Source organism: Phocoena phocoena, chromosome 3 (genome assembly GCF_963924675.1).
Source record: "Phocoena phocoena chromosome 3, mPhoPho1.1, whole genome shotgun sequence".
Classification (NCBI taxonomy): domain Eukaryota; kingdom Metazoa; phylum Chordata; class Mammalia; order Artiodactyla; family Phocoenidae; genus Phocoena; species Phocoena phocoena.
Genome location: NC_089221.1, coordinates 168,128,853 through 168,200,813, shown reverse-complemented (window position 1 = coordinate 168,200,813; position 71,961 = coordinate 168,128,853). Strand labels below are relative to the sequence as shown.

The 71,961-nt window shown below is 43.2% G+C and overlaps 2 protein-coding genes across 2 annotated transcripts; one reads left to right on the top strand and one right to left on the bottom strand.

Annotated features, from left to right (window-relative positions):
* The first annotated feature begins 30,030 nt into the window (after positions 1-30,030).
* On the top strand, positions 30,031-62,619 carry ADGRE1 (adhesion G protein-coupled receptor E1). Its single transcript, XM_065873746.1, has 17 exons — positions 30,031-30,182; positions 30,306-30,425; positions 32,072-32,218; positions 34,298-34,447; positions 36,417-36,505; positions 37,772-37,855; positions 40,708-40,885; positions 41,530-41,649; positions 43,624-43,823; positions 44,284-44,454; positions 47,528-47,722; positions 49,457-49,692; positions 53,038-53,104; positions 55,375-55,466; positions 59,009-59,177; positions 59,291-59,395; positions 62,188-62,619. The coding sequence occupies exons 3-17, from the start codon at positions 32,185-32,187 to the stop codon at positions 62,191-62,193; spliced, it is 1,896 nt and encodes a 631-aa protein (XP_065729818.1). The 5' UTR covers positions 30,031-30,182; positions 30,306-30,425; positions 32,072-32,184; the 3' UTR covers positions 62,194-62,619.
* A 5,158-nt stretch (positions 62,620-67,777) lies between these two features.
* Positions 67,778-71,518, bottom strand: LOC136120429 (methyl-CpG-binding domain protein 3-like 2B). Its single transcript, XM_065873838.1, has 2 exons — positions 71,474-71,518; positions 67,778-68,362 (listed from the first exon to the last, which is right to left on the bottom strand). The coding sequence occupies exons 1-2, from the start codon at positions 71,516-71,518 to the stop codon at positions 67,778-67,780; spliced, it is 630 nt and encodes a 209-aa protein (XP_065729910.1).
* Positions 71,519-71,961: the final 443 nt, after the last annotated feature.

Sequence of the window (71,961 nt, the reverse complement as noted above, 5' to 3'; positions counted from 1 at the left end):
GGTCTTTGGTTGGGTCTTTAAGCCCCAGCACAACACGACCTGTATCAGTCACCTTGAGCTGAGTATTGCTGCTGTAACAAATGGCTCCCCATCCCAACATCTCACAAACAGCTCCTTCACACATTGGCCTCAACTCTGCTGAAGAAGAAGTTTCTGGAAGGAGAAGGTGCTGCAGGAATCACACTGTTGGAGACCTCCAGCCTTGGGATGTGTCAGGATTGTGGCAGAAGGAAAAGAGAGATGGCAGGACCACTCAGTTGTTCCTAATGTTTCTTCTTGGGGATGACAAGAAGACATTTCATTGGCCAGAGCAAGTCGTATGGCCCAGAGTAGCGTCAGTAGGGCAGAAAGGTTTACTCCTCTTCCAGGGAGAGGCAGTGAATACTTGGAACAAAACCAGAACCTGCCAGGGAGCCCGTTCTATCATTCATTCATTCATTTACTCACTTCATTTATTTATTTGGCGGTGTTGGGTCTTAGTTGCAGCACACGGGATCTTTGTTGCGGAATGCAGGAGATTTTGTTGTGGCGCGTGAAGTTCTCTCTAGTTGTGGCGCGCGGCTTAGTTGCTCCATGGCATGTGGAATCTTAGTTCCCCAACTAAGGATCAAACTCACGTCCCCTGCATTGGAAGGGGGAATTCTTAACCACTGGACCACCAGGGAAGTCCCCTCACTCACTTTTGTGACACTGGCACTTATGGGTTGACTGTGTCCCCACAAATTTGTATGTTGAAGTCCTAACCTTCCCAGGACCTCAGAATGTGACTGTATCTGGAGATGGGTTCTTTTTTTTTTTTTGCGTTACGTGGGCCTCTCACTATCGCAGCCTCTCCCGTTGCGGAGCACAGGCTCCGGACGCGCAGGCTCAGCGGCCATGGCTCACGGGCCCAGCCGCTCCGCGGCATGTGGGATCTTCCCGGAACGGGGCACGAACCCGCGTCCCCTGCATCGGCGGGCGGACTCTCAACCACTGCGCCACCAGGGAAGTCCTGGAGATGGGTTCTTTAAAGAGGTAATTGAGTTAAAATGAGGTCAAGGTCTTTAGGATGGACCCTAATCAAATGTGACTGGTGTCCTAAGAATTGGGATGCACCATCAACAGATGAATGGATAAAGAAGATGTGTGTGTGTGTATATCACACACACACACACAATGGAATCCTACTCAGCCATAAAAAATAAAATAAAGCCATTTGTAGCAACATGAATGGACCTGGAGATTATCATACTAAGTGAAGTAAGTCAGAAAAAAGGCATATACTGTATGATATCACTTATATGTGGAATCTAAAAAATTATACAGATGAATTTATTCACAAAACAGAAACAGACTCACAGACATAGAAGACAAACTTATGGTTGCCAAACGGGAAAGCATGGGTGGCGGGGATGATTTGGGAGTATGGGATTAACAGATACAAACTACTTTATATAAAATAGATAATCAATGAAGTCCTACTGTAGAGCACAGGGAACTATATTCAATATCCTGTAATAAACCATAATGGAAAAGTATATATATATATGTATAACTGAATCACTTTGCTGTACACCTGAAACGAACAATATTGTAAATCAGTTATACTTCAATTTAAAAAGAAAGAAAAATGGGAGGAATCTCGGGGAATGTGGAAATGAGCATTAACTCTGCTTAGAGGGGGAGGGAGAGAGTGAGGGTCTGGAGAAGTGGTTGGACCTGCTTCCTTATGTGCCCCCAGGGGGACCAGGCAGACCTCTGCTGGAGGAGGCCACCTCTTGCTGGCTGGTGGAGGAGGGGCCTCAGGTGTGCCCTGGAGTGGCCTGCTGATGGTTGGAGACTTTGGATCCAGGGAAGAGCTGTCACCCGAATATACTGGCAGAGAAAGGAAAAGAACACAGGGCAATCCCGTGATGCCTTAACTCGGAAGTTCTCTAGTGCTGGCTGTCAGTTACATCCGGCTGTCACACACACACACACACACACACACACACACACTGTATTAGCTCGCTCAGTCTGCTGTAACAAAGTACCACAAACTGAGTGGCTTAATTAAACAATAGAAATGTATTGTCTCACAGTTCTGGAGACTGGAAGTCCAAGATCAATGTGTTTTCAGTGGGGCTGTGCTCCCTCTGAAGACGCCAGAAAGAAATCTATTTCAGGCGTCTCTGTCTCTCACCTCCTGGGAGTTTTCTTAGCCTGTGGTAGCAAAACTCCAGTGTTTACATGGTGTCCTCCCTGTATGCGTTTGTCTGTGCCCAAATTTCTCCCTCCTAGGGAATTCCCTGGCTGTCCATCGGTTAGGACTCCACGCTTTCAGGGCCGAGGGCTGCGAAGCCACAACAAAACAAAACAAATTTTTCCCTCCTATAAGGACACCAGTTATACCAGATGAAGGGTCCACCTTACTCCAGCATGGCCTCAAATTAACTCATCACATCTGCCAAGACCCTATTTCTAAAAAAGGTCACATTCTGAGGTTCTGGGGGTTAGGACTCCAACATGTGAATTTGGTTTTTTTCGGTGGGGGGGAGTGCGATTTAACCCATAACACACATGATGGATACAAAGCCCCTTGTGAAGATACACCCACATACCAGGCCAAGCATATGCACAGACTGTCATGAAGAAACACAGCCCCCCAAATACACACAGACGGACAAATACAGTAAATAGAAACTGGCAAGAAGACTCACAGGTGGTCATAGACAGACAGACAGACAGACAAAAAGGATCTACCCACATCCACAGCAGCAAGCAGACAGCTCCAGAGATGCACAGACACAGAAATACTCCCCCGCACTGCGACAGGCCGACAGACCCCAGACCCAAATACTCCCCTCCCCAAACACCAAAACAGACTGAAATATGAACAGAAACACATACACAGATGTAAAAATACTGACACCTCCTTTCAACCTGCAATTCACAGGTGCACGTATAAAGCTATAGATACGGAGACATATATCTATTCAGCCGGGAACGGAAACACACCCCAAACACATAACAGATGGTACCTGAAATAGGAAGACAGACTGACAGATTACACACCTCAAACATATTCACTCATACACCCTGCCCTGGGACTTTACTAACTCCAATGAAGGCATCCACAGGTGAAATCGGACAGATACCCATTGGATCAAACATTTATAAACATCACAAAGACACACACACACACACACACACACACACACACACACACACACACACACACACGAGGGCATTACAAAGGCAGATAGCAACAAAGTTAAGCCAAGCTTGCCCCCTGGTGGACACTAGCAGTAGTGCCCCAACCTCTTTGGCTGATACCTGGATCTCTGCTTAGGGCAGGGAGGAGAGACCAGAGAAAGGTAGGGGTGTGTGTGTGTGTGTGTGTGTGTGTGTGTGTGTGTGTGGTGTGTGTGCTTGTTCACAAACCTGTCTATATGGGCCTAGGTTTGGGCACCAGAAAGGGCCCCTGATGCTTTTGGCTTTGCAGCATCATCACACTGCCCAGGGGTACGCTCCCCCAACCCCCGATTCATTCACCCAAAAGCACAGGGAAGGGATCCATAGAGGTCTCATTTCAGAGTCTTGTTGGATACAAACACTCACAGCCTCATGTGGGTGGGGCAAGAGGGAGAAACACAGAGTCGGAGGAGCCTAGAGGGATGAATTTCTTGGGAGGAGAGGTTGGATCTGGGTCTTTGAAGGGTAAGCATGTGTTTATACTGTTGAGAAGGCACCTATTGTAGGTGGAGTGGGCTCTACCCAGAGCCTTTTACTGTGGTCCAAAGACTCTTCCTCTTTAATCCCTTCCAGGGCTCAGTTAGTACCCTGTATCTCCTGGAAGATAAAGTTAAGCCAAAGAAATGACTCTCTAATGGTAGAATGCCAATGAAATCAGGCACAGGGCAAATTTTCTTTCTTTCTTTAAAAACCCAGTTTACTGAGGTATGATTGACATGAAAAATTATACACGTTGAGTGTATACATCGCGATGAGTTTGGGGATACTTATCCACCTGCGAAACCGTCACCACCATCAAGGTCATCAACATATCCATCACCTCCCAAAGTTTACTCCTGCGGTGGATTTTCATGTTGGGACCCCATTACATTTCATGGGGACTGTTGACGAAATCCTCTCCTCGGGGACCCAGCACGCTGTTTGAGACGGGGCAGGAGGGGCTCAGGTCCCGTGAAATCTTTCCCCACTGTGTCCTCACTTCACCAGTTTGAAGCTGTGTGCTGCCCCCTTGTTGCCTTCTCCGACTTTAAGCTTTCTGCTTAGACTGTTCCCCAACCAGGCTGGAAGAGCAGGCTCCAGGCCAGGCTTACAAGTTTGAGATTTAAACTGCAGGAGGTAGGGAGCCATGGAGTAAGGGGATTTAATCAGTGGATGTTGGCATGGTATTTTACACCTGCTATGGCTGATTTAAAGTCATTTAAAGCATCATCACTTTCTTTGTCTCCAGTAATATCTCCCCAATTTCCAATCCATTCTGCAAAAGCACAACCAATATCATAGAGTCCAGGCACCAGGCTGAACCTTTAGGATGACCCACAGGGCCCTATATAATTTGCATCTCCCTTCTTTCCCCTGGACGCACTGACCTCTGGAAGCAGGAAGGGGCAGGAGAAAAAGCTGAGCAAAGATGCGGCCTCATCTTGAGTTTACTTAGAGATTAGCTTCATGGAGAAAAAGTATGTAGAGTAGCAGGGTAGAGAGTATCTTGACGGTGGTGGGTGGTTATTATTTTTATTTATTTATTTTTTTGCGGTACTTGGGCCTCTCACTGTTGTGGCCTCTCCTGTTGCGGAGCACAGGCTCCGGACACGCAGGCTCAGCGGCCATGGCTCACGGGCCCAGCCGCTCTGCGGCATGCGGGATCTTCCCAGACCGGGGCAAGAACCCGCGTCCCCTGCATCGGCAGGCAGACTCTCAACCACCGCGCCACCAGGGAAGCCCGGGTGGTTATTATTGATCAGGCAGTCACGGAAGCATCTCTGACATTTGAACTGAGACCCTGAGTGAATGGAGAGGCGGGAAGGAAAAACTTGTACCTCAAGCAGAGGAAATGGCACGTGAAAAGCCTCTGAGGAGGCTGTCGAGTCAGGACCCTGTATTTTCTGGAAGGGAAATGCTTTTAGCCAAAGGAATGACTCTCTAAGAGTGGAATTTCAGGCAATGAAGTCAGACATGGGACAAATTTCCTTCTTCTTTTTCTTCTCCTTTTTTTTTTAAACCTCTTTATGGAGGTATGAGGAATGAGCTTGGTGAAATCAAGAACTAGTAATAGGGTCAAAGTGGCCTGAAATAGAGAAAAGAGAGAAGTAAGAGGTTGACAGGGACAAACCGTGGTGAAAACTTGGGATTTTTTTCTAACCTTAATGGGAAGCCAGTGTTTCTGTATATACTTGCATCCGGTAGAAAAGTGCTTGGTTAGGGGAATAAGGGGATACTGAAACTCATCCTGAGTTAAGCTGCAGGTGTCAAAGGGGGGCATTTTTCTCTAATTCTCACAAAGACTTCTTGCAGAACTTCAGTGGTTACCACAGGAAGCTATTGAAGGTTTATAAAAATTTATATTTTTTTTATTGTGGTAAATATGCATAATATATTCACACCGTAGCTTGGACCCAAGTTTGGTTGGGTAACAGGTAGATATACCATATTTTGTATGTCCACTCATCTGTTGACAGACATTTGGGCTGTTTCCACCTTTTGGCTATTGGGAGTAGTGCTTCTACGAGTGGTTTTTACCACTCGTAAATGGTTGAAGAGGGAATTTCCTGGCGGTCCAGCGGTTAGGCTTTTACTGCAGGGGGCGCAGTTTCGATCCCTGGTAGGTGAAGTAAGATCCTGCAAGCCGCGTGGTACGGCCAAAAAGAAAAAAGAAAAATAAATGGTTGAAGAAAATCAAAAGAAAAACAATACTTCATGACAAGTGAAAAGTATACGGAATTTGAATTTCAGAATCCACAGGGAAAGTTTTATTGGCACACAGCCACACTCATTTACATGCCATCTACGGCTGCTTTCACAGTAAGATGACAAAGTGGCAACAGAGACCCAAAGGCTTCCAAAGTAGAAAATATTTGCTGCTTGGACCTTTACAGAAAAAGTTGCTGACCCTTGAGCTAAGGGATCACAAACCTGGCTTTTAGCCATCTATTTTGCCAGCTCTGCTTGGATGATATAATAAAACTCTTTTATTGCATTTTATTGTTATGTTCTCCCACGTTTGGGAACTGCAGCCTGACCGAGACGGAGCCCCACCATCATATCCTGTAATAATAATATACATGGATATGGATATGTATGTATGTAATGTGTTGTAATAGTGATGATATAGTTGATGTTTGTTGACTGTGTACTTGTTACTCTAAATGCTTTTGATGTGTTACTTCATTTAGTCCCGATGATAACTTTTGAAGTAGACATATATATTTTTTAAACTAATTAATTTTTAATTGAAGTATAGTTGATTTATAATGTTTCAGGTGTACAGCAAAGTGATTCAGTTATCTATCTCTACATCTGTATTCTTTTTCAGATTCTTTTCCATTATAGGTTATTACAAGATATTGAATATAGTTTCCTGAGCTCTACAGTAAGACCTTGTTGTTTATCTATTTTATGTATAGTAGTATGTATCTGTTAATCCCAAACTCCTAACTTATCTCTCCCTCCCCTTTCCTCTATGGTAACCATAAATTTGTTTTCTATGTCTGTGAGTCTATTTCTGTTTTGTAAATAAGTTCATTTGTATCAATTTTTTTAGAGTCTCCATATAAGTGATATCATATGGTATTTGTCTTTCTCTTTCTGACTTACTTCACTTAGTATAATCTCTAGGTCCATCCATGTTGCTGCAAATGGCATGATTTCATTCTTTTTTATGGCTGAGTAATATTCCATTGTATATATGTACCACATCTTCTTTATCCACTCCTCTGTCGATGGACATTTAGGTTGCTTCCGGGAGTAGACATATTTTTTTAGTAGATAAGAAAAGGGAGGGTCAAAGAGGCTATCACGTTTTAAGGTCACATGCTAAGTGGTTGGAGCTGGAATGTGAGTGTGATGGGTTGAACTGTGTCCCCCCACCAAAGTGTATATGTTGAAGTCCTCACGCCCAGGACCTCAGAATGTGACTGTACTTGGAGATGAGGGTCTTTACAGAGGTGATTACATTAAATGAATTCATGAGGATGGACCCTGATCCAATAGGACTGTGTCCTTAAGAGAAGAGGAGATTAGGATGCAGACACACACAGAGGGATGACCACATGAGGACACAGGGAGAAGACGGTCATCTACAAGCCAACGAGAGAGGCCTCAGAGGGAACCAGCCCTGCCAACACCTTGACTGTGGACTTCCAGCCTCTATACCATGAGAGAATATATATTTGTTGTGTAAGCCCACAACACCTAGACTGTGGTATTTTGTTAGGGTAGCCCCAGCAAACGAATACACTGAAACTAGTTCTATCTGCCAGCATATTCTAAGCTCATGGAACATGAGTTTAGAATATTTCTTGTTTGGGCTGTCTCCTGAAGTTCCTCTCCTTCCAGAATCTTCCTTCCTTTCAGAGGCTCAGACCTCGAGGGCCACTTTCTTCTTACATTGTTGGAGAGCTGCTTCCTCAAATACTGGCTCCTACTTGCTTGCACTTTGTGCTGGGGGGCCCCTAGGTTTAGGGAGCAAATATGATGATGTATTATTTTTCTCTCATAGCTCTGTCTATGCACATCTTCTTCTGGTTCTGTCCACACGAAGTCTAGTTACAGTTCCTCTAGCTGTGAGATGGAATGATAACTAGAAAACCATTCAGGGAACTGAGTTTCTGCAGATATTTTGCAGAGGGAGAGTAGGTGTACAGCAATGCTTGCAAACACCAGTGATGTACCCACGGGGAGATGGAAATGCAAATCATTACACATTCACTATGTAGGTTCAAGGGTGTACCCAGGCTCTAACTATTGATGTGGAAGGATTTCCAAGAAACATTTCTTACCTGTCAGGGTGCAGTTAGGAAACAGGAACTGTGCTAGTTTTTGTTGTTTCATTTTAGTTTTAAAGGAAGTATAGATTTAGATCGTTCCTAAACTTGCTAAGGTCATGTGTATTCATCATTGTGAAATAACATCGGCTTTCTAGTTAAACAAATGTTTAAATGAAAAAGAGACCACACTTCACCGGAGAAACTCTAAACCCATGTCTTCTGATCCCTTTACATAACATAAAATAATTTGGTCCCTTTATACACAGTATGTGAAATATAACAATTGGGTTCCTTCACGCGCCATGCACACCAAAATGATCTGGTGGAACGCTGGGTCTGGGTACTCTTTACTCTGGAGCCCATCTTACCAAATTTATTGAGGGGGTGATTTATGTACAACAAACTGCTTCCTTTCACAAGTGTAAAATTGGATGCATTTTGATAACTTCTGCCACAGTCAAGGTACAGAACGTTTCCATCATATCCCTAAGTTTTCTCGAGCCCTTTTGTAATCCTTCCCTCCCTCCACTCCTGGCCCTAGGCAACCCTGGAAGCTGGCACCTAATTTCCTCTGGACCTCAACTCTTTCCTCTTGTTGATTTTCTTTGTATCTCGCTGTGACGATGGCTATAGGCTGAGTTCTGTAAGTCATCCTAAGGAGTCATTGAACCGGGTGTGGTTCTCGGGGATTGTCAACAAACCACCCCTGCTTGGCAGGGGTCTGAGGAGCCCGCATAACTATGAACCCTTCTAAGGAAGCTGTGGCTCTGTCCTTCATCAACTGCATCCCTCCTAGGACTCCTGTTCCTTTTGTCCAGCTCCCACGCCCTCAAATCTCTGGTCATCTTTCTGGGACCAGGGGAGGGTCAGGAGATTCATCAGCTCCTCTTTCTTTCTTCCTTCTCATTTGTTTCTTAAATTTCTGGGATACAACAGCCAACGGAATTCCTTCCCTACCCCAGGGGATGCGCCCAGTCTTTGGAGAGAAACAGACATTCAAACAAGCATAGATCATACTGAGTGTTGGGATTCGGGGAGCACAGAGGAGGTCTGTGCTAATCCTGAAGTGGAGGGCAGGGAGGACTTTCTGGAGGAGGTGAAATTTACATGGGAAGGCTCCCTGGAGGAGGTGGTATTTATATTGGAAAGCTCCTTCCCCCACTCCCCACAGGAGGAGATGATATTTACATGGGAAAGATGCATAGGATATGGGGTGAGTACCCATGTCAGACCTGGGGTCAGGCGACAGCTTAATGTTTAATGGCTGGGAGGGATTCTTAGGCCCTCCTGGAAGCTGACTCTGCCATGAGGATTCTTGTTTCAGGGTTGATTGAGGGAGGGCATTTAGCAGAGGACAAGTGAGGGGAACAGGGTAGACTAGAAGAAAGAGTTGAGCACGGAGGTAGTCCTAGCTGGAGCCCAGCCTCTGCCTGACCCCACGGGCATCCCTGGAGCCTGAATAACACCACCCAGCTGACCTCACTTTGCTTTTTTTTGTTTTTTGCGGTACGCGGGCCTCTCACCGCTGTGGCCTCTCCCGTTGCGGAGCACAGGCTCCGGACGTGCAGGCTCAGCGGCCATGGCTCACGGGCCCAGCCGCTCCGCGGCATGTGGGATCTTCCCGGACCAGGGTACGAACCCGTGTCCCCTGCATCGGCAGGCGGACTCTCAACCACTGTGCCACCAGGGAAGCCCTTGACCTCACTTTGGAGTGAGGTTTTGACCTCCATGACCATCGGTTATTGGCCGTGGGCTGGTTCTGAGGGTTTGTGCAGGCATTGAACTGGAGAGCAGTTCTCTGGAGAACAGGAAGCTGTGAGCCGTTAGCAGGCGACACCCACAGCAGCTGGCGGATGGGTGTCCAGCTTCAAGGGTGGCTGGACATGCCATCGACAGTGTCCACTACAGGAGACTTTGGTTAGTTTAGGATGACGGGGGCTTTGGAGGGAGAAGGAAACAATGAAGTCAGAGGGGGACCGATATAAGACTAGGCAGAGTCTTTTTTTTTTTTGTATTTGCATTGTGGTTTTTATTTTTTAAAAATTTTTATTGGAGTATAGTGGATTTACAACGTGTGCTAGTTTCTGCTGTACAGCAAAGTGAATCAGCTATAAGTATACATATATCTGCTCTTTTAAAAATCCTTCTCCCATATGGGCCATTACAGAGTATTGAGTAGAGTTCCCTGTGCTATACAGTAAGTCCTTATTAGTTATCTATTTTATATATAGTGGTGTGTATATGTCAATCCCAATCTCCCAATTTATCCCTCCCTCACTTTACCCCCCCCCCCAGTAATGATAAGTTTGTTTTCCACATCTGTGTCTCCATTTCTGTTTTGTAAGTTCATTTGTACCGTTTTTTTTTAGATTCCACGTATAAGCAATATCATATGATATTTTTCTTTCTCTGTCTGACTTATTTCACTCAGGATGACAATCTGAGTGATAGGTCCATCCATGTTGCTGCAAATGGCATTATTTCATCCTTTTCTATGGCTGGGTAGTATTCCATTCCTCTGTCGATGGACATTTAAGCTGTTTCCATGTCCTGTCTATTGTAAATAGTGCTGCTATGAACATTGGGGTGCATATTTGTTTTTGAATTATGGTATATTAGGCAAGGTCTTGAGTGCTGTATTAATGAGCCTGCACTTCATCCTGAGGGTACTAGGGAGCCATGGGGGGTTTTAGAGTACAGGAGGAACACGTCAAGTTGGGTAGGGCTGCCCTGGAGCCACCCTCCCTCCGACACCCTCATTAAGAGTGAAGATGAGTATTGGATAAAGAAGATGTGGTACATATATATATAATGAAATACTACTCAGCCATAAAAAGGAACGAAATAGTGCTGCCATTTTCAGAGATGTGGATGGACCTAGAGACTGTCATACAGAGTGACGTAAGTCAGAAAGAGAAAAGCAAATATTGTATAAGATCGCTTATATATGGAATCTTGAAAAATGGTACAGATGAACTTCTTTGCAAAGCAGAAATAGAGTCACAGATGTAGAGAACAAACTTATGGTTACCAAGGGAGGAAGGGGGGTGGGATGAATTGGGAGATTGAGATTGACATATATACACTACTATGTATAACATAGATAACTAATGAGAACCTACTGTAGAGCACAGGGAATTCTACTCAATGCTCTGTGGTGACCTAAATGGGAAGGAAATCTGAAAAAGAGGGGCTATATGTATACGCATGATTGATTCACTTTGCTGTACGGCAGAAACTAACACAACATTGTAAAACAACTACACTCCAATAAAGAAAAAGGAAGTACAGATGAGTGACGTCTCTGGGGCTCCTCCAGACTGACTTCTGTAGTCTTGAGTGTCCCTCAATTTCCCCTTTGCTGGGAAAGTCACAATAGTTCATCTTCCACAAGCCACTTTACTAGAATTGTGCATTTCCTTCCCTTTCTTCACCCCCTACACCTGCCCTCATCCCTGGAGGATCTCTGCCGTCCAGATTTCATAGCCTCGGTCACTTCTTTAGCGTTTGAAGGGTGACTGGCAGCTTGCATCCCCAATCACTCACCAGGATCCCAGACCCCATCTGCGGTCGGTAGAATAATGAGACTCCCCCCAACCCCCACCAGGCTGGCCACATCCTAGTCCCTGGAGGCTGTGAATATATGACCTTCTACCACAAAAGGGACTTTGCGGGTGTGATGAAGTTAAGGGTCTTGAGACAGGAGAATATTCTGGGTGATCTGAGTAGGTCTAATGTAATCCCAAAATCCTTTTAAAGGGGGGTGGAAGGAGGGTCAGAGAGAGAAGGAGACGGAGAGAGAGAGGGAGAGAGACTGCAGACAGAGGGAATGAGACAAATCTATCATCTATCTATCTATCTATCGCCTATCTATCTATCATCTATCTATCTACCATCTATCTATCTATCTATCTATCTATCTATCCATCTATCCATCTGCCTATCTATCCATCCGCCTATCTATCCATCCATCCATGGAGTGAATGTGTGTGTGTGAGAGAGAGAGAGAGGGAGAGAGAAAGAGAGAGAGGGATTTTGGAGATACTGCATTGCTGGCTTTGAAGATGGAGGAAGGGGCTTTGAGCCCAGGGATGTCGGCTGTCTCCAGAAGCTGGAAAAGACAAGGAATAGAGTCTCCCTTAGAGCCTCCAGAAGGATCGCAACCCTGCTGACATCTTGATTTCAGCCCCGCTAAGACTCATTTGGGACGCTGACCTCCAGACCTGTAATGTAATAAATTTGTGTTGTTTCAAGCCACTATGTTTACGGCGATTTGTTTTGGGAGCATCAGGAAACTCATCCACAACCTCGTCTCGCCCCCAGGCCCCCTGAGGAATCTGGACTTGGTTGAAAAACCTTACCTCCAAAGGTCAATTCCTCCTTCGGTCCCAGACTCCCCACCTACATCCAGACATCCCCCCATTCTGCTGTTCCTGCCTCCTAAATTCCTCTTCGTCTCCACAGCCCTTGCCCTCCTCCAGGTCATCACACCTTTCTTCTCTCCATCTCCCCACCCGTGACCACATCCTGTCTGACACCCATACTACACAACACAAGTGTTGTAAAATACCAATGTGACCGTTATTTCCTCGCTAAAATCTCTTTTATTGCCCTGCGGAGACGGTCTAAACGCTTTCATGTTCAATGGAAGGTCCTGCCTGAAATGGACTTGCTGACTCTTCTAACTGAGTCACTGCCGGCACCATGCCTCCGATCAGTAGCTGTGACCACTTATTATTGACACAATGTCAATAATAACTGATAATATTGAGTATAATTTTTGCCAGGCTGGATTTTATGGCTTTATTACATTAAACCTCAAACCCTATGATGTTATGATGATTCTTTTTTTTTTTTTTTTTTTTTAACTGACAGGGACAATTGCTTCTAAGTGTATCAGTTATCTCCTGCTGCGTAACAAATCACTCTCCAAATGTAACAGCTTAAAACAACACATTTTTAATTTTCTTACAGTTTCTGAGGGTTGGGAATCTGGGGGTGGTTTAGCTGGGTGGAGCTCGATCAGGGTCTTCTCAGGAGGTCACAGTCAAGCTGTTGGCTGGAATCTGAGTTCCCCCTCATGTGGGCTTCTCCATGGCACTGCTTGAGTGTCCTCACAACATGGTAACTGATGTCCTTTCAGTGAATGATCCTGGAAAGAAAGAGGGAGGGGAAAACCACCATGATGCTTACAACCTCAGATGTCTCAGATCCCACACAAGGTCACATCTTCCTTTCTCTGTTCCTTAAAAACAAGCCACTAAGTCCAGCTCATACTCAAGGAGAGAAGAATTAGGTTTCCCCCTCTTGAAGGAAGGACTATCAAAGAATTTGAGTAATAGCCAAGCCTTGGAGATTTTCCTGTGTGTCAGGATCTGTCACATACAGCCATTCCTCTGATGCTCGCCTCAACCCCATGAAATATGTCCTGCTTATCAAGCCCATTTTACAGATGGCATGTTGAGGCATAGAGAAATTAATTGCTGAAGAAGGTGTGGAGAAAAGGGAACCCTCCTACACTGTTGGTGGGAATATAAATTGGTGCAGTCACTATGGAGAACTGTACAGAGGTTCCTTAAAAAACTAAAAGTAGACTTACCATATGATCTAGCAATCCTACTCCTGGGCGTATATCCAGAGAAAAACATACTTTGAAAAGATACATGCACCCACAATGTTCACAACAGCACTGTTTACAATAACCAAGACACGGAAGCAACCTAAATGTTCATCAACAGGTGAATGGCTAAAGAAGATGTGATATATTTATACAACGGAATATTACGCAGCCATAAAAAAGAAGGAAATAATGCCATTTGCAGCAACATGGATGGACTTAGAGATTATCATACTAAGTGAAGTAAGCCAGAGAAAGGCAAATATCATATGATATCACTGATATGTGGAATCTAAATAAGTGATACAAATGAACTTATTGACAAAACAGAAATTGACTCACAGACATAGAAAACAAACTTATAGTTACCAAAGGGGAAAGGGAGGGGAAGGATAAATTAGGAGTTTGGAGTTAACAGATACACATTACTCTATATAAACTAAATAAACAACAAGGACCTACTGTATAGTACAGGGAACTATACTCAATATCTTGCAATAACCTATAATGGAACAGAATGTAAAAAAATGAAAAAAAATATATATATGTATATATATATCTGAATCACTTTGCTGTACACCTGAAAATAGCACAACATTGTAAATCAACTATATTTCAATAAAAAATAAAAAAAGAGTAGGTCTGTGTCTTTATTCCCATCTTGCCCCTAGGTTCTTTATGACTTTTTTTTTCTTAGATTCCATATATATGTGTTAGCATACGGTATTTCTTTTTCTCTCTCTGACTTTCTTCACTCTGTATGACAGACTCTAGGTCCATCCACCTCACTACAAATAACTCAATTTCGTTTCTTTTTATGGCTGAGTAATATTCCATTGTATATATGTGCCACATCTTCTTTATCCTACTAGAGAATGGACTTGAGGATATGGGGAGGGGGAAGGGTAAGCTGTGACAATGTGGCATGGACGTATATACACTACCAAACGTAAAACAGATAGCTAGTGGGAAGCAGCTGCATAGCACAGGGAGATCAGCTCAGTGCTTTGTGACCACCTAGAGGGGTGGGATAGGGAGGCTGGGAGGGAGGGAGACGCGAGAGGGAAGAGATATGGGAACATATGTATATGTATAACTGATTCACTTTGTTATAAAGCAGAAACTAACACACGATTATAAAGCAATTATACTCCAATAAAGACGTTAAAAAAAATTTAAAAAAGAACTTGCCCAGGACCACACATAACTAGCAAGCAGTGGAGACAAGATTTGGACCCCTGGCGATCTGGTGCTAGAGTGTTTTTATCCTCCAGAGCTTCTCTTAACATTGCTCCATTTATCTCCCTTCTTGGTGAACTCTACTGTATTTCTGTGCTGGCTCGTAATTGCAGCCTCATTGGGTAGGGTCTCCTGATGAACAGATGGAACCACTGATGGATCTGTTTCAGCGATCATCACTCCAAGGTGTATATTTTGCCTTGCACAGAGCAAAAAAGGAGAATATAAAAGCAAGTGGGGCTCTTCTTCCCAAGAACGTGGGACTGGTCTTTGCACCTAAGTTTTGGCTTGGAGCAGGTGTTCTTGGTGCCCGTCCACACCTATGACCTTCAACCCTTAAGGCACACTAGACTGACATGTGCCAGCCACTGCATTTTGTTATCAACAGGGTTATGAACTGGAGCCCATTCTATCTGCTTGGAGGCCAGGTCTTGGGTTGACACAAGCCTCAATCAGTGACTGACAGTAGCTGGTGGATAAATACCCCAACTCCCTCCCCTGACAGCTGGGATAACTCTGAAGAGTGTGCTCTAGGTTACCTTCCAGAGGTCCCCAGCCACGTTAAGTTTCAGTTTCTTATTGGGTAACTTGCCTGATAAAATTCACTGCAGGCTCTTTCCTTCCCTCTCTTACTTCCCCCATCCCCAGGTGGAGTTTTTTGGGGTCACCTCCCTGATGAACTACCTTCACGAGAATCCTTGTCTGAGCATCTGCAACTGGGGGACCCTAACTAAGACATTCCTAGATCACCGTGTTTATGAGATGGCACGTGTGTGTGTGTGTGTTGGGTTGGTTTGGGGGCAGTGCTGGGAATGGGGTGTGTCACTGTCCAGTGATCAGATATTGCGGGGAGCTAAAGGCAAATGAAATGGTGAAAGCTCTAGACTTTGGAGCCAGAGGGTTCCGGATTCAAAGCTCGGGTCCGGGTAATCTTGGACAAGTCGCATCTCCTCTCTCAACCTTGGTTTCCGTTTTAATTGTACTTTTTTGGTGAAATAGGTGGGGGTAGGAATCCCTAGTATATGATGTTGACATGACTGTGAAACTAAATTTTATTGGAAACGTGTTTAGCACAGTGCCTGGTACCTGAGGGCTCTGATGATGGCTTGTATGGGGGCAGGCTGGGAGGAGACCTTTGAGTTTGGGGCTTGCTTCATTGGGTAGTGGAAGCTTATTTATTATTGCGTGCGATAAAATAAGGTGATGAGAGACAGGAGATAGATGTTGCTGGGGGAAGAAAAAAGTGAGTAGGAAGGAAGTAGAGAGAGAGAGAGGGAGATAGACCCACACAGGGACCCATCAGCCAGACAAACTTCTCTTCAATGTGGAGAAAGGAGAGGATTAGAGGTTTGTCAGACTCTCCTTTATGAGTGGAGGCAACTCAGCAAAAGGGGCCATGACGCCTCGGCTGCATTGAGCAATTCTGGCTCTGCCCTTCCCCTCTCCCCACACCCTCTGTTACTGAAAACCGTGGGAACAGCGAGAAAGTACTCTTCATTGAATGACAGAACCTGCACGATGTGGAGCTTCAGTTTTCTCCTCTTTTGGGGTGAGTATGAGCTTGAATAGGGGGTCTGGGGAGAGCCTGCACTGGAAATAGACGGTAAGGAAAAGGGAGGGCCTCAACTGTCCAGCCAAGAGATCATAATTCTAGGCTGGACACTGCAAACATCTTCGCTGGGGAGCCTTTGACCAAAATCAGTCGGTTCAGGGAATTGATCTGTCAAGGAAGAGTTTCGTTATAGTCATTCAGTTGACATGTATTTCCTGAGCACCCACGGTATGCTGGGTGCTGTTTTAGGCACTGAGAAGAGAGCGGTGAACAAACAGACAAGGTTTCTGCCCTTGTGAGGCTGACATACCGGTGGGAGGAGATAGGAAGAAAGAAAGCCACTAACGGTGATAGCAACCTCCCAAGTAGCACGGTTCTAAGTTCCTCAAATAGAGAATGCATTCAGTCTTCGCTAAATGCCTCTGATATTGGGTCATTAATAGTCCCATTTTCTCAGGCTAGTGGGATGGCTGGGTCCTATGGTAGTTCCATTTTTAGTTTTTTAAGGAACCTCCATACTGTTCTCCATAGTGGCAGTACCCACTTACATTCCCACCAACAGTGCAACAGTGCATTCCCACCTTTTTCTCCACACCCTCTCCAGTATTTATTGTTTGTAGCTTTTTTGATGATGGCCATTCTGACCGGTGTGAGGTGATACCTCATTGTACTTTTGATTTGCATTTCTCTAGTAATTAGCGATGTTGAGCATCTTTTCATGTGCTTCTTGGCCATCTGTATGTCTTCTTTGGAGAAATGTCTATTTAGGTCTTCCACCCATGTTTTGATTGGGTTGTTTGCTTTTTTGATATTGAGCTGTATGAGCTGTTTGTGTATTTTGGAGATTAATCCCTTGTCAGCTTCTTCATTTGCAAATATTTTCTCTGATTCTGAGGGTTGCCTTTTTGTCTTGTTTATGGTGTCCTTTGCTGTGCAAAAGCTTTTAAGTTTCATTAGGTCCCGTTTGTTTATTTTTGTTTTTATTTTCAAAATTGGGTCATTTGTAGAGACGTGGATGGACCTAGAGACTGTCATACAGAGTGAAGTAAGTCAGAAAGAGAAAAACAAATATCGTATATTTGCGCGTGTATGTGGAATCTAGAAAAGTGGTACAGATGAACCTATTTGCAAGCAGAAATAGAGACACAGATGTAGAGAACAAACATATGGACACCAAGGGGTGGAAAGGGCGGGGGTGGGATGAATACAGAGATTGGGATTGACAGATATACACTACTGTGTATAAAATAGATAACTAATGAGAACCTTCTGCATAGCACAGGGAACTCTACTCGATGCTCTGTGGCACCCTCAATGGGAAGGAAATCCAAAAGAGAGGGGATCTATGTATACACATAGCTGATTCACTTCGCTGTACGGCAGAAACTAACACAGCATTGTAAAGCAACTCTACCCCAATTCCAATAAAATAGTCCCATCTTACAGAGGAGAAAAATGAGGCAAAAGAGATTAAATAACTTGCCCAAGACCATTTAGCTAGTAAGGGGTAGAGCTAGGATTTAAAAACAGGCATCCCGGATCCAGAGTCTGTACATCTCTAAACTATGCCGCTCCAAATAGCAAATAAACAAAAGCATTTCAGGGAGTGGCCAGCGCTCTGAAGGAAATCGTCATAGTGTGTGACTGGGGCTTACGTAGAAGAGGGAAGTCAGGGGAAGGTATTTCTGCAGAAGTGATGTTTGTGCTAAGGCCTGAACCATGAGATGGAGCCATTTTCTTTTCTTCAGCTCTCAGTTTTTCTGGGTCTTGCTTATCTTTCATGCCATGGTTTCCTTCACGGGTCTCGTGAGTTTTGGTCTTTGGTTCAACTCTAAGAATGGGAGACCTTATCTAAGCAACAAGTGTGGGTTTTCTCTGTGTTGTACATTGGACCCGTTTGCCTTATTTCACTGAGGAGAAAATGTGGTCACGAAGAGATTAGGTAACTTTCCCAAGGCCACGTAGTCTGTAATTGGTGAAGCCAGAGTTTTAAGCGCAAGCATTTTGACCCTAGTGCTGGTATGCTTAAACACGATGTACTGTTGCCTTTAAAATAAGTAAAGAGCGAGAGAATTTCAGTTAGTGAAAAGAAGAAAGTTGGGAGTTTGGGTCCGTGGGACTTGTCGACTGGCGGGTTTCATTAGAAGGAGCAGGTAATTTGTGGACCTCAAATGCTAAGATGCAGACTTGTTTCTTTGGGGTGTCAGCACTGGTGCTGGCCATTAGTACTCTATTCTGCCCTTAATAAGCAAAGAGTGGTGATGTTGACATTGATGATGGTGGTGATGATGATATGATGTGATGATGGAGAGGAGCTGAATGTTGCGGGGGGCTGCACTGCCTTTTAGATGTTAAAAAAATTGTCTTACCCTCCCATTAAAATTTAATACTACAGATATACTATATACTTATTTATATATTATATGTATATCTGTATGTGTCTTATACATGAAGAGTAAGATTTTTTCGTCTCTCTCCAAGAACCAAGTTTTGCTCTTGGGGGCAGATATCATTTCTTTTGAGAATGCATGTTTCAATGTATGGGGATTTTTTTGTCCTTCTAATTTTTATTGGGGTATAACTGATTTATAATGTAGTGTTAATTTCAGGTGTACAGCAAAGTGAATCTGTTATACATATACATATATCCACTCTTTTGTAGATTCTTTTCCAATATAGGCCATTACAAAATATTGAGTAGAGTTCCCTGGGCTATACAGTAGGTTCTTTCTTTTTTTTTTTCTTTTTGGCCGTGCTGCATGGCTTGCGGGATCTTAGTTCCCCGATGAGGGATCGAACCCATGTTACCTGCAGTGGAAGTGCAGAGTCCTAACCACTGGACCTCCAGGGAATTTCCTCAATGTATGTTTTTGAAAATCATCTGGAACTCTTTGTAAATGAAAAAAAAAAATGAAGATAATACAAACAAAATGAAAAACGAAAATGAAGTGCAGAAAAGCAGGAATGGTGGCTGTGAATGTTATATAAAATAATGTATGCTTGTCATTCGCTTGGGGCTTTCATCTAAGCTCATGAAACCCACTTCTATGAGGCTACGTCAAGAGTAGTTTTTCAGGTTGAGTCCAAAGAGCTTCTTGATGGGTCATGGTGTTTTTCTTTTCTTTCTTCACAGGGTGTTGTGGTATATACACCTGGGGAATGTTCACATTACCCTCACTGGAATCAACGGCAAGACGTAAGTTGGGGAATCTATATGCCCAGTGTGGCGGGGAGGAGAATCTTCTGACCCAGTAGGCTGAGACACAGCTGGACACTTGCCACAGACTAGTCCGTGGCTGAGCAAGGGATAACATCCAGGTCTCCTGGTTCCCACCCAAGCTTTTTCTCTTGTGCCTTAAACTTGCTGTGTGACCTCAGGCAGGTCACACGACCTCTTTGATCTTCAGTTTCCTCAGCTGCGAGATACAGGTAACGAGGGTTCCTATGTCACAGGGATGTTGTGAAGCTTAAAACCAAAGAGGTAACGTTGTATACTACTTGGCATGTGTGAGAAGAGCTTCATGAATGATGGGGCAGTGGGGATGGGGATGGGATTTATTTAAACTACAACTCAACGCGGGAAAAAAAAGTGCATTTTTAGATGTTTTGTTCGGTATTCTGATCTTCCACACAAGCTCCTGCTGGATCCAGGAGGAGAAACATGGCCAGCTCTGTGTTCTCAGTGTCTCAGTTTCCTGGCCCAGCCTTATTTGGGAAACTCAGCCTTTATGGTACGAAGAGTTAATCTTTCAAACCTCCTCACCCTACCCTCGTTCCTCCTGAGATGGTGTGTGGGTGTTGGCGTAGGGATAGCTTATGGCATCTTGCAGCAGTGAAGTGTGGCCTCTGAATGGGGTGTTTTGTCAGCTGGGGAAAAAAAACATGGTAACAACTTGGAATAAACTAAACGTATGCTTACACCAGGGGACTGGCTGGATAAATTGTTGCATTTGTGAGACCAGCTCAAGCTACTGTAACAAATAAACCCCAAACTGTCAGTGGCTTAAGAAAAAGAAATTTCATTCTTGTTTGTTTAAGAGCCCAATGAGGATATTTCTGGCTGGTGGGTGGTTTTCCTACATGTAGTGATTCGGGGACCCAGATGCTTTCTGTTTCGTGGCTCAGCCATACTAGTATCTCAGAGACTCTGCAGACGGTGGCGAAGCCACATTATTAAAACTCAGGCTCTGCAGTGACACACGTCAACGGCCGTTCATGGTCATGTGACCATACCTGGATGCAAGGTGAGCTGGGAAATGTAGTCCATGGCAGGGTAGTTGCCTCCTACTGTCAATTCTACACCACGGAAAGGAGAGTGTGAAGTTTTTGTTTGATCTTGGGCTACCTAGCTATCTCTGGCACAGTTAGAGCCCATGGATATAATGGAATGCTATACGGCTGATAAAAAGCTTAAGTTTGGTCATGTGAACTGACTTGGAAAATTGCCCCAAACATTATTTTCTTAATTTTTTTAACTATAGAAGTATTTAAACATTCAAAGGTAGGAAAAATAGTATAACAAACTCCCACGTGCCCATTGCTCAACTTCAACCCTTGGCAAATTTTGCTGCTCTTGGTTACATGAAAAAGAAAGTAATAGTAGAATAGAGCTGTCCAAAAGAAATTTCTATGACAATGAATATGTTCTAGATCTACAGTAGTCACCAGTCAATGGAGCTACTGAGAACTTAAACAAGGCTAGTGCAACTGAAGAATCAATGCTTCATTTTATTTAATTTTAATAGATTTCAGTGTAAACAGCCATATATGATTAGTAGCTACTGTGTTGGACAGCACAGTGGACTGTATGTTAAGTGATACCATTTGTGTTCAGAAAATTGTGTGAACTTATAAATTCAATTATATTTGATGTTATATTTACATGACTGAGCTTGTGAATAGGACCTAACCTAGTGGTGACCCCTGAGTATAACGATGGGGCACAGGGAAATCTTCACTTCTAATTTTTTTTTTTTTTCTTTTTTTTTATTTTTTATTTTTTATTTTTTTGCGGCACACGGGCCTCTCACTGTTGTGGCCCCTCCCGTTGCGGAGCACAGGCTCCGGACGTGCAGGCTCAACGGCCATGGCTCACGGGCCCAGCCGCTCCGCGGCACGTGGGATCCTCCCGGACCGGGGCACGAACCCGTGTCCCCTGCATCGGCAGGCGGACTCCCAACCACTGCGCCACCAGGGAAGCCCCACTTCTAATTTTATATACTTCTGCATTGTTTGAATTTTTTTACTATAAGTAATTATTACCTTCTTAAAAAAAGGTAAAGACAAATGAAACAACAGATGCACAGCACTATATATAAAATAGATAAGCAACAAGGACCTACTGTATAGCACAGGGAACTATATTCAATATCTTGGAATAACCTATAATGGAAAAGAATCTGAAAAAGAATATGTATATGAACTGAATCACTTTGCTGTACACCCGAAACTAATACAACGTTGTAAATCAACTATACCTCAATAAAAAAATTTTTTTTAAAACCCAAAGAAACAAAAATAAGGATCACCACCTGCTTTTCTTTTCTTTCTTTTTTTTTTTTTTTGCTGTGTGGGGGCCTCTCACTGCTGTGGCCTCTCCCGTCGCGGAGCACAGGCTCCGGACGCCCAGGCCCAGGGGCCATGGCTCACGAGCCCAGCCGCTCCGCGTCACGTGGGATCCTCCCGGACCGGGGCACGAACCCGTGTCCCCTGCATCGGCAGGCGGACTCTCAACCATTGCGCCACCAGGGAAGCCCACCACCTGCTTTTGGTTAATTTCTATAGAAGCAGAGTCTGAGGTGAGGGTTCTTGTGTGAGTAATTTAGTAAGGAAGGACTCTCAGGAGACACTTGTAGGGGAGGGAGGGAAGCAGGATTGGACAGGGGAAGAACTAGCCACTCAGAAGGTGTTTCAGGAGAGTTTCAGCCACAGCCTGACCCCAGGAGGAGCTCTGGAGTGTGAATTACATCACAGAGGTTCACCTGCTCAGAGACCGTTACACTTCTGCACCTGTCAGGCCGTACTTCTAGGCCAGCGAGACAGTGGCGGGGATGCGATGCCAATCAGGTAACTTGGATGGGGGTAGGGCCGAGAGCCGCTGCTATCCCCCCACCCATATTTTTTTTTTTTTTTTTCTTTTGGCCTCACCGCGCAGCATGCGGAATCTGAATTCCCCCACCAGGGATTAAACCCATGCCCCCTGCAGTGGAAGCACAGAGTCCTAACCACTGGACTGCCAGAGAATTCCCCCCACCCCCTTTTTTTTTTAAACTGTTTTAAAAAATTGAAGTATAGTTAACATTCAATGTTGTGTTAGTTTCAGGTATCCAGCAAAGTGATTCTGTTTTACACACATACACACACACACACACACACACACGCACACGTGTATATGTATTCTTTTTCAGATTCTTTTCCATTATAGGTTATTACAAGAAATTGAATATAGTTCCCTTGTCACCTGATTAATGACAACCCCTCCCCCTTTCCACTCCCTCTCCCTCATCTTCTTCCTCCCCTCCCTCTTCCTTCCCCCCTTCCTCCTCTGTCTCCTCCTCTGAGCATCACAAATTACCTGGTTCTTACTTGGCTCGGCTACAGCTGCGCCAAAGCTGGTAGCCAGTGGTGGAGCACGGCCAGGATGATGCACAGGTCTCGCTCTTAACACCCGTCCACTCTGCTTGGCTCTCCTCTTGCATCCTGACTCGTGGTGTGACCTGGGAACGGTTTTACAAACTCTCTTGGGCCTCCCTTTCCACATCTGTAGAAAGGAGTCCTAACGTTTACCTTGAAGTAGGGTGACCCACTATCCTGGCTTGACCCAGACCGGAGGGAAGGGGTGTTTCCCAGGATGCTGGACTTTGAGTGCCAACACCAGGAAAGTCCTGGGAAAACCAGGATGGCTTGGTCATCTCTCCTCAAAGCATTATCGTGAGGACTGCACAACATCTAAGGAAGGGGCTGGGCAGGTGGAAGACACCTAGGAAATGGTAGTTCTAGTTATATTTTTAAAAGTCTCTTTGCCTCCTTGAGTCTCATTTTCTATGTTCGTCAATTAAGTGACCATCTATTAAGTTGTGCTCACGGTTGAGGAACATGTGCATGTCTCGGTTGGATTGTTGAAGTGGCTTCTTCCCCGGTCTCCTGTTTCCTTGCCCTTCTAAGAATGTCCAGAGGGTGCCTGTGAGCCCTTGAGTCAGGTCCTGCCCCACCTCTGCCCACAGCCCTCCAGGGCTCCCTCCTCCCTCAGGGCAAAAGTCTGAGTCCTCCCTGCTGCCCACAAAGTCCTGCACGACCTGCCCTGTCTCCTCCCTGCCCTCCCCTCCTCCCTCTCTCTCCCCCTCGCTCACTCTGCTCCAGCCACCTGGGTTTCTTTGCTGGTCCTGCAACACACCAGGCACTGTCCTGCCCCAGGGCCTTTGCATGTGCCGTTCCTTCTGCCTGGAATCTTTTGCTCCCTATATATACATGGCTCCCTCCCTCACCTTCTGTATGCTTCAGCTCATGAGTTACCTTCTCAGTGACTACCCTAGTTCTGACATTGTATGTCTCATCAGATTATCATCTCCGTGAAGGTGGGGAATTTTGTATGTCTTGTTCCTCTGCTGAATCCACAGGGCTTAGAATATTGCCTGGCATATAGTAGGTGTTTGTATTTGTCAGGGTTATCCAGCGAAACAGAATCAATAGAATGGATAGCTACATATAAGTATATGTAAATATTTATTGTAAGGAATTGGCTCACATGATTCTGGCACGTTTCAAGATCTGCAGGCCAGAAAGAATTTGGAGAACTGAGCAGAGGTGAGTGTGGGTGGTGTGACCAGGTAGAAGATGAGCCAGAGAAGCTAGCAGGTGGCCGGTCACACAGGACCGTGTTGCTATTCTGGTTTGGGGTGGATTTGAGTCCTGAGAGATTGAGCTAGAGGAAGAAAGAAAGTAATGGGAAACTCAGAGTTGAGAGATCACAAGTGGTAACACACAGTAAATCTGCAAAAAGAAATGTTGCCTTTGCAGATGAAAGAGGAAGCTGGAAATGAGAAGAGAGATACAACCTGAGGCATAGTGCAGGGAAGGGATAAATAAGGCAGTGTGCAGGTAGCAAAGACTCTGGCTCTCAAGACCTTAGTAATGAAAATCTGTCCCTTTTGTTTTTGCAGCACTTTATAAATCTGACTAATTGATGGGGGCACTTCTGTTGATTTCTCTCTTTCTATTACATCCCACATCCAATCCATCAGCAAATCCCATTAGCATGACCGTCTGAATAAATTCAGAATCTTAGGTGCGCCACTGTTCTCACCTGGGCTGTATCCACCATCATCGCTCACCTGGACAAGTGCAGTTGCCTCCTACCTGGTCATCCTACCTCTGCTCCGATACAGTTCATCCCCCAACCAGTGGCCAGAAGGATCATGTTAAAACCCAAGTGATGCTGTATTCCTCCTCTGCTCAAACTCTCCCATGGCTCCCATCTGTCTCTGATAAAAAGCTGAAACCTTACAATGGTCCAGCAGATCCTACGTGATTTTGTCATATCACCTCCTCCCATGCACCTATCATCCACTCTGCTCCAACCACACCCATCTTGTAATTCCATGACATCACTAGGCATGGTCCTGCCACAGGACCTTTGCACTTGCTGTTTCCTCTGCCTTAAATAGTTTCATAGCTCACTCACTCAGCTCCCTTAGGTCTTTGCTCAAATGTTACCTTCTCAGTGAGGTCTTCATTACCGAGCACCCACCGAATGAGACAGACACAAACCCCTGCCTTCTGGGAGCTTACAGTCCATCAAGACAAAAGACTTGAAACAACCAATTGAAAAAGTTTTTGCATAGAATTGTCTTAGAAATTGCCTGAAGATTTATTCCATTTCCAGCCAGACCCACCTCTTCTTGCCCGGCAGTAGTGAAAACCACGCACTTTGGATTTTGACAGATCTGCTGCCACCTCTCACCAGCTGTGTGTCCTTGGGCAAGTCACTGAACATATCTGACCCTCAGTTTTCCACAGCTGTATAATCGGAACTGGATTCGTTTTCTGTGGCTGCTGTAACAAATTCTCATAGACTTGGTGGATTAAAATAACAAAAACATTATCTTACGGCTCTGGAGGTCAGAAGTCCGAAATGGGTCCTACTGGGCTAAAATCAAGATGTCAGCAGGTGGGTTTCCCTGGTGGCGCAGGGATTGAGAGTCCGCCTGCTGATGCAGGGCACTCGGGTTCGCGCCCCGGTCCGGGAGGATCCCACATGCCGTGGAGCGGCTGGGCCCGTGAGCCGTGGCCGCTGAGCCTGCGCGTCCGGAGCCTGTGCTCCGCAACGGGAGAGGCCACAGCAGTGAGAGGCCAGCGTACCGCAAAAAAAAAAAAAAAAAAGGATGTCAGCAGGGGCTGCAATAAAATCAGTTGCAGGGCTGTAATGTTCGCTCATAACTCTTCTGTCTAGAGCACTGATGCTCATTCAGGGACTTGTTAACAATGCAGAATCTTAAGTCCATCCCGAGATCCGAATCAGCATCTGATTTCCCAAGATCTCTTGGGGATCCCAGATGAGGCAGATGTTACTGGTCTGTGGACCACACTTGGAGCAGCAAGGGTCTGGGGTCTATAAGGTCCTTCACTGAGCTCCCTTGGTGGCTGTATCAGTTTCCCAGGGCTGCTGAAATTACCATAAACCAGGTGGCTCAAAACAACAGAAATGTATCCTCTCACAGTTCTGGAGGCCAGAGGTCTGAAATCAAGGTGCTTTCTCTCAAGGCTGTAGGGGGGAATCTATTCCAAGCTCTCCTAGCTTCTGGCGTTGCTGGTCATGCTTGGCGGTCCTTGGCTTGTAGATGCACCCTTCTGATCTCTGCCTCCATCATCACGTGCTGTTCTCCCTGTCTCTGTGCCTCGCCTCTTGTTCTTAGAAGGACACCAATCCTATCAGGTTAAAGGACCACCCTGCTCCAGTATAATCTCATCGTAATTTAGGTCTTCATTACATTTACAAAGACTCTATTTCCAAATAGGGTCACATTCTCTGGGACCAGCGTTTAGGACTTCAATAACTTCAACATTTTGGGGAGGGGGGACCCAATTCAACCCATAACATTCACCTTCCTTCTCTTGCGCTGGCTTCCCTTGCAGCCCCACTCGGTGCTCTAACCCAAATCCTTTCTTCTCCATTGCCTAGATAGGAATGGGTGTGCTGACACCACCATGTGTCCGGCGTACGCAACCTGCACCAACACTTCAACAAGTTACTACTGTACTTGCAAAAAAGGCTTCCTGTCCAGCAATGGACAGACGAAGTTCAGGGACCCACAAGTGGAATGCAAAGGTGAGTTCATGCCCCCTCAAAATCCGCTAGCATTTAGTTGGAAAATCAGGTGGAAGCTGGTTGGGCAGCAGATGTAGGTACTTTTTCTTTTTTCCCAAGCGTTATTTCCTCCCTCCTTCCCTCCTTGTCTCTCCCTTCCTTCCTTCCTTCCTTTCTTTCTTTCTTTTTCTTTCTTTTTTTCTTAATCCCTTCCTTCCTTCCTTCCTTCCTCCCTCCCTCCCTCCCCCTCCCCCTCTCTTTCTTTCTTACTGTTCCTAGTCACAAAAACCTCCAATGACTAGAGACAAGTGTTAGCATAAAAAGAAACAAAATTATGCTGTTTGTCAATATCTGGAAATAACCACTGATTTCCTTCTGGTTGCCTCTCCATGCAAATCACAAGATTTTCTGCATGTATTGAGTGCCAGGCCCTGTGAGAGGGGCTTTATGTGCATTTTCACATTACGTCAAGTGTAGTCGTTGTGATGATCTCCACCGTACAGATGAGAAGACCGAGGCTTGGAGAACTGAAACGACTTCTTTAGGATCAGTCAAACTGGAATTCAAACCCAGGTCTTTTTGAGTGTAACAGCGATCTCTCAACCACTTACCTATTTGCCACAGTCCAGTTGTGAAGCGTTGGGAAATTGTCTTTAATCTCTCTAAGCCTCACTATTTCCATCTGTAAAATGGGAGTATAAGAGTACCTACATTAAAGGATATTTGTGATTATATGCAGTAGTGTATGCCGTGTGTTAGGCACATGTACTCCTTATATTTAGACCCAAACTCTCCTCTTGACTGTAAAGGTCCGACTATGTCTCTGACATCGTTTGCAGGGGTCTGCAAACTTTTTCTGTAAGGGGCCAGATAGTAAATATTTTGGAGGTTGCTGGCTGAATGCTCTCTCTTGACTCCAGGGGTAGTGCAAAGGCAGCCATAGATGATACATAAATAAGTGAGTGGGGCTGTGTTCTAATAAAACTTTATTTACACAAACAGGGAGCAGGCTGGATTTGACTTATGGGTTGTAAATCATTTGCTGAGCTCTGAACAAGATAACTGATTTGTATTATTATAGTTCCCAGGGAACCCCAAACACACTTTTTTTTTTAATTTAATTTAATTTTTTTTTAAACATCTTTATTGGGGTATAATTGCTTTACAATGGTGTGTTAGTTTCTGCTTTATAACAAAGTGAATCAGCTATACATATACATATGTTCCCAAACACACTTTTTTAAAAAATTATTTTTTATTGAAGTATAGTTGATTTACAATGTTGTGTTAGTTTCTGCTGTACAGCAAAATGATTCAGTTATATATATATATATATATGTATATGTGTGTCTGTGTGTGTGTGTGTGTGTGTGTATATTTTCAGATTCTTTTCCATTATGGTTTATTATAAGATACTGAATATAGTTCCCTGTGCTGTACGGTAGGACCTTGTTGTTTATCCATCCTATGTGCGATACTTCGCATCTACTAATCCCAAACTCACATTCCGTCCTCCCCTCCACTCGCTTGGCAATGACAAGTCTGTTCTCTATGTCTGGGAGTCTATTTCTGGCTTGCAAATAAATTCATTTGTGTCATATTTTAGATTCCACATACAGGTGGTATCATACGGTATTTGTCTTTCTCTGTCTGACTTCACATAGTATGATAATCTCTAGGTACATCCACATTGCTGCAAAGGGCATTATTTCATTCATTGTCATGGCTGAGTAATATTCCATTGTACATATGGACCACATCTTCTTTATCCATTCATCTGTTTATGGACATTTTGGTTGCTTCCATGTCTTGGCTATTGCGAATAGTGCTGCTACGAATATTGGGGTGCATGTATCTTTTCAAATTATGGTTTTGTCCAGATATATGCCCAGGAGTGGAATTGCTGGATCATATGGTAACTTTATTTTTAGTTTTTAAGAGGAACTGCCGTACTGCTCTCCATAGTGGCAGCCGCGATTTACATTCCCACCAACAATGTAGGAGAGTTCCCTTTTCTCCACACCCTCTCCAGCCTTTATTATTTGTAGACTTTTTAATGATGGCCATTCTGACTGGTGTGAGGTGATACCTCATTGTAGTTTTGGTTTGCATATCTCAAATAATTAGTGATGTTGAGCACCTTTTCATTGGTCATCTGTACAAACATACTTTTCAAAATCTTTAGGCTACAGTTCATGGGTTATTCAGTAAGCACAGTAGTCTTGTTGGTCCCTTGTTTTTAAATAAGGGGTGAGGGCAACATTCCCCATCTACATAATGGTGGATACTACAGCAAGGATCTTGTCCGCTCTATGTCTTTGACCTGTGTTATCTAACACATTGTGAATATTTGATAGATATTTATCAAATGAAGGACCATGCTACCTTATTCTTTATGTCAACTCCAGACCTAATCAGCCTGCAATTGATGGACACTAGGTCTTTCTAATGTTTCATGACTTAAAGCTGGAATGAACATTCCTGTGATCTTATCTTGATATATAGTGGCAGGTACAGATTTCTCTCTAGGAGAGGCACAGTTTGCTGGGAGGGAGCTATAGGGAACTTGCCTTTAAGTTCTGTTTGCACAACAAGTGCATCGTAAGTGTTTATTTAGGGTGACTTGACAGAGTAGGTCTGAAGGAGATTAGGGGAGGACCACCCCATGGTACCATGACTGCACAATTCTATGGGTGCTTCAATGAGTAAATTCCTAGAGGTGAGTGTGGAAACTGTTCTGGTTATCTATTGCTGGGGAGCAGCAAACTTTGTGTATTAAAACACCAGCAATCATTTATTTTGCTCATGAATGAATCTTCCATTTGGACTGAGTTTGCTGAGGATGACTTGACTTTGTTCTACACATTGTTAGTTGAGTCGGCTCAACTTGGGGCTGGAGGATCCAGTTTGCAGGGGGCTCACTCAGAAGGCTGGCAAGCTTGTGCTGGCTGTTGGCTGGCTGCTCTGCCAGGGCTGTGGGCTGGAGGTCTTAGTTCTTCTCCACGTGGGCTGCTTTCTCATGGCTGGTTGAGCTTCCTCACAGTGTGGCGGCTGAGTCGAGCACCAGCTTCTCAAGAGAGCAAGGTGGAAGTGTGTGACATTTTTATGACTTGCATGGTATATTTAGGACCTAGTGTCACCACCACCATAGTCACAAGCGTGGTCAGATTCAAGGGGAGGAAATATAGACCCCAGGGCTTGACGGAAGGAATACCAATGAAAGGGCTTTGAATTAAGGGCATATGGGATGGAAGACATTGTTTCAACCAACTTTGGAAAATACAAACTGTTTCACAAGATGAAGAAAATTTGTAACACTCTGACTCTTCTTCTCTCCAGATATAGATGAATGTTCTCAAAGCCAGCCACCATGTGGTCCTAACTCAGTCTGCAGAAACCTGCCAGGGAGGTATAAGTGCAATTGTTCGCGTGGTTTCTCTTCTCCCACTGGAAATAACTGGAACCCAGGAAAGTCAGGTCATTTCGCCTGTGCAGGTAATGCACTCAGGCTCTCAGGCACGGGTCTTTGGTGGACAGCTCCTACTGAGTTGGGTACCTGTGTTTCTAACCATAGACACCTAATCTTTTGTCTCCCCGATGTCCTCCACTGCTCCTCAGACATTAATGAATGCCTCAACAGTGGGGTCTGCCCAGAGCACTCTGAGTGTATCAACTCTTTGGGAAGCTACAGGTGCAGCTGCCAAGTTGGATACACCTCTAAAAACTCCATCTGTGAAGGTATAGAGAACCTGATCTTCTTTACCTACTCGATTAATTAAGAACTTCATATAGTGATCCTATGTGGTAGGGATTATGATCCTCATTTTAGAAATAATCCAGTCGAGGCTCAGAGAGGTAAAGTCATTTGTCTAAGAATACACAGCTATTAAGTAGAAGAACCTGAATTTGAACTCCCTTTGAGGGTCTACTGTGAGTTAAGCAGTGGGTCAGGCAGTACTTGAGAGTAACGGTGGGGGGGAGCTCGATCCTTAGAGTGATTCACTGACCACCCTGTGGGGGGGAGATATTGACAATGTCTGGAGACATTTTTGGTTGTCACAACTGGTGGTGGAGGCGGGTGGTTTGTGTTACTGTCAACTGGTGGGTAGAGACCAGAGACCCTGCTAACCATCCTCCAATGCACAGAACAGCCTCCCCACAGCCAAGAATGATCTGGTCTGAAGTGTCAGTAGCACTGAGATAAACTCTGTCCTGGGGAGAGCTCAGACCCAAACTTCAAAACTTTTCCCTGAAAGGTATTTGAATGAAGACCTGAGAGTTACTCTTGATCCTCCCTCCCCTTCCATATTAAATCAGTCATCATGTCATTGGGCAAAATGCCTGCGAAATATGTCTTGAATCTCTTCACTCTTTTCCATCCTTGGTTTAGGTTTCATCAATATTGCAACAGCCTCCTCACTAGTCTCTCCCTTTTTCTAGTGTTGATCCCTTGAATCTATCCTCTGCACTGCAGCCAGATTATTCTCTCCAAGAGACAAGGGCTCCATCTTCCTGAGTCTGCTGCAGCACTATTATTTATTTAAAGGGAGGGTGACTCTATCAAGCAAGGCATGGAGTGATCAAGCCCTCAACATACCCCCTTGACTTGGATTTAGAGATATTTGAAGTCATCTCTGACTTTTCTGATCTATTTGTAGCAGTTAGCTATTGCTGAGTAACAGATCACCCCAGAAGTTGGTGGTTAAAACAACCACCATTTGTTTAGTTCTGGATTCCACATGTTGGCAGTTTAGGTTGGGCTCTGCTGGTCAGTTCTTTGGGTCTCCACTGGGCTTGTTCATGTGTTTGTGGACAGCTGTGGGTCTCACATATCTGGGGCTCATCTGGGATGATCCAACTCTCTTGCACTTTGTATTTTTTTTAAAAATTAACCTGGGGTTTGTTCAGATGGAGGAAGGGGTCCAAAGTGTGAGCAGAAGCAAGTAAGTTTTTTGAGGTCTAAGTTTGGAACTGGCACCACGTAGCTTCTGCCATATTTATTGACCAATGCAAGTCATAGAGCCAGCTACAGTCAAGGGCTGGGGAAACAAACTCCACATCTTAAAGAGAGGAGTGGCAATGTCGCATGGTACAGCACAAACCTCATCCCAAGTTGTGGACACAGGGAGGAGTAAAGGATGACAGCCATTTCTGCAATCTATGATCATTGTGACTTGAAACTATTTGCCACCATTTTGCTTGCATACGGTTGGCCAGCATTATTCTCAAGACCATGCTTAGATGCAAGGATGTTAGAGAGAAGGGGAAAGTCTGGGCATTGGGGAGCATCAGGTGGAGAACAGGTGGAGTGAATCTCCTGATTGCAGTCTCCTGTCCTCACTGCTTCTTCTGCCTTGACTGGGGTTTCCATTTCCACTCACCAGATGTGGACGAATGTGCTGATCCCAGAACTTGCCCAGAGCATTCAACTTGCCACAATAGTCTTGGAAGCTACTCTTGTGCCTGCAACCCAGGATTTGAATCCAGCAGGGGAAAGATGAGTTTCCAGGACCTGGGAGAGATTTGTGAAGGTAGGTTCATGGGTCTCTTGGGGAATCAAGTCCAATCTGTTTGCAAAGACACCAGTGGTGGGGAAGGATTTGAGGTGGGTCTCAGCTGAATTCAAAGCCCTCATCTGCAAAGCTGAAGTCAATAATCATTCATGCATTCATTCAACAAACACTTCCTGAACACCTACTACATGCCAAGCACTATTCTAGGGATGGAGGATGCAGCAGTGTGTAATGCAGGCAAAAATACTTGTTGTCATGGAACTTATCATCCAGTGTGGGGAGAGATAGGGAACAAACAAAATACGTTCATGGACATATTGTGTGTCAGGGATAGTTAGAGATGAAGACAAAGAAGGCAGGAGAGGTGGGTAGGGAATACTCGAGGGTGAAGTTGTAGTTTTAATAGCGTGGTAGGGAAAGGCCATGCTGAGAAGTTGATATTTGAGAAAAGACCTGAAGGGAGTGAGATACGGGTTTTCTGGGGAAGGGTGTTCCAGGAGGGGGAAACAGCAGGTACACAGTCCTAAAGGCAGGATCCCAGCCAAGGCACTAAACTCTTCTATATATGTGTTCATTCAGTCGTCCCAACAACCTGATGCTATCAGTGGCATTTTATACCCATATTATAGATGAGGAAACTGAGGCTCCCTTGTGGTGGAATCACCTCTCCCAAGGTCAAATAGAAAGGAAATAAGAGAGTCATGGTAGAACTATGCCTAGCATGACTTCATACCTCAGCTACCATGATCTGCTGCCTCTGAATGAGGCTACACCTGCTGGTAACTCAGGGTGGGCTTGTGCAGGACACATATCAATTTAATCACCAAATTTCCAGTCTCTGAGACTCAAGACAGCCTGGAAAGCTGTCATGTAAAAATTCCAGAGCCAGACAGAACCTGAATTTAAATCCCGGTTGTGCCTTTCACAACCTATGTGACTTTGCACAATTCTGAAGCCTCAGTTTCCTCCTCTGAAAAATGGAAATATTAGTTTGCACCTCACAGGGCTGCTGGGAGCGTTGTTGAGTAGATGCATGTAAAGGATCTTCCTCATTGCCTGCCACAAAGAAAGCTCAACACGTTTGCCATTAACTTTTTATTTTAGTTAACAAATACTTAACCTAGTACTTGCTCTGTCCCAGGTTCTGTTCTGAGTGTTTAAAGATAATGTATCATCTTATGTAATCCTCTGAACAACACTATGGGGTGGGTTCTATGATTACTTTCATTTCACAGATGAGGAAAAGGAGACACGGAGATGAATTCTCTTGTCCAGTGTATTAGTCAGCTCAGGCTGCCATAACAAAGTACCAGAGACTGGGGGGCTTATTATCTCACAGTTTTGGAGGCTGGAAGTCCAGGATCAAGGTGTCAGCATGGTAGGGTTCTGGAAACAGCTCTCTTCCTGGCTTGTACACGACTGCCGTCTCGCTGTGTTCTCCCATGGCAGAGAGAGCGCTTGTGTTTCTTCTCCTTCTCCCTCATGAGGATCCCACCTTCATGACCTCATCTAAACCTAATTATTTTCCACATCCAAATGCCATCCCACTGGGGGGTAGGGCTTCAACATATGAATTTGGGGGGAGGTGACATAATTCACTCCATAGCACCCAGTAACACACAGATTATAAGGGGGCAGAGCCAGGCTTTGAACTCAAGATGTCCATGCTCTTTACCCCTCCACTCTGATATAGTGATTTCTTGGAGAGGAATTGAGATTCATCAACGGGTTTGAGGCTGAGGGAACACAGGTGAGAGAGAATGAGCCTTTGTGCACCTACAGGTAATCGATGAATCCAGGTCATGAATTATGAAGGGATTAGAAGGAAAGGATGAGCTCAGCTGGGAACAGACTCTTAGGGTCTTATATGTTCTAATGAGGAGTATGGATTCTATCCTGAGCTGTGGGGAGCCTCATCAGAAGATTTGCATGGGTCATACACACGCCTCTAAATGTTTCCTTTTCATAGTGATGCAAATGTGTTTAAGAAGGTGAGCCCGGAGGAGCTGGGGAAACCCATTGGCTTTAGGTCAGTGGTAGGGCTATGAACTGCTGCTGTAGCCTCAGCCTCCTTCATCCTTTTGATTTTCTGCTTAGATGTGGATGAATGTTCCAGGAACTCCACACTTTGTGGTCCCAGTTCCGTCTGCACCAACATCCTGGGAAAATACAGTTGCTCCTGCCTGCCAGGGTTCTTTTCACCTGATTTGTGGAGCCCTGACAAACCTGAGGCTTTCAAGTGTACAGGTAACTCTTCCAGCTATTTTGGGGACTTCTCAGCGGAGGTCAAACTACCCTGAAATGTAGTGGCTTATATCAACAATCAATTGTTCTTGCCCGTGATTCTGTGGGTTGACCGTATGGAGTTTCTGGGGCAGTAGGATGGTTAGCAGGTGCTAAACGACCTTGCTTACATGGCTGGTAGTTGGTACTGGTCTCTGGCTGGAAGCTCAGTTGGCCCTTCAGTTTTCCTTATGAACTTTTCCTCATGGCTGCTTGGGCTTGCTCAGAGCATGGCAGCTGGTTCAGAAACCCTCTGAGGGAGATTAGTTAGGTCAGGGTTCCTCAACTTTGGTACTATTGACTTTTGGGGCTGGATAGCTCTTTGTTCTGGGGGACTGTCCTGTGCATTATAGGATCTTTTGCCTCGATCCATTGGATCCCAGCGACCAACAAAAATGTCTCCAGACATTGCCCAAGGTCCCCAGAGGGGCAAATCTCCCTCAGTTGAGAACCACTAGTTCAACATAATAGAAATTTCTTACTCTCAAATGAATCCAATATGGATATACTTGGCCAAAGGGCAGCTTTCCTCCACAGGTGTCCAGTCTCCTTGTATCTCTTGGTTCTTCTATCCCTTAGGGCATTAGAATTCCTGGTTCCAGCCAGGGGTGGGGAAAGAGAGAAAAGGCACACCCACTTCTTAACCACCTTGGCCCAGAAGTGACATATGTCACGTTCCCATAAGTGAAAGCTAGTCACATGATCCCATCTAGATGCGGAGTGTTCTGGGAAATGTAGTTCCTGGTTGGGATGCCACGTTTTAGCGACCAGTCTCTGCTTTGGAAGGCGAAGCATGATTTTTGTTGGCTTGGTGGCCCACTCTGCTAATGCCCATTCTCTACTCCACAGATATTGATGAGTGCCTTGATAAGTGCCTTTTCAATGCGACATGCACCAACACCCCCGGGAGCTACTTCTGTACCTGCCACCTTGGTTTTGCACCAAGCAACGGACAGCTCAACTCCATAGACCCAAAAGTGGACTGCATAGGTGAGTGGAGGGTTTGCTGGACATCCCTGGAAAGAAGTATCTCCTTACTCCTCTGCGTTGTTTGATATTCTTGAGTTCTTCGCAGATATTGACGAATGCCTCCAGGATCCATCACCCTGTGGTCCAAATTCTGTCTGCACCAATACCCTGGGCTCCTACAGCTGTGGCTGCATGGTGGGCTTTCATCCCAATCCAGAAGTCTCCTGGAAATATGGCAACTTCAGTTGCAAAAGTAATAATCTCCTTGCATGTCTTGGCAGTGGAATCTGTGTCTTGCTTTGGTTGTAGAATCCTCACTTTTCCCAACCTCTGTACCCTCTTCTTTTTGTACCTCGTCCACATATTCTCTCTTTTTCTGTTCATTTACTCATTCATTAATCACTCATTTGATAAAGTATTTTTGAAGCATCGATCCATGGAGAAGTTTGAAAGGTTTACATTTTTTAAAAATTATGGATTATTTGATATATTAAAAGTATAGATAACTTATATGGAGGCAATGAAGTATAATAATAAAATGAGTATATCTGAGGCCCTTGGCAACATAAGAACTAGAACATCATCAATGCCATTGAGTTTCCTACATGTGTCTTCCCTACTCCGTACCCCTGACTCCTCCCCAGAGGGAACCACATGGAACTTTGTAATTCCCCTACTTAAAATATTCCCCCTCTAAACATTCCTTCCTTAGTTTGGTTTGCTTTGGAGCTTTATAACGATGGTATCGTATTATGTATAGTCTTTTCTGATTTGCTTTTTTCACCTACCGTCATGCTTCTCAGAGTTGCTGACGTAGCATGTAGCTGTAGTTTGTTCATTTCCACTGTTGTATAATATGACAATGGATGGATTTCAAGCAGGGGGTGAAGAAATCAGACTTGCCTTTTAATCATATCTTGCTGTGGTTACGTTTGATTTGGTTGTTTTTGTTTTTTCTTCTCAGGGGTTCCCTTCAAGTGTAAAGAAGATGTGATACCCAACAATGAGTGGGCCCAGCTATGCCAAGTGGGAGCAGCAGTGGAGCCTGAATATGTAAGTATTTTTGAAGGTTCCTAGTTCTTGAAGTTTTCCCAGAAGGCACTTAGGTAGAAGGTCGCCGTGCAGCTTTAACAAAGTCAAAAAATACGGTGGCCTAGACCAGGTATAAATTTATTCCTCTCTTTGTAACAGTCTGAGTATAAGCTGCTGAGAGCTGACATGATGGCTTCATAATACTCTACCATCAGCAACACAAGTCTCCCTCATTTTAGTCCAAAATAGCTGCTCCAGCTCCTGACATCACGTCTGCATTCCAGCTGGTGGGCAGAAGAGAAGGGGAAGTGAAAGGCACAGTCCTTCCCTTTAAGAGTATGACCCAGTATCACTTTTGCTTACACATAGCTTCAAGGACAGCTGGACGGGAAGGACATTTGTCTATCTAAAACTTGGGGATTCGTTTACTAAAAGAAGAAATGGTATTGGAGTCTCACTATTAGTGAAGGTGTATCTGTGTGATATGGGATGGGTGATAACGCAGCCTCCAGGCCAGGCAGAGGAATTTGGATGTCTTGGTTCTCTAATGAAGTCGTTCTAGTAAGTAAAGGCTCCAGAAGCATCTTCAGGTATTGATGTCACTGTATTAAATACGAGTTTGTAAATTAGCTTTGGAATTCCCATACACTTTGGTTCACTGTTGTTTTTTTTTAAATTGTGAAATGCACATAAAATCACCATTTTAAAGTGTACAATTCAGAGACATTTAGTACACTCACCATGGTGTGCAACCACCACCTCTATCTCCAAAACGTTTTCATCACCCCCAGAAGAAATCCTGTGTACCCATTGACAGTTACTCTGTATTCCCCCCTGGCGTCAGCCCCCGATACACAGTAATCTAATTTCTATCTCCATTGATTTACCTATTCCGGATATTTCCTATAAATGGAATCACACACTATGTAGCATTCTGTGTCTGGCTTCTCTCACTGAGCCTCGTGCTTTCAAGGTCCGTCAGTGTTGTAGCTGTGTCAGTGCTTCAGTCCTTTTCATGGCTGAATTATATTCCACTTGGACCACTGGTCTTTTCCACCCCACTCAATAGTTTTGCTGTTGGTTGATGTTTTCTCTTCTTATTTATGGAAGAGAAAGATGCTATGATTCCAATTCTGATCAAAAGGTGAGTTTTCATCTCCCTGAGAATTCTAGAGACTTGTGACACCTCAGGAATCCAGGACCATCCCACGTGGTGGGCTCAATGGCCCAGTCTGTACATTGCATACTTGATCGACGCTCACAAATGCTCTTCCCTCTGGGATGCAGGTTTCCTTTTGTGCACTGATGAAAGCCACCCTCGGCATCCTGGATGACGTCTGTAAAAACCAAACCACCGTCGTCTCTCTGAAGGTAACAGTGAAGTCTTCATAATCATGTTTCGAGTTTCGAACATATTGGGGGCACACTTCGGGTGCACAAAATCCTCTTTATCATGAATGGGTTGTGAGTTAACGTTTAATCTACTCCAGTTGTCAGGTCTGAAAAATTAACATGCAGGAATATTGCCCTTTTCTGTACAGTTTTGTGAGTTTTATTACCTGAGTAGGTTTGTGTAACTATCACCACAGTCGGACAACAGAACAGTTCCATCCCTCTCCCCTGACCCTCCTCTCCTCCCCCCACCCCCACCAATGCCACTGGGCTTCCTCTTTTTTTTTAACTTAATTTTTAAAAAACTTTTTGGCTCAAGATCTCTTCATTCCTCCATCCCCACCCCAGCTTTTTTTTTTTTTTTTTTTTTTTTGCGGTACGCGGGCCTCTCACTGTTGCGGCCTCTCCCGTTGCGGAGCACAGGCTCCGGACGCGCAGGCTCAGCGGCCATGGCTCACGGGCCCAGCCGCTCCGCGGCACGTGGGATCCCCCCGGACCGGGGCACGAACCCGTGTCCCCTGCATCGGCAGGCGGACTCTCAACCACTGCGCCACCAGGGAAGCCCCCCACCCCAGCTTTTGGCGATTATCAATAGACCTACTGTAAACATTTATCTGTGTGTGTGTGTGTGTGTGTGTGTACCTGAATTTTCATTTTTCTAGGGTAAATACCTAGGAGTGGGATGACTAGGTCATTACAATTGCAGATTTAAAAAAATAGTTTATCTTAAGACTTTAAGTTGCAACTTATGGATGTTGTTACGTCATTTATAAATCTGTATGAAAATAAGAAGAACACTTTCATTTGTATTCTGGTGAATTTTAAATTAATTTATTAGTATAACATATTTATTCATGAAGTGTACACTTATTCATAGGGTTTTCAGATGAAATTTGGATAAACAATGAACCCTTTCAACAAATTTATTTAAATTCCCTCAAACATTTTCTACCATGTTTACAAATATCCTCATTTCTCCCCAGATTTTAAGTACTTAATGAGGAAGATTTACAAACCTAAAAGGCAAGGTCACTATGCCCTTAAGGGATTCATAAATCCACTCAGTCACATGCGTAAATATAATAATTCAGAGTTTTAAAAAAATGTGTAATATGGTGTATCAACAGCCATGTTCTCTTAAATTGTTCATATTAGAACCACATCTAATTGCTTTTTGCCATGAAATCATGCGGTTAATTGGTCTCCTTTAAGGTGTCAAAGTTTTCCAGCCCTTTAAACAATAGATTTCCAAATTATGCCAAAGATTACAAAACCTTCTAAAATTAACACAAAAGTATTTTAGCTTGCTTGCTATTTTTTTTTCTTTCCTGAGGATATAAAATAAACTTCCTAGCTAAGAAGAAGAGATTTAATGTCAAAGGGGATTTTGATGAGATTTCAGCAGCCACAGAATTGAGAACCACAGTTTTTCAGGATGATTCTAGCTGAGATTTTTTGCTCTGTCGGTGGGGAGGGACCCCAAACTCATGCCTTTCATTTGGGATATGGTTACAAAACTCAGTGCATCCTGTTTTTCCCAGACAAACATCTCTCAAGTTTCACTCTGATCCAGTTTTTATTGAAATTCTTTTCATCTTCTTATCATCAAATTTGGATACATAGAAATTGGTTTCCCTGCTAAGATTTTAGTTAATTTCCTTCACCGTCGGATTGGATTCAACTAATTTCTTCCCTCCATTTATTAGGTTGTGAACTTGTGAATTCTCTTCATATTTTTTTGTTGGGATTACATTTTTATAGTCAGTTTATTAACAATAATCAATAATCAAGGGCACAGTATCAGCATTAATATTAATATTAGTATTGCTAGTCTTTCCTTAACTCTATTCCATAGGCATAACCAATGTTAACATTTAGATGCATAGTTTTCCATATCTTTTTTTACTTTGTGAATGATTGTATAACACACACACACACACACACACGCACACACACACATTGAAGCACACGTTGAGTACCTACTGTGAGTGGTTTAGAGCAGTGATTAAGGATTCCACCTCTGATACCAGACTGCCAAAGTTCAAATCTTGCTTCTGCCACCTACTAGATATGTATCTTTGTTTTCTCATCCAAAATGGAAATAATAATAGCTTCTATCACATAAGTATCTTCATAAAATTAAATCAATTAGTATACATAAGGCACTTAATACTTGGCTCATAATAAGTATTAATTATATTTATTTTAAAATCTCAATTAGTGCCAGAAACATAAATACCATAAATATAAAATTTTAAATTAAAGTACTTGTTCTTTTTAAACGAAAGGAGATAATATAACATGTGATTCTGTAATTTGCTTTACTTAATCGTAGCTCGTGGACCTTTCTGCTTGTTAATATACATAGATACAAGTCATTCTTTTGTTAACAGCTGTGTACTATCCCATGATTTGACTCTATCATCTTTTATTTAACCAATCAGTTGGACATTCAGGCTTTCCGAATTCTTGCTATCACAAACCACACTGAAATTCACGTGATTAGCCAAGATCCTTGCACAATTTTTAAGTATTTCTTGCAGGAGGGATTCCTGGAAGGGAAATTGCTGAGTCAAAAGTATATGTGCAACGTATGCCATGACAAGTGCTGACTTACTGCACACCATGAAGGCGATACAAATTTGCATTCCCAGTGGGGCTTCTTGAATCAGGAAAAGGAGGCTGAGTGAATGTCCTTTTACATTCTTCATTATCCTAGACTGTCAACCCGTTCTCTTGATGAGAGAGGGGACAGCTGCTGTTTCACTGATAAGAGAAAGAGAGAGAGAGAGCGCGCACGCGAGAGAGAGCAAACACACCTTTCCTTTCAGAGTACGGCTGAGAGCTTTGCCTCTGTGATTGAACAAACATCCATGTGGTCCAACTTCACCAAAGAGAAGACATCTACCCTGGCCACAGTCTTACTGGAGAGCGTGGAAAGCACCACTTTGGCAGCTCTTCTGAAACCCTCAGCGAATGTCAGTCAGACGATTCAGACGGACCACTTAGGTAGGACATAGCCTTCGTGTCAAGGTCACACCTGGGGGCTGATTTAGACGGGTGACTTTGGCCATGTGATTCTGCATGGCTTTCCCATTTACCATTTCCCCAGCTGTTTCAAACCTCTGAACGTACAGCAAAGCAAGTCCAATTATCGTAACAACATCTCCCATTTATCGAGTGCCTGGCATTGTGTTAAGTCACGGGTCAAGTTTACACAGCTGGTGAGCGGCGGAGCCAGGCCTCCTAGTTAGTGACTGTGGAACCTGAACCCTTCTTGTCCACTATGCTGGACATGCTCCAGACTCTTTCAATTTCCTTTGGCTTTGGAAAACCTGTCTAAATTTGGAGTAGTCAGAGGGCCATGACTCTGCTGCTTTCCATCATTGCTGACTTCAAGCCCATCTTTCCCTGACGCATCCCCTAAGGATGTGAGCGCTCACTCCTAGAGTTACAATTGGGTTTCTCATTTATTTGGTGCTACCATCCTCCTGTCATTCATCAAGGGCCTCAGGATCTTTCCCATGACCAATCGTTCTGTCTGTCCTTTCCTTCTCTTGCAACCAGGGATGCGTCCCTTTCTTGGCCGGAAACCAAATTCAAGACCCACTTTCTGGGTGACCTCCTGTAAATTCTCCCTTTCTCCCTTTTAGACATTGAGAGCAAAATTATCAACAAAGGATGCACTGAAGAGAATGAGGCCTTTAATTTGAAAGCGAAAGGGGATGAGATGAAGATTTGGTGCTCCACAGTCGAAGAATCTGAACCCACAGGTACAGACCCACTCCTGAGAATCAGAGAGGGTGGTTATTATGCATTCAAGCAGCAAATATTTATTTATTACCTTTTAAAACAAAAATTTTTTTTCTAGCAGTCCCTTGTTGGTTATCTATTCTAAATATAGCAGTGTGTTCATGTCAATCCCAAACTCCCAATCTATCCCTCTCCACCCTTCCCCCCACCCCGATAACCATAAATTCGTTCTCTAAGTCTGTGAGTCTGTTTCTGTTTTGTAAATAAGTGCATTTGTATCATTGTTTTTTAGATTCTGCCTATAAGGCATATCATATGATATTTGTCTTTCTCTTTCTGACTTACTTCACTTAGTATGATAATCTCCAGGTCCATCCATGTTGCTGCAAATGGCATTATTTCATTCTTTTTTATGGCTGAGTAATATTCCATTGTATATGTGCACCGCATCTTCTTTATCCATTCATCTGTCGTTGGACATTTAGGTTGCTTCCATGTCTTGGCTATTGTAGACAGTGCTGCAGTGAACATTGGGGTGCATGTATTTATTTTGTTTTTAATTTTAATTTCTTTAGCAAATATTTATTGATCACCTCCTAGGTGCCAAGACCTGTGCCAAGAAGTGAGGGAATTAATGACGGTAGAGGGGGACTTCCCTGACGGTCCAGTGGTTAAGACTCCACACTCCCAATGCAGGGGGCACAGGTTCAATCCCTGGTTGGGGAACTAAGATCCCACATGCCGCAAGCCATGTCCAAAAAAAAAAAAAAGAAATGATGGTAGAGGTAGAAATAGCCCATGCCCTCAGGGAGTTTTCCATCTGCTAGGGAAGTCAGACATTAAATAAATTATCTCTGGGAATGGAGTCTAAAAGAGAGTGGATATGTGTATATGTATGTTTGGTTCACTTTGCTGTACAGCAGAAACGAACACAATATTGTAAATCCACTATACTCCAATAAAATATTAATAAAAAAAATAATCTCACAGTACAGGAGTGTCAAGCCATTTCCTGTCCAATCCAGCAGCCATTGGTCATGTTTTATTATTGAGCACTTCGAGTGTGGTTAGGCTGTGAAGGTGACATACATACTGGATTTCAAAGTCTTGGTGCCAAAGATGAAGGATGTAAACTATCTTATTAATATTTTTTATATTGACTACATGTTGAAATGGTAATATTTGGTAGGTATTGAGTTAATATATAATTAAAATGACCTTTTTTTTTTTTTTTTTTACTGTTCTGAAATGTGGCTACTGGAAAATGTAAAATTGCATATGTGGTTTATATGATATTTCTGGCAGACAGTGCTAATCTGTATCAGGGATTGGCAAACCTTTCCCGTAGAGCATGGTTAGTAAATATTTTAGGCTTTGAGGACAATACAATCTGTCTCAATGATTCAGCTCTACCGTCATAGTGCAAAAGCATTCATAAGCAGTATGTAAATGAATGGGTGAGGCTGTGTTGCAATGAAACTTTTATTTACAAAAAACAGGCAATGGCCAGATTAGCTTGTAGGTCACTGTTCATCACTCCCTGATCTATATGCTCTCTGGAGGGCACAAGGAACAGGCTAGGACACATCCCTGGAGACCACCAACATTGAAAGCGGAAGCCCACCAAAGAGACTGAACAAGAATAACCATAAATGTGGGAGGGGAACTTATTTCCCACTGCTGAGTTGAATTGTCCCTTAAAAACACAAATTCAAATTTACTTTTAAATGTAGCCAAGATTTTTTCCAGGTGATAGCACCTCCAGATTTTTTTTTTTTTAAAGGTTATGGTACCTTTGGTACCAGAGCCTCTGGTAGGTGAGGCTCACCTACCTGGAAGTCCACTGGTGTTTCAATTCTCAGAGCAAGCCAGTGGTGCAGAGATGCATGGGATATGAAAGTGTGTATGTGTGTGGATGGGTTGGGTCATCTATAATAACTACTGAGCAAATGATTCCCCCCCCCTTTTTTTTTTGCTTTTGGGGGAAACTGCAGGGATCAACGGGGTGGCTTTTGTCTCCTTTGCGGGTATGGAGTCCGTTTTGGATGAGCGCTTCTTCCAAGACCCTCAGATCCCCTTGGCCAACTCCAAGAGGAAGTTGAAGTTGAATTCTCGCATTGTTGGGGGCATCATAACAGGAGAGAAGAAAGATGGGTTCTCTAAACCAGTCATCTACACCCTGGAGAACATTGAGGTTTGTGAAGAGGTTTCCATTGGACCCCCATCTGCATTCTGAGAATTCCCCATCCTCAAGTGAGCTTAACTCTCATTTTTGATGGGGACCCATTAAAGCAGCAAGTGTCCACAATTTCTGATAACTCAAGCCACTTCCCAAAATCCACCACTAGAAAAATGAGCTCTCCTATTTCTATGTGGCATTTCCCCATTCATCAATGGGCAAGGTTTAGGTTATATTAAGTCATGTTGATGCAGGAACATTTACACGGGCATTTACATTAGCTATGACCAAGTTAGTGGTAGAGACAGGTCTGGCACCCAAGACATTTCTTTTCATTACTGCACATTGAAATATCAGCATTTTTCTCCCTTCCCTACAGAACATACCCACACCTTCTTGAGGTTGATCAAGTTGAATCCTCAATGGATTCCTGAATAGAGGGATTCTCAGGTAACCAAAGCCTTTGAATTTTCAGCCAAAGCGGAATTTTGAGAGTCCCATCTGCGTTTCCTGGAGCACAGATGTTGAAGGAGGTAGATGGACACCGTCTGGCTGTGCAATCCTTGAAGCTTCTGAGACGCACACTGGCTGCAGCTGTAATCGAATGGTGAACTTGGCCATCATCATGGCTGCTGGGGAGCTCACGGTCAGTACTGATGCTCTGTACTCTAGCTCCCCAGATCCAGTGGGAAAACATTGACTAAACATCCATGGTATGCCTCTCATGGCATTGGGTGTTGTGGGAAGGGGTTATGGGGGATAGAAGGGGTGTGTGCCATACTTCTGCCCTTAGAGAATTCATGGTCTGGTTGGGAAGCCATGACACTCATATATAAAACGATAAATGACCCTAAACAGGTGCAGGCACGATGACAATCACGGACCCCACTTACTGAGCACCTCCTATGGGCTGGGCGCTTTATTTATTTTTTCCTTTTTTATATTTTTAAATTTTTATTTATTTAATTTTGGCTGCATTGGGTCTTCATTGCTGCGCGTGGGCTTCCTCTAGTTGTGGCGAATGGGGGCTACTCTTCGTTGTGGCGCGTGGGCTTCTCATTGTGGTGGCTTCTCTTGTGGCGGAGCACGGACTCTAGGCGTCTGGGCTCAGTAGTTGTGGCTCGGGGGCTCTAGAGCGCAGGCTCAGTAGTTGTGGCACACGGGCTTAGTTGCTCTGCAGCCTGTGGGACCTTCCTGGACCAGAGCTCAAACCCGTGTCCCCTGCATTGGCAGGTGGATTCTTAATCACTGTACCACCAGGGAAGCCCTGGACCCTTTGTTTTAAGTGTTTTTAGACCCATTTTGCAGGATGGGAGACCGGAGCTCAGCAGCCAGTCTAGTCATGAAGCCAGTAATTAGTGGAATTGTGATTTGAACCCAGGATGGTCTGAGTCCAGAAGTCTCTTTCTACAGAATCATCTACAGGCATACCTCGTTGTATTGCACTTGGCAGACACTTGTTTTTTTTTTTTTTTAACAAACTGAAGGTTTTTGGCAACCCTGTGTGCATTGAGCAAGTCTACTGGCGCCATTTTTCCAGCAGCATTTGCTCACTTCACGCTCTGCATCATATTTTGGTAATTCTCACAATATTTCAAACCTTCCACCAGCAAAAAGATTAAGACTCACCGAAGGCTCATATGATGGTAGCATTTTTTAGCAGTAAAATATTTTTTAATTAAGGTATGTACATTTTTTCGACATATGCTATTGTACACTTAGTAGAATAGGCTGTAGTGTAAACATAACTTTTATAAGCACTGGGGATAATAATTCATGTGACTCACTCTATTGCCAATATTTGCTTTATTGTGGTAGTCCGGAATTGAACCTCCAATATCTCTGAGGTCTGCCTGTACATGGTGTAAGAATTTGTACTGTAGGAACTGGGTGTTGTGTCAGTGAGCACTGGGGATAGATCAGGGAGGAGATGGAATCTGAAATAAGCCTTGGTGAGGGGTTAGATTCGATAGAGAGAATAGACGTTAGTGCTGTGGTGAGTATCCTTGTCTATATTACCAGGTGGGAGGTTCTATTCCTTGTCAGGGAGGTCCTAAATGCTATTTAGAGGAATGTAAGGCTTAGAACTTAAGAGTATTCGATCCAGAGCAAGACTAGTCTAGTTTCAAGCCCCATCTCTGTCACTTCCTAGCTGTGTTTCCATGGAGAAGTCACTCAACCTCTCTGAGCTGAGCCCAGTTCTTTCACCTTAAAACTGAGAACAAGAAGGACTTCCCTGGTGCCGGAGTGGTTAAGAATCCGCCTGCCGATGTAGGCGGCACTGGTTTGAGCCCTGGTCCAGGAAGATCCCACATGCCACGGAGCAACTAAGCCCGTGTGCCACAACTACTGAGCCTGTGCTCTAGAGCCCGTGTGCCATAACTACTGAAACCCGCGTGCCTGGAGCCCATGCTCTGCAACAAGAGAAGCCACCGCAATGAGAAGCCTGCGCACTGCCACAAAGAGTAGCCCCCACTCACCGCAACTAGAGAAAGCCCACATGCAGCAGCAAAGACCCAATGCGGCCTAAATAAATAAATAAATGAGAACAAGTAAAAAATGATGATGTCAGAGCTCCCAGGCGGTCCACTGGTTAGGACTTGGCATTTTCACTACCACGGCCTGGGTTCAAATCTCTGGTCAGGGAACTAAGATCCCACAAAGTTCAGCCAAAAACCAAAACTAAAAAGCATCATCTCATTAAAAAAAAAAAGAAAAAAGCATGATGAAAATTAACGCTTCTATCATACATGTTTCCTGCACTGTTGTGAGTACTTCAAGTATTTTCACTGAATCCTCCTAGAACAATTCCATAAGGTAGTTACTGTTAGTATCCTCTTTTTAACAGATGAGGAAACTGAGACACAAAGCAGTTAAGTATCTCGCCCAAGCTCAAACAGCTAAAACTGTAGTCAGTTCTCTTAACTGCTACATCACAATATCACAGAGAAGAGCTCATGAGATGGTGCCTGGCATATCTTTAACACACAGAAAGCACCCAAATAAACTTAAAATTAATTACAAATTATGGCATAGAGAAGGACTCAGCTTGTCATTTCTACTCCCAGAAGTTGGGGCATCTCTGAACACCTATTATCAGTCCTGGTTCAGCGCAGGAAACAGGAACCACTCAAGGTATTTCAAGCAGAAAAGTATTTAATACAGGGACTTGGATGCTCACAGAATCACAGGAAGGGATGGAGGACTTGAAGTCAGGGGGCTGCCCTTTGGATTTTTGGCTTCAAGATCACCCCTCTGCAGCCATAATGCAGAGGTCAAAAATTGCAGCTGTCATTTCACCCCACATCCAGGAAATTAAAGATTAAAGATCGGATAGTCGGAAGGTGGAGTCCAGCCACAGCTCACTCCTGTCTGCAGAAGGCTGGTATCTGCCTCCATCCTGCCTTTCAAAACCTTCATGCATACGTCTCACTGGAGAACCTAAATGACATTCAGGATCTTAACCCCCAAGAGATCATGGGAAATGTCATTTGTAAACGTCCTGCCCTCGCAGAACAGGGCATAGGACAGGGGTGAGAATGGGTGCTGATGGATGCCAAAGGATGACGATGAACAATATCTTGTTCACGCTGAGTGTCAGAGGGAGAAAAGGCCTCCAAGCTCTATATATCCAAGCCAGGAGACTGGATAATTCATTTTCCTGCCTGGGGGGTATGTTGGTCCTTCTCTGAGACCAACAGTTATCTCTTTCCTGACAGATGGAGTTCACTTTGTACATCATTAGCCACGTGGGTATGGTCATCTCTTTGGTGTGTCTCACCGTGGCCATCATCACCTTCCTGTTGTGTCGTACCATCCGAAACCACAACACCTACCTCCACCTGCACCTCTGCGTGTGCCTCTTCTTGGCCAAGATTCTCTTCCTCACCGGTGTGGACAAGACCGACAATCAGGTCTCATATCCTTCAAGCTGTGTCCCCATCCAGCCCCATCATCTCCGAATCTGCCCCTGCTCATCCTTTACCCAACTCCCTCTATGCTACTTCCCACCTCAGGACCTTTGCATGTGCTGTGCCCTCTTTCAATACTCGTTCCCCAGCTTCTCACCTAGTTGACTCCATCTTGTGATAGGTCTCAGTTTAAAATCATGTCCCTGATCATGTTATATATTGTAGTGGTCCCTCCTACTACTCTTTAAGCCATTAGTGCTCACCTGGGATGATTCCATCCTCACTCAGGGGACACTTGGCAATATCTGGAGACGTTGTTAGTTGTCACCACTGGGAGGGGATGCTGCTGGCAGCTAATGGGTGGAGGCCAGGGATGCTGCTAAACACCTTCCAATGCACAGGACATCCGCCCCCCTTCCCCCAGCAGAAAATAATCTGGCAGTAGTGTTACAAATATCATTAATGCTACAGTGGAGAAATTCTTTTTTTTTTATTGAAATATAGTTGATTTACAGTGTTGTGCCAATTTCTGCTGTACTGCAAAGTGGCTCAGTTATACACATATAAACATTCTTTTTTATAGTCTTTTCCATGATGGTTTATCACAGTATATTCAATATAGTTCCCTATGCTATACAGCAGGACCTTGTTGTTTATCCATTCTATCTTTAATAGTTTGTATCTACCACCCCCAAACTCCCAGTCCATCCCTCTCCCTCCCGTCTTCCCCCTTGGCAACCACCAGTCTGTTCTCTATGTCTGTGATTCTGTTTCTGTTTCGTAGGTAGGTTCATTTGCGCCATATTTTAGATTCCACATACAAGTGATGTCATATGGTATTTGCCTGTCTCTTTCTGACTTACTTCACTTAGTATGATAATCTCTAGTTGCATCCACAGCTGAGAAGTTCTACTCCTTATCACTCTATTTTGCTTCCTTTCTCAGCACCTATTTGAAACCATATTGATTTTTGGGGTTATTTTACTGATTGCGTATCTACCTCCCCCAGGAGACTGTGTGCTCCGTGAGAACAAGAACTTTAGCCAATTTACCCCCAGTAACTGTGCCAGAAACAGTAGGCTCTCGGGGTTTTTCCAAAGGGAGCGCTACTGACATTTCAGGTGGGGTGATCATTCTTGATGCAGAACTACCCCTCTCACTGCGGGATGTTTCGCCTTCCAGATCCCTTGAGAACTAAAGACTAGTAGTGAGCCTCACTCTTATCACGTGACCAGGGGTGGGCAAACTTTTCCTGTAAAGAGGCAGATATAAACATCTTTGTCTTTGCAGATACTATGGTCTCTGCTGTGACTATTCAGCTCTGCTGTTTTCGTGTGAAAACAGCCATAGAGAATACATAAATGGGGGTGGCTGTATGTCAATGAAACGTTCTTTACAAAACAGGCAGCCGACCCATGGCTGTAGTTTGTGGACCCTTTCCCCTCCCCCATATCTTCAACCATCCCCTAAAGAAGGGTGATCATATATCTGTTTCCCCCCAAACTCTCCCAGTTTTAGCACTGAAAGTTATATGTCCTGAGAAAACCAGGCAAAGCTGGATGATTGGTTACCCTACCAAAAGGATGGAGCCACCTTGGTGAAGAATAAGTACTTGTGGAATGAATGAAGGGGCCATGTTTGGGGATCTCCAATCAAAGTAGCTTCTCCTTTGCCCTCTTCCTCTGAACCTGCTCTCTGGAGTAGGGGACCCTGAACGTGCCTGATTCTTCCCTGCAGAGGGGCTGTGCCATCATCGCGGGCTTTCTGCACTACCTTTTCCTCGCTTGCTTCTTCTGGATGCTGGTGGAGGCTGTGATGCTCTTCCTTATGGCCAGGAACCTGAAAGTGGTGAATTACTTCAGCTCTCGAAACATCAAGATGAGGTATATCTGTGCCTTTGGCTATGGGCTCCCGGCGCTGGTGGTGGCTGTCTCTGCCATCATACAACCACAAGGTTATGGGATGTATAATCGGTAAGTGACAACCTTCTCTCTCCCTGAAAATTATTAACTTTATGTGCTGTTGGTCTCAGGGCTGCCATATACAGTAGCACAGGTTGTGCACTGCACAAATCCAGGAGCCATTGTTTGCACTATAGTAACCGTGGATGGTGGTGATGTAAACAATGAACTTGATGGCACAAGGTTTCAATTCGTGGACTCCGGAGCCAACCTGCTTGGGTCTGAATCCTGGCTCCACCACCGTGTTACCTTGGGCAAGTTACTTAAACTCTGTATGCTTTCATTTCATTATCTATTAAATGCAAGCGAATGACAATGCCTGTATCATAGTTGTTGTGAGTGTTAAGTGAGTTATTATCTGCAAAACATTTAGACCGTGTTGGGCACAGTGTAAAGCATTATATATGTTATTTTCACCACCATCATTATTGCCATGGACTGTTTTAAAGTGAGGTAGGTTTATCACATGATTCTATGTGAGAAGATTTTAGGTAGTATGCTAGTGAGCCCTGATTAAACAATATTTTTGTATTTATTTTGTAGGGCATTAGAAAAAAATTACTGGCATATCAAACTCATGATTTCACAGACATGATTCCGTTGTATAGACATGATTCCATTGTATAAGTAAAAAGTCGAGTCAATTTTGAGGGAAAAATTAGGTAAGTGACAGGACAAGTAGTATGTGGATAGGGTAGAGACTAATTCAGTGAGTTACTTCATTTCATCCTAGGATGGACCCTTGTTATTGTAATTTACAGATGAGGAAAGTGAGCCTCAGAAGGGTGAAAAGAATTTCTCACTATCACACAGTGAAAAAGTGGCAGGGTGAGGACTTGAATCTGGGTCTTTCCAATCCTAGGGCCCTTGTTTATCACCCTGGTGCTATAGGCACTTTGCTGAGCTGTGTTTGGGGGATTAAATATCTAGGTTTCCTCCCTGCCTGCTGATGGCTTATACTTCAGGCGAGGTCATGAGATAAAGGCTGAGGGAATGGAATTCATGTTAAAGGAGTGCCCTTCATAATCTAAACCCTGCAAGCTTTACAAATATATATTATCTCTGGTATTTCTCAACAAAATTCCTATGTTTCCACTGTGTACAGCAACACCATTCAATGACACTACAGTGTTAATACTGCCCTCTAGATTTGTGCAGTGCACCACCTGTGCTACGGTACATGGCGGCCCCAAGACCAACAGTGACTAAAGTAACAGCTTAATAAATGGTAGCTACAGAGGAAACTGAGGCTCAGCACAGTTGCAGGATTTGCCCAGGGTCACATATCTAGTAAGTGTCCAAGTTGAGTTCAGGTCTGACTGCCTTTTAAAAAAATATTCATCTATTTATTTTTTTTGAAGTATAATTGATTTACAATGATTCAGCTGTACAGCAAAGTGATTCAGTTATACATAAGAATATATACATATATTCTTTTTCAGATTCATTATAGGTTATTACAAGATATTGAATATAGTTCCCTGTGCTGTGCAGTAGGTCCTTGTTGTTTACCTATTTTATATATAGTAGTGTGTATCTGTTAATCCCAAATTCCAAATTTATCCCTTCCCCTTTTTCCCCTTTGGAAACCATAAGTTTGTTTTTTATGTCTGTGAGGTCTGACTATCTTGTCAGGAGATAGTGGTGACAATGCAAGGCCACCATGATGAAGTGCCTGATGTTGGTGTGGGTAGTATAAGCCCTGACACAGACCAGAGAGGGATGAGGGCATATGGGAGCTGGAAAGTTCATGGAAGCCTTCCTGGAGGAGGTAGATTTTGAATGAGCCTTGAAAGCTCTACTGAAATGTACACATAAGTGAGGACCAATCTTGCCTAAGGGAGAGCTCAAGCTGTATTTGGAGAATAGATGGATTGGATTGGAAGAAGAGGAAATTGGAGGGGGCATGGAATTTGGTGAATACCTTCTAGGTAGTAGGAACTACAGAAAGTTTTGGAAGAGAGGAGTAGCATTGGCAAGGATTTGAAATGATCTCAGGAGGCACTAGGGAGTGGGGAAGTGAGACAGGGAAGAGAAGGAGGAAATACAGGGTGCATTCCTGAGCAGGTCCTGCTGTAGGTAACTGGGGCTCAATCCCAGTAGGTACCTCTGGGGGACCGTGTAGGGCACATACCACAGTTATCCCACCCTCGAGATGAGGGAGCTGGCATATTTATCCAGCTACCTCCCATCAGCCATTGGTTGAGGGTTGCTCCCTGGGGGAACAAATTTTCTAAAGCTTTTAGTCTGATGCCCTCAGGCAGAGATGCAGATGCTAATGAGGAAATTGGCCCGTATTTACTGAAGTAGTTATCCTTGAAAGGATATGGGCAGCATTTTCTCACGATGCAAACATTTTCTTGCCTTTTGATCACTCTACTACTGGTGACTTACATTCCAGGGAGAGAACATCTGGTTGGCCAAACTTGATTATTTTCCTTCTCTTGCTTGGAAGGCACACTTCTGCTAAAGGAATATTGGGGTGCTGTTACGAAACATGGCAGAATAGTTGTCAGGTGGTGAAAACAGCAAATATCTGCTAGAGGCATGATGGGAAAAGGCAATTAATTCTCCCTCCCTCCTTCCTTTCCCTTCCTCCCTTCCTTCCTTCCTTCCATCCTTCCTTCCTTCCTTCCTTCCTTCCTTCCTTCCGTCCATCCTTCCTTCCTTCCTTCCTTCCTCCATCCTTCCTTCCTTCCTTCCTTCCCTCCCTCCCTCCCTCCTTTCTTCCCTCCCTCCCTCCCTCCCTCCTTTCTTCCTTTCTTCCTTCTTTTTCTCCCTTCCCTCCTTCCCTCCGTCCCTTTATTGCTTCATTCCTATTAACAAATAATTATGGAATGCCTCATCCATGCCAGGATTTGCAATGAGTGCTCGGTATTCAGAGATGAATAAAACGTTCAAAGTCCAAATTCTCATGCAGCTCATAGTCTAGTAGGGGAAGATTGGACAATTTACAATATATAAACAACTGAAGAAGATAATTTATGATAGGTGCTATCAAAAAAAGCAGCAAGCTCTGTTAGGAAAGGACCAGGGTAGTGGCTTTTCAGAGGAGGTGATGTTCGAGCTGAGATTTGAATGACAAGGTATACTAGTGGAGAGGTCTGGATAAAGGGGTTACAGAGGTTATGACTTGAGAAATGAGCTCTACACAAGGCATTAAGTGAATATTTCAGGAACATTCACCCAGGAAGAAGGTCTGAAAGAGGAAAACCGAAATGTGACCTGGTCCATCATGAAAATTTTCATGTCAGTCTCATCTGCCAATATTCTCTCCCATTAGTACGTCTGGCAGGGTGTGAGTAATTTTAGGGTCAGGACTCTGAGACAATCACTGACTCCTGTTTTTCTCCATAGCTGCTGGCTGAATACAGAGACAGGCTTTATCTGGAGTTTCCTGGGGCCAGTGTGCACAATTATAGTGGTAAGCTGATTGCTTGTTGCAGTGTGTTTTGGAGGAGGATCAAGGAGACCCAAGGGATCAAGAAGTGCCAGTGGATGTTGCAAAGCTCTGGTCACTTATTCCTCAAAAGCGTGCACCATTCTGATCCATGATTCCTGAGATTTCCGAGTTAGAGTGTAATTTCTTTGATTTGTAATTTTTTTTTTAATGCCAGCGTGCAAATCCCCTGGAAGGGACCACAATCTTATCAATCCTTTGTGCTTCAGTAAGAATGGGTCTATTGCTCTCTTCTGAGTACAGATGTTGAATAATAGAAAAGGTAGGAAGAAATTAAGAGCAATTGGTTGGTGGCGGGGGGAGGGTTGGAGAGGGAAATGGTGGGAAAGAGGCAAAGGGAAACCTGGAGGTTTTTTTATTTTTATTTTTTTGCTGTGTTGGGTCTTTGTTGCTGCACGCAGGCTTTCTTTAGTTGTGGCGAGCGGGGGCTACTCTTCGTTGCAGTGCACGGGCTTCTCATTGCAGTGGCTTCTCATGTTGCAGAGCATGGGCTCTAGATGCACGGGCTTCAGTAGTTGTGGCACGTGGGCTCAGTAGTTGTGGCTCGCGGGCTGTAGAGCACAGGCTCTATAGTTGTGGAGCATGGGCTTAGTTGCTCTGTGGCATGTGGGATTTTCCCGGACCGGGGCTCCTGTGTCCCCTGCAGGCGGATTCTTAACCACTGCACCACCAGGGAAGCCCCATGGAGATTTAAAAAAAGTTTTATGGAGGTTTAATCAACAAAAACTATATATATTTAAGGTGTACAACTTGATGTTTTGACGTAGGTATACACTGTGAAATGATCACCACAATCAACCTAATTAACAAATCCATCACTTCACATACTTACCATTTTTTCCCCTTTTCTTTCTTTGTTGTGAGAACCCTTAAGAGCTACCCTTCTAGCAAATTTCAAGTTTATAATACAGTATGCTAACAGAAGTCACCGTGTTGTACATTACATCTCTAGAACTTACCTTGCATAACTGAAACTTTGTACCCTTAGACCAACATCTTCCCATTCCCTGGGAGCCACCCTTCTACTCTCTGGGAAGCCTGGGGAGGTTGAGTACCATCTCCTTGCTTCCTTGCCTCCAATCTAGATTCTACAGTCCTGCAAGATGAGAGTCTTCTGACTCTCACTCATGGTGGTTTGTTTCTTTGAGTCATTTGTAATTGTTAATTGTGAGTTCATATTTGACTGATCTAAATCTTGGGAATTCTTGAGGTTTTACTCCTCCAGAGGGGTTTTGCTTACTTCTATCAGGTTTTGGGGGTCCATGTGTGAGTTTCCTAGGGCTGCCATAACAAAGTATCACAAACTGGGTAGCTTAGAACAACAGAATTTTATTGACTCACAGTTCTGGAGGCTAGAAGTCTGAAATCAAGGGGTCAGCAGGCCACGCTCCATCTGAAGGCTCTAGGGAAGAATCTGTTCCCGTCTACTCTCCAAATTCTGGTAGTCTCAGGCATTCCTTGGCTCATAGGTGTCTGTCTTCTCCCTGTATCTCTTCACATTGTCTTCCCTCTGTGCATGTCTGTCTCTATGTCCAAATTTCCCCTTTTTATAAGGGCACCAGTCATATTGGATTAGGGCCCACCCTAATGACTTCATTTTAATTTGATCATCTCTGTAAAGACCCTATATCCAGATAAGGTAGCATTCTGAGGTCTTGGGGGTTAGGGCTTCAACATATCTTATTTTTTGTGTTGGGGGGGACACAATTCAACCCATGATGGGGCACTGGTCTTGATACTAACTTCCCAGATGCATCCAGTGGGAATAAACCAAGATCATCCAAGAGCAAGCAAAGGCTGTTTATTAGGAGATTGCTATGGTATGGGAGTCAACCACTTGCATTGTCAAATCGCTTGCATTGGTCAGGGACTAAAAACCAGGCAGATGAGTGGGAAAGCTTTATAGAGGAAAAAAGGGAAGGTTTCATGTGTGCCCTGCTTGGAGGCTGTAGGCATGGGGACCCTATGGGTAGGCTAACTGAAAGCAAGGCATTCTATGTGATTGGTTAGGGTTACGTACTGGCTTTCTCCTTTTGGCCCTAAATTGAAAGCAGGGGCAGAAATGAGGGAGGCTGTCAATTATTAGTCAAGTCCTGGTCATTTGGGGTCAGTTATTGTGTGGCTTCCTGCAGTGGTTACTGTAGACTGTGGGTCAGAGTTCTATTTTTATAGATGGTCTGGCCATTATCCTTTTGTATATCCAGTCTCTCCATCCCTTCTGCTTGACTCTGTAGATCAATTCCATCCTCCTGACTGGGACACTGTGGATCCTGAGGCAGCAGATTTCTAGCGTCAGTACTGAAGTCTCCAAGCTCAAAGACACCAGGTACCGTCCATCCTTCCTTTCCCCTCCTCTTCTAGTCTCCTTTCCTTCTTTCCCCAAATGTTCACTGAGTACCTTTTGTAAGCCTGGTCCTGTGCCCCAAATGGAATAGCACAGTGTCTGGATCAGGCTGTCTCAAACCTCAGCACTGCCACTTAAAAGCTGTGTGACCTTAGGCAAGTTACATAACCTCTCTGAAACTCAGTTTCCTCATCTGTAGAACGGGGATGCTAACACTGCCCATTTCATGTGGCTTATGAAGCATTTAGTACAGTTCCTAGGAGGAGTGAGTGTTTCCTGTATTAGAACTATTAATATATTCTCTAATTCTTCTACTGTGCATACTTATATGTACATATTTACAAAACCAGAATCATACTATTTTATTTTTATAACCATTTTTCTCTTAACAACATGTAATGAATATTTTTCTATTTAATTAGAAATTGTTGACAATATCTTTTTTTTATATATAGTGTTTCAGTGTAAAGACCTAGCACAATTTATTTAAATCATCCCTTATTTATGGACATTTAAGTTGTTTCTTTTTTTTTTTTACTATTATAAACCATCCTATCTTGAAATACCCTTGTAGGCAAATCTTCTTACACATCTGTTGTTATTAAATACAATAATAGTATGGAGAACAGTATGGAGGTCCCTTACAAAACTAAAAATAGAAGTACCATACGACCCAGCAATCCCACTACTGGACATATACCCAGAGAAGACCATAATTCAAAAAGACACATGCACCCCAATGTTCATTGCAGCACTATTTACAATAGCCAGGTCATGGAAACAACCTAAATGTCCATCGACAGATGAATGGATAAAGAAGATGTGGTACATATATACAATGGAATATTACCCAGCCATAAAAAAGAATGAAACTGGGTAATTTGTAGAGATGTGGATGGATCTAGAGATTGTCAGAGTGAAGTAAGTCAGAAAGAGAAAAACAAATATCGTATATTAATGCATATATGTGGAATCTAGAAAAATGGTACAGATGAACCAGTTTGCAAGGCAGAAATAGAGACACAGATGTAGAGAACAAACATATGGACACCAAGGGTGGAAAGTGGGAGGGGGGATGGTGGTGGGATGAATTGGGAGATTGGGATTGACATGCATACACTGATATGCATAAAATAGATAACTAATAAGAATCTGCTGTATAAAAATATAAATTAAATAAAATACAAAAAAAATACAATAATAGGCATGAAATTGCCCAAGTCAGAGTAGGTTGCATTGTAACACTGTTAGTATATATTGGAAATCGTTTTCCAGAAAATGTTTCCATTTGCAATAGTGCTTGTTTACCTGCACTAAACTAGTGTTTATCATTTTTATTGTTTTCCTGAATTAATATATGAAATTTACAATCTCATTATTTTAGTTTCATATATACGTATTTTATCTTACAGATGTGGGATTTTTTCATATTCTTATAGGCCATTTGTTTTCTTAACTTCATCATTCAACTAAAGTTCATTTTAAGAACCTACTCAAACCAGACATTGTCTAGCTTTTATCAGCAGTAAACTGATAACGTCCTTTACTTATTTTCCTGTCAGTGTCCAATCCCTCACTCCTCTTGAATATTTTTTTAAAGTTATTTTTTAAAAGTTAGTGCAAAAAGTTAAAACAAAGTTAATACATACAATGGTAAGAAAAATTAAGTAGTGAAAAAGGGAACACATATAAAGTCATTCTCTATCTCTCCCCTGACCCCCTGGGTCCCCAGATCCCTCCTACCCTAAGCAGCCATTATCACTTAAGTTGACCTTCCTTCCAGAATATTCTATACTTATATACCCATTACATAAATGATAGGATACTGTACGTATTATTCTGCACTTTGTGTTTTCCACATATTATGTAGCTTACATCATATCAATACTTAAGATTAAAAACAACTAACAAGGGGCTTCCCTGGTGGCGCAGTGGTTGAGAGTCCGCCTGCCGATGCGGGGCACACGGGTTCGTGCCCCGGTCTGGGAAGATCCCACATGCCGCGAAGCGGCTGGGCCCGTGAGCCACGGCCGCTGAGCCTGCGCGTCCGGAGCCTGTGCTTCGCAACGGGAGACGCCACAACAGTGAGAGGCCCGCGTACCGCAAAAAAAAAAAAAAAGTTTTTATAATCTACTCTTTATCTCTATAGATTTGTCTATTCTGGACATTTCTTATCAATTGAATCATACACTATGTGGCCTTTTGTGTCTGGCTTCTCTCACTGAGCAGCACGTTTTCAACGTTCATCCACGTTGTAGCGAGCGTCAGTGCTTCATTACTTTTTATGACTGAATAATATTCCAGTATATGGATGGACCACATTGTGTGCATCCATCCATCTGTTGGTGGACATTTGGGTTGTTTTAGTTGCGGGATAAGTAAATAGGGAATGGCTCCTTGATAGGTACATAGTTTACTTTTGGGGTGATAAAAATGTTTTGGAACTGGATGGCGATGATGTTTGTACATTGAGCTCAATGCCACTGAGTTGGTTAATCTTATGGTATGTGAGTTTTGCCTCCAATAAAAAGGAAAGCTTCATAGTATTTCATATGATGGCTTCACGGTTCACTTGATGGGTCCCAAATTCTTGGACAGGTAGGTCCTTCTAGCCTTTAAAAAATTTTTTATTGAAGTACGGTTGATTTACAATGTTGTATTAATTTCTGCTGTACAGCAAAGTGACTTAGCTTTATATATATATTCTTTTTTCATATTCTTTTACATTGTGGTTTATCACAGGATATTGAATATAGTTCCCTGTGGTATACAGTAGGACCTTGTTGTTTATCCATTCTATATATAATAGTTTGCATCTGCTAATCCCAAACCCCAAATCCATCCCTCCCCCTCCCTCTGCTTTGGCAACCACATGTCTGTTCTCTATGTCTGTGACTCTATTTCTGTTTTGTAGATAAGTTCATCTGTGTCGTATTTTAGATTCCACATGTAAGTGATATCATATGGTATTTGTCTTTCTCTTTCTGACTTACATACTTTATCATACTTAGTGTGATAAAAATGGCATTATTTCATTCTTTTTAATGGTTGAGTAAATATTCCTTTGTGTGTGTATATATATATATACATAGAAATGTACACGTATATACAGACATATATACATATATATACAACATATATGTGAGATATATATATATATATATATATATATATATACACACAAACCACATCTTCTTTCCCTGTTGATGGACATTTAGGTTGTTTCCATGTCTTGTCTATTGTAAATAGTGCCTTCTAGCCTTTTATTACTACAGACAATATTGCATTAAATACATGTGTCCACACATCTTTGTGTCCACGTGTATCTGTAGGCCAATTGCCTTTTCAATGTCTGTAGGATTTGATTTTCCTACCTCTAGGCTTGGAGCCTCTGTTCCACATTTATTCTCACCCAGGTGACGGGTCACATGGTGGCAGCCTCAGGCTAAACCTGGGAGAGTGGTGGCCCATGAGGACAACAGCCACCTCCTAGAACCTTATCCTCTGCAAATCTTCCCCTCCAGGTTACTGACATTCAAAGCCTTTGCTCAGATCTTCATCTTGGGGTGTTCCTGGGTGTTGGGCATTTTCCAGATTGGACCCATGGCCAATATCATGGCTTACTTGTTCACCATCATCAACAGCCTGCAAGGAGCCTTCATCTTTCTCATTCATTGTCTGCTCAACCGCCAGGTAGGTAGCTGCCGCCTTCCCAGTCCCCTTCCTTCCAGGGCTCATGCCTCTGCCCACACATGGCCCTGCATCTAAGAGTGATTCAACTCCCCGTGATGTGTCTCCACCTTCAGGTACGGGAAGAATACAGAAGATGCATGACCAGGAAGATCAAACCCAGCCCCCAGTCTGAGACCTCAGGGATGGTACTGTCATCCGTTCCCTCCACTTCCAAAACGGTGAGAGTCTGCATGTTGTACGCAGGTTCTGGTCAGACAGAAAGTCTGCTTCTTAGCAATACTAGACAGCACCGTATGTTGAGTACCTACTGTGAACTAAACACGTACACGGGTATTAACTCATTTGATAAAGTTTGGGGTTCAAGGGTGGGGGTTTGGGAGCCAGACTGCCTGGGTTTAAATGCCAGCTCTGCCCCTCAGTAGCTATGCAGACTAAAAGAGACAAAGTCATGACTCACAGATATAAAATAAGCATCTGTCAAGGATTTTATTCTGCTCATTAATCAGTGAGGGAAGCGGCAGGTGTTATAACTGGTTCACAAGAGAACGCAAAGAACAGACGTGTGTGTGTATTACACCATACATATAATGTGTACAATGTATATAATGTACACATAATACATAGCACACATATAATGTACACAGTGTTCACAATGTATACATAATCCATAATATTACTACTTTATATATATGTATGTTCTTTGTGTTCTCTTTTGAACCAATTATAACATCTGCCTGGTTTCCTCATTGATAATTATATGTAATATATAGAACATATAATTATATATTATATAATTATACATATAATTGTAAATATACAGACATTATATATAATTATTCACATTACAATATATAAATTTTATATTATATAATATACATATTATATATACATTTCCTATATAATATCTATAAATTATACATAATTATACATAATTGTATTTTATACATAATTATAAATATAAAGGCATTATATATAATTATTAATATTATATAATATAATCATACATATAATTATAAATATACAGACATATATAATTATTAGTATCATATATTTAAAATTCATATATGTGTATTACTGATGTATTAATATATGTGAATTAAATACATATATAATCTCAATAATATTGAAATGAGAGTGCAAGTAAAGGAAAAACAGATTTTTCCATGAAATTATTTTCCATCACCGTCAGTTATTTAAAATTTACAGAATTGTAAAATAGCTCCACCATAGATCAGATAATACCCAAAGGGGTATCCTCTAACAATGCATCATTTTTGTTCGAAGCGCACATTTTCCTCTACACAATGGATCTCATCCAATCTTATGGCTACAAACGCCATCTATTAGCAATGACCCCCAAATTATAAATAATTTGCAGTTTAGCCCCCTCTCCTGAATTCTAGACTCATATGACCTGCCACCTTCCAAATGCCCCCACTTAGATGTCTGATAGATGTCGCAGATGTAACACGTTCCAGATGAGCTTCTGATTCCCCTGCCTCTCATTTCCACATAGGGTCCTCTATTTTTCTATTGCTCGGGAGTGAAGGTGTGAAGTTAACCTTGACTCTGCTTTTCTTCTCACTCTCTTCCATCTCTGATTCATCAGCAAATCCTGATGACTTTTTCTCAAAATGGATCCAGAGTCTGATCGCTTCTCTTTCCCTTCATTCCTTCCACTGTGGTCCAAGTCCAAGTCTCTAGCCAGGATGATGGAAATAGCCACAAAAGGGTTCTTCTGCTGCCTCTCTTACCTTTTCCCTGCCCTACCTTTGGTCTATTCTCCCTACAGCAGCCAGAGGGCACTCGTGAACCCCTGAGTCAGGTCACATTCCTTCTCTGCCTACAACACTCCATGGCTCCCACCTTAGAGTAAAAGTCAAAGCCCTCCTGGTGGCCCACAAGGCCTTGTCTAATCTGACTCTCTTTTCCTTTTTGACCTTGTCTTCTATTAATTGACCTCTCGCTTCACTCTGCTCCACCCTCACTGGCCTGCTCAAGATTCTTCAAACATGACAGGCTCATTTCCTCCTTAGGAACCTTGAACTGAATGCCTTGAATGCCTTGAATGTTTTTGTCCTGATACCTGCATGGACAACTCCCTCACTTCCCTCACATCCTTCAAATCTTTGTTCCAGTCATTTCTTATCAATGAAATTTCCTCTGACAACTGTATTTTGTGCAGCCTCCTATTCCCCTACCCTGGTGTTCATGCTTCCTCCACGCACCTTGCCTTGATTTTCTTTTCCATGCTGTCCACTTTCTAACACTATAATTTCCTTATTCATCTCATTTAATTTTTATGGTCTTCCATCCCCCACTAGAAGGTCTTATTTTTTTTTCACTGATGTATTCCAAGCACAAGTAACTAAGATCCAGTGGCTTAAATAAATATGAAATTCTTTTTCTTGCAAGAATAGAAGTCCAGAGTTAGGTGTTGCTGGTATTGGTTCTGTTGCTTAGTGGTATTGTTAAGGATCTAAGCTCTCCCTAGATTTCCTTTCCACTGACAGCATGTTGACTTTTTGTCAATTATTTTCATGGTTGCAAGATGGCTGCCATAGCTCCAGACATTGTGACCACGTTCAAGGCAGGAAGGAGAGGGATGGGGCAGAGTGGTAAACTCTCCTTTCAACCTTCTCCCTTTAACAGGAAACAAAAGCTTTTCCAGAAGCCCCTTAGCAGATTTCCCTTTCACCTAATTGGTCAGAACTGCATCACATGACTACTCATAGTTACAAAGGAATTTGAAAAAACAAGTATTCTGCTTTCTAGCTTCTGGAATGGGAATATCAATAGTAAAGAGGTTGAGAATAGCTTTTGAGTCTGCCAACAGTGCCTGCCACACTAGGCGTAATCACTGTTAACATTTAAATGTTTATCCTTATAGTTTTTATTGCCATATTTATCTCTGTCTGTATTTATAAGACCCATGCCCACATAGATCTGATCCCTGGACCCACATTTGTACTAATCCTGCCACTGTTTCTGATTCTAATTTCTCTCACAGGGTTAAAGTCCTTTCTTGCTTTCAAATACACTATGAAACAACATTTCAGGAAAGCAGGTGCCTGCAGGAGCCTTCTCTGAAATCTTTTCTTCTCGGCTTAATATGGAAATGCAGGATCTTGCCAGCACCAGAACTTTCTGGGAAATTCGGATCATGGACGGATATGTGGGATGGTCTTCCCATGGCTTCACGCCCTGCTGAGAAACAAGAGTTCCTGTTCCAGCTTACCATTTTATCTTCTGTGTTCTGCAACTCTTTGACTTTCCAGAGTTTTGCAGAGATAACAGATCGCAGTGCAATGGCGGGACCAAGAACTTCTGGCTACCATTTTGTTTTGTCCTAAGTCCATTGATGTGTGGCTTCAAGAGTGCTTCTCCAGCATCTATCACATGCTTGACACAGAGAGTAGCCCTCAATAAATGATGTGTCTTCTGACTGACTGCCTTCCCTTTCAACAAAGAACCCTCCTGCTTTTATAGAAATGGTCAGTAAAATTGTAAGGAGAGCCTCAGGGGATAAATAAAGCACACACACTTATAGGCAGAAACACTTAAAAGAGTTATGTTGGTAAGTAGGAGCAGTCAAAGGGAATTAAGAGGTACAAACTTCTAGGTGTAAAATAAATAAGTGACAAAAATGTAAGGTTCAGCAGAGTGAATATAGTCAATATTTTATGATAACTTTATATGGAGTATAATCTATAAAAATATCAAATTACCATGCTCTACACCTGAAAGTAGCATAATACTGTAAGTCAACTATACTTCAATTGAAAAAAAAAGAAGGAAGTGAAAATTCAACATGTAGATCTCCCCTCTGTGGCCACTTTAATAGCTCCCTAATCAAAGTGTAGTCTGTGGACCAGAAGAATCAGCCTCACCTTGTTAGAAAAGTAGAACATCAGGTGCCACCCCAGATCTGCTGAACCAGAGCCTGCATTTTTTTTTTTATTTTGTTTTATTTATGTACTTTTTGGCTGCGTTGGGTCTTCATTGCTGTGCACGGCCTTTCTCTTGTTGCGGTGAGTGGGGGCTACTTTTCGTTGTGGTGCACAGGCTTCTCTTTGCGGTGGCTTCTCTTGTTGTGGAGCATGGGCTCTAGGCATGCGGGCTTCAGTAGTTGCAGCACATGGACTCAGTAGTTGCAGCACGTGGGCTCTAGGGCACGTGGGCTTCAGTAGTTGTGGCGTGTGGGCTCAGTAGTTGTGGTTCGCGGGCTTTAGAGCACAGACAGCCTGCATTTTAATGAGATCCTCAGCGGATTTGTGTTGTACTCATGAATGTTCTAGAATATTCTAGAATATTCTTCTGTTTTCCATGCTGATAGCTCAGCTTGTCTTTAAAGCCAGAAAGGAAACATTTATTTTGGGACTTTACACCTGCCATTCCCTCTTCCTATGACATTTTTCCTCAAAATCTGATTCATTGTTATCCTCTCTTTGAGTCTCAGCTTAGTCATCCCTTCCACTAGGAAATATTCTTTGAATCTCTCTTTTTTAAAAAAGTGAAGTATAGTTGATTTACCATATTATATTATTCTTTGAATCTCTTGAAGTAGGATTAGATATCATCTCTGTGTGTCTCCTAAGGCTTTGTTGAGCTGAAACAAATAGACTGCCAGATATTTCTCCAGCAAAAATGGGTTTATTTGGTATCAGTCGAGAATTGCAATTCAGGGTCTGCAATATGCAACGTGTAGTGAGCCACATGCAAGTTCCTGTACAGCAAGGGAAAGAGAACTCTTTTAAAGAGAGGAAAAGGAAGTTAAGAGGGCTATAGTAAACAAAGAGTCCAAGGCTTTTACTGGCTGAGTCCTTGCCAGGAAAGAAGAGAAGTCTTTCTTTTTCTTGGGCTCTGCTATCAACACAGGACTTGAGAACTCCCTTTTTTAACCTCCCAAATCTATTTACTTTAGCTTTCTGTTTATTAATTCTTTTTGCACAACTTCATGCTTTCTAGCCCTGTACTATAATTTCCCTTTTTTTTGGGGGGGGGTGTCTCCAACAAACTCTGAACTCCATCTGTACAGAGAATTGTATTTAGTAGGTTCTCCATAAATACGTTGAATGAATGAGGGAATGAATGAATTCTCTCCTTTTTAAGCTGAGACCCAGAGAGCTTAAGTACCTTTCTCAGCATTACACAGCTGTAGGTGGCTGAGCTGGGCTTTGAGCTCTTGATAACAGAGCTCCTCTTCCAGATCCCTGGCCCCTTGCCTTCTCTTCCTTTGACCTCAGGAATTCTTGGGGACACAGAGAAGAGACTAAATATTTACTTTGAATCAACTTACCACTTAGGATTCAATTGGCTCAGTAATAATCATGTGTTGGAAAATTTGATAGCAACATTAAACTTGGTTGTCAGAGGCTTGGTTTTTTTCATTTGTGGCAGCCACAACTTGGGAGGGGGTTGACACATGTTTACAAACGAGGGTTCATTTTTGATGGGTGGGTCTTCAATGCTTGGCTTATCCAGAGTGTGCAGTACAGCGGTGACAGTTCTAAGGGATATTGAAATGAGATAGCACAGCTCTTACATTTAGCCAATATAGGTAGATTGATTGCATCAGTGGCCTCAAGACGGGTCTCCATGTCTCCACACCCCTTCCCTGCAACTTTGTAACTCCTTCCCACTCTGACTCAGACTTGGCTTTGAGACTTGCTTTGGCCAAAGGAATATTAGCAAGTGTGACTCAGAGGTTTCAAAAGTGAGTGTGCCATCCTTTTTTCCCTTTACATGGTTAATCTTACTTGATTTGGCATACCTGCCTCTGCCATGAGAATATGCCCAGGATAAACTGCTGGACATATGTGAGAAACATATGGAAGAGAGTTTAGTAGTCCTATTATACCAGCTGAGGTTTTCCATAATCAGCCACTTAGCCAGCTTGTAGCTGACTGTGGTCATATGAGTGAGCCCAGCCAAGATCAGCACACTGCCCCAGCCAACCCACAGACTCAGCAGCAACAATGAAACCTCATTTTTTTCAGACACTTAGTTTCATGGGTGGTTTGCTATGAAACATTACTTGTGACAATTGCCCCATCTGACACAGTAGCCAATGGGTTGTCAACATTTTGCATTTGATTACAACAACTTGAAATAGACAAAGAGAAAGGTTGGATCTCCATTTCCTCTTAGTTATTAGGACCTATAAATCTATAATGGTTGAATTAAAGTTCTTTCTGAAGAAGATCTGTGCAAGGCTTTATCTGTTTCTGCAACAGTGTTACGTGTTGGTCTAAAATACAGTCACCTTCAGGAATCCTATATTTCTAAAGTAAGTGGGTAAAGTTGTGATCTCCACACTAGGATTTTTTCTTACTATAAACATCAAGCTTGGTGTATTTCTTCACCCCCATGTCTCATATGCCTCCACTAGAGGGAGAAAAGACACAGGATAAAACCTGCATAGTTCTTAAATCCCATAAAGTGCAATAACATTGTCTTCTTACAATCCAAATAATTTATGGCGTCCTTCCACCGCAAAATACAAATCCATCCAGTCAAGTAATATTTATTGACCAGTGACAATGTGCCTTCCCATCTCTGATCATTAAAGTAGTTGAAAAAAATTGAAAAGTTGAAATGTAAGGATATTAGGATGTAAAATATTATTTTAAATTTAAATATCTTATTTATAACAACCAGAATTTATGGAAATTTTACTTTCTTTGTTTTACTAGAAGCCAACTCATCAATAATATTTTCAAAATCAAGTTCTAGGAAAAAAAATGAACCTTTAAAAAGTACATTTAAAAAGAGTATGTAAAAAAAAAAAAAAGAGTATGTAAAAATGTTTGCAAATGAAACAACTGACAAAGGGTTAATCTCCAAAATTTACAAGCAGCTCATGCAGCTTAATATCAAAAAACCAAACAATCCAATCCAAAAATGGGCAGAAGACCTAAATAGACATTTCTCCAAAGAATATATACAGATTGCCAAAAAACACATGAAAGAATGCTCAACATCATTAATCATTAGAGAAATGCAAATCAAAACTGCAATGAGATATCATCTCACGCTGGTCAGAATGGCCATCATCAAAAAATCTAGAAAGAATAAATGCTGGAGAGGGTGTGGAGAAAAGGGAACCCTTTGCACTGTTGGTGGGAATGTAAGTTGATACAGCCACTATGGAGAACAGTATGGAGGTTCCTTAAAAAACTAAAAATAGAACTACCATACGACCCAGCAATCCCATTACTGGGCATATACCCTGAGAAAACCATAATTCAAAAAGCGTCATGGGGCTTCCCTGGTGGCGCAGTGGTTGAGAGTCCGCCTGCCGATTCAGGGGACACGGGTTGGTATCCCGGTCCGGGAAGATCCCACATGCCGCGGAGTGGCTGGGCCCGTGAGCCATGGTCGCTGAACCTGCATGTCCGAAGCCTGTGCTCCGCAACGGGAGAGGCCACAACAGTGAGAGGCCCGCGTAACGCAAAAAAAAAAAAAAAAAAAAGGTGTCATGTACCAAAATGTTCATTGCAGGTCTATTTACAACAGCCAGGACATGGAAGCAACCTAAGTGTCCATCGACAGATGAATGGATAAAGAAGATGTGGCACATATATACAATGGAATATTACTCAGCCATAAAAAGAAACGAAATTGAGTTATTTGTGGATGGACCTAGAGTCTGTCATACAGAGTGAAGTAAGTCAGAAAGAGAAAAACAAATACCGTATGCTAACACATATATATAGAATCTAAAACAAACAAACAAACAAAAAATTGTTCATGAAGAACCTAGGGGCAAGATGGGAATAAAGACACAGACCTACTAGAGAATGGACTTGAGGATATGGGGAAGGGGAAGGGGAAGCTGAGACAAAGTGAGAGAGTGGCATGGACATATATACACTACCAAACGTAAAATAGATAGCTAGTGGGAAGCAGCCGCATAGCGCAGGGAGATCAGCTTGGTGCTTTGTGTCCACCTAGAGAGGTGGGATAGGGAGGGTGGGAGGGAGATGCAACAGGGAGGGGATATGGGGATATACGTATGCGTAGGGCTGATTCACTTTGTTGTACAGCAGAAACTAACACACCATTGTAAAGCAATTATACCCCAATAAAGATGTTAAAAAAAAAAGTCATGTCTGATTTAGCATTTGACACAATGACAAAAGAAAGATGTTAAAATGAGAAGTAAAAAGCAAGCTTAATAAAATTTTATAGCATTAGTAATAAAAAATAATCTCTACAGGAGGTATCATTTTTTGCCTAGGTGTAAGCAAGGTAAGAAAATATTATAACAAAAAACATTAAATAATCCCCCCAGACTACATTACCTCTGTAGAATTCAATAGAGAAATCCTGACAGAGATTGAAGTGTACAAAGGTAAGGAAAAATCATTTTTCTTGTCACATGAAACCCAATCTCTCACTCACAAAAACGTTTACTCTTATCGTTTTTGTCTAACGAGAGTTTAATAGAGTACAATGTTAATCTAACAAAGCATCTCAGTCCAGAAACATGGTTGACACTTAAAGAGGCAAGTAGAACGGAGGGCTGTCATGCAGTGAACCACTTCCCAGGGGCCTCAGCACTCGGCTTCTTCAGCACAGTCTTGTCCATTTTTCACCTAGTTCTCAGGGCTCCTGGTTCTCTCTGTCTCCCTGGCAAGCCTGTCTGCCCTCAAGGCCATACCCAGTCTCTCCCTCGCTCTTTTCACTTTCCGAGCCTGTCGGCGAATATCTGCATAGGTTACTCGTTGCCTGCAGAGGGTCTGTGGGAGGAAGAGATCCAATCCCGGGATCATCTCTGCCCCGTCTGAACACTGGGCAGTGATGGCTTCAGGGCTGGTGTGCAGAGACCCGGCACCAGCACGGCCCAGGGATTCACCTGCGCCACGCAGGGCAATTACTCTGAAAATAATTGTGCTGTCCAACGTGCTGAAAGGTTCTCCTTCAGGGCTGTAGACCTGGAGCCCCTGCAGTCTTCTGAATGCACAGGCTTGCTGGGGCTTCTCCAAGGTCCCCTCGCATCGACGGCGCCTGACTGCATTGTCAGGATGAGAAGTTATCTTTGTGACTTGCCTCTTGAAAATGCAGCTGGTCAGCCTCATAGGAAGTGCAGTTCCGTCACGATGTCTCTGCCTGGCCTTGGCTAAATGGTCTTGTCTTCTCTTCTCCAACGTCTCAGGCATCATATTTCTTTGGAGCTTCCCCTGTGAAAACAAAACGAAATGTAACATTTGAATAAAGTGGGGGAGGAAACCACTGCCAGTCATGGAGAATGTCCTCAGCTCGTTTGGATAGCCACTCTCCTGTCTCCCTAGAGAAATGAATCTCAATTTACTCTGCGTCACAGTCTTTCAGAGGGTTGTTAGAACTCAGATTTCCGGATCTCAATGCAAGTCAGTCTGGGGTGGGGGACAAGAAATTGCGTTTCTAGGTGATTCCAACTGACGCTGATGCTGCTAGTACCGGCACCACGCATTGAGAGCTGAAGTCTGGGACATCAAACAGATAGGAGTCAAGGACAGAAAGCTCCAGGTCATTGCCCAGTACCAATTCCAGACTTTCCCCTCCTCCATCCTCCTTTGAGGATGTTTTCCTCTTACCACCCCTGTCACTGTCAACTCCGCACATGCTGGTACCCCCTAATCCAACATTATCTGGACAAAGAGATCACAGGTTTCTTTGAATACCAAGACATTAAACTTTTTGATATCTCTTTTTTACTTTGCTTTAAGACATGCAATCACCTAGTTTTCATAGTTCTTTAGTGCCTCATCTTCAGTGAGATCATGTACCTCTCAACACTCCGATACTTTTCTTTCAAACCCAAGTCCCATCTTCACTCAAATATTCTCCTGCTCATAACATAACTTAGAAAGGTCACATTCTCATCATAAAGTTCCTTTTTTCCACTGTAAATAACATTTTTTTTTTTCGGTACGCGGGCATCTCACTGTTGTGGCCTCTCCCATTGAGGAGCACAGGCTCCGGGCGTGCAGGCTCAGCGGCCATGGCTCACGGGCCCAGCCGCTCCGCGGCCCGTGGGATCCTCCCGGACCGGGGCACGAACCTGTGTCCTCTGCATCGGCAGGCGGACTCTCAACCACTGCGCCACCAGGGAAGCCCTGTAAATAACAATGTTTACTCCCTGACTCCCATCCTTCCCCTCCTCCTACCCTCTCTCTACTATCTCAACACAACAATTGATGCTTCTTAGAAGTCGGTCCTGCTCTCACATCTGTTCTATATCCAAGCCTTCTTCTAGGAAATCCCATCCATTCCCCTGCCTTCAAATAGCATTAATGGGGTTTCCCTGGTGGCGCAGTGGTTGAGAGTCTGCCTGCCGATGCAGGGGACACGGGTTCGTGCCCCGGTCTGGGAAGATCCCACATGCCGTGGAGCGGCTGAGCCTGCGCGTCCGGAGCCTGTGCTCCGCAACAGTGGGAGGCCCGCGTAGCGCAAAAAAAAAAAAAAAAAAAAAAAAAAAATAGCATTAATGAACTAGAAATGCTCACAGATTCACCGATCTGGCTTCAACTCTAAGACCCAAATATCCATCTGCCTACCCACCAGATCAGTGATAATATCCATGACTCAACTCACTGTGACCAGGTCCCAAGTTGAACCAGCCAATTCCCCAAATAGTTCATCCTTATCTCAATGTCTCCACAAACTCACTTGTTGGAAGTAATATCTCATTTGCCCCTGAATGGCATTCTGGACGCCCTACCACCCCACATTCTTATACAAATTAGCCGTCCATTTGCCCTCCTGAATCTACCTGAAGATTCCCAACTTTTGAATAATTCTTGAGCACCTTTCATTTGACCTACAAAATGCCACAGAATAACCTATCCTGTTCCCATATCAAAATTAATCTTACATTTTCTCTGTGTAAATTTTAAGTGGACTATTATCTACTTATTTGAGATTGCTTTTCTCACTAAGTTGGGTACTCAATGAAGAGAGGATAATAAGAATTTTAATGTTTCCACTGATATAGTCATTTAGTGCTTTGGCTTTCCAAGGTGCTCAGATATCTTTTTTGAAGAGAAGTTATGCAAACTCCAAAAACTACTTTCCAAATTTTTCTAATAAATGCACACAACTACAATGATAAAATGAGTTAGTCTGTTTTGTGGTGGACTGCAATCAAAGATTTCAATCCTTTCTCTCTGTGATCCATTCTAAGTCTCCTCACAATAATCTGTTTAAACTGTGAACCTAATCAGTGCACCTTTCCTTTTAAATCTCACACTTCTGTCTTCGAAGATATTTTTTTAAAGGGAAAACATAAAACTCACTTTATTCCTGTTGTCCTGACATTATAATTAATACTACCCCTTTCATTACTCAAAGTGTAATGAAATGTTTGATAGAAAAATGCTTGATAGAAAAATGTTTGATAGAAAAATGATCTGCCTATTTATAGAGCAGCTGTTATATGCCAAGTTGTGTACTAAAACACACTACTCGGAATTTAACTTAACAAAGTCATTGTCCTAGATTATTTTAATCTTGGTGAGAGAAAAGGGTTATAGACTAAGGAATGTCTAGTAATAGCGTTAGGTATAATTAGGTGCTATGATCTACAGCAAGGCCAACACAAAGACAGAGAGGGAAGGAGCGGAATAGGGAGGAATAGAAGTGAGAAGGGAGAGTAGGAAAAAGAAATTAACTACAATGATGGATGACAAAGAAACTGGAGAGCCCTATTTGAAGCAGAGAACAGAATTTTTTTAAAAAGAAGAAAAAAAGGGGCTTCCCTGGTGGCGCAGTGGTTGAGAGTCCGCCTGCCGATGCAGTAGACACGGGTTCGTGCCCCGGTCCGGGAAGATCCCACATGCCGCGGAACGGCTGGGCCCGTGAGCCATGGCCACTGGGCCTGCGCGTCCGGAGCCTGTGCTCCGCAACAGGAGAGGCCACAACAGTGAGAGGCCCGCGTACCGCAAAAAAAAAAAAAAAAAGAAGAAGAAGAAGAAAAAAAGACCAAACACATTGTGGGCAAATAATTGTCCATAGAGGAGAACGATTTAAACACTCTAGGGCCAAATACTACTTCCACTACCTAGTGATTTTGGTTAAAACACACACACACACACACACACACACACACATTTCATCTATTATCCAAAAAAACTTCATATACAAAAATATACACAATCTTGACTGTTTCTTAAGAAACATTAATACCTGGGAAATAACTTTCAATGACATACCTTCTTGTTTTTAGAGCTAAATTCTGCTAAATTAGATTTTACAGAAGAAAAAAGCATTCTAATGTACACTCTTGCCATCAGTATGGATTCCACACTCACCAGAAGAGGCTGGCTTGGAAAACTGGTCCATTCAGGTTCCCCCATCTTCCGAGAGCTGTCTTTGGACCCACCCTTGAGATGCAGACAGCCTGTGTCTTGCTGGAAAGTTCAGTGACTTCTGCCTCTGATTACCCCTTTTATAGGGGAAGAGAGTGGACAACCCAATCAGGAGACAACCCAATCGAGAGGACACACTCCATCTCAGATCAGAGGCATTGGAGAGATTCCCAAATCTCTCCACACAAACACAAGAGTTTGGGGCTATTGACAATATTAGACACTATTGAATAATATGAAATACTATATGAAAAAATTTAATACATTTGTGAATGGGGGTGCTGTTTGTACTTTCTATCAAAAATTTAATGTTTCCTTTTTCACTCAGTATGGATGCCTTCTACAAAAATAGTTATGGACGTTTCTATATGCTAAAATTTCCACACAACTTATGTTTTCATAGAGAAAACTACAGATTGTATAAATGTTTA

Excerpts from the sequence above, each read along its gene's own strand:
- LOC136120429 (XM_065873838.1), bottom strand. The coding sequence starts at position 71,518 with ATGGGGGAACCTGAATGGACCAGTTTTCCAAGCCAGCCTCTTCTG. Across the intron at positions 68,363-71,473 it reads TTCCAAGCCAGCCTCTTCTG|GGGAAGCTCCAAAGAAATAT; the intron begins GTGAGTGTGGAA and ends TTGTTTTCACAG.
- ADGRE1 (XM_065873746.1), top strand. The coding sequence starts at position 32,185 with ATGAGTTTCCAGGACCTGGGAGAGATTTGTGAAG. Across the intron at positions 43,824-44,283 it reads ACACCCTGGAGAACATTGAG|CCAAAGCGGAATTTTGAGAG; the intron begins GTTTGTGAAGAG and ends TTGAATTTTCAG. Across the intron at positions 47,723-49,456 it reads TGGACAAGACCGACAATCAG|AGGGGCTGTGCCATCATCGC; the intron begins GTCTCATATCCT and ends TCTTCCCTGCAG.